The sequence below is a fragment of the Sceloporus occidentalis genome, unplaced genomic scaffold (assembly GCF_023333645.1).
Source record: "Sceloporus occidentalis isolate IW3139 unplaced genomic scaffold, rSceOcc1.0.p SCAF_62, whole genome shotgun sequence".
NCBI lineage: Eukaryota > Metazoa > Chordata > Lepidosauria > Squamata > Phrynosomatidae > Sceloporus > Sceloporus occidentalis.
Window position 1 is genome coordinate 1424038 of NW_028317042.1, and position 62809 is coordinate 1486846.

The following is a 62809-nucleotide window of genomic DNA, read 5'->3' on the forward strand; positions in this document are numbered from 1 at the left end:
GTTCATAACCTGGGGGGGGGGGGGGGGTGGATGGTGCCTTCTGCTGTTAAGTGCTGCGTGTGATGGGAGTTGTATTCCTCACCAGCTGTGTAGATCTCTAGAATAAGGACCAGCGCTGACCCGTGTGACCCTGACATCCCTCTGGCCGGCTGTGTGCTGCTATGCGGGCAGGTCGGGTTATCCAGTGATGGAACAGATGGCGCGCCATCAGATCTGTTTATCTTATCTCTGTTTTTTTTTTGTTTTTTGTTTGTTTTTTTTTGCCATTAAGTAGCAATTCATCTAAAACATAATGTAGCGCTATTCGGAATTTGCAGATGCCTGGGTGACGGCCAAAAGTTATATAATAGTATATTTATATATAATATATTTTACCGAAAGGGTGCGAGAAGAGCCTGTAGCTTGTTGTAAATGGGTAATAAAAAAAATGGGACAGGCCTTTGGCTGTAAGAATTCCATGTAGCTGGAGCAGGGCCAACATCCACCCACAAGCAGGCTTTATGCAAGTCCCTGGCTGCGTCTAACGTGCTCCTGAAGGGCTTCTTTAATGGCTCTCGCTGTGAAAGTAATAGGTTGTCTGCTAGACGTACACAAAGGGGTTAATGTGTGTGTGTGTGTGTGTGTGTATATAAGGGGACGTATTGACAAAGATGGTAGTGGATAGAGGGAACAGCCTCCCAGCAGAAGTAGCGATTAGACATGCACGGGGAAGGCGCAAAGATATTAATGTAAAACGGGACAAAGGCCACAATAAGGTCTGTCTTTACACCATGAAAAAATGGGAAGAATGGGTCTTATCTGTTAAGTCAGACCACTATGCGACGACCTTGTTTCCCTATACCTCTTGTCGAGGGTTAAAAATCCAACTGATATAGATTTGAAATATTCCATGCTAAACTTTCTTGTTGGCTATAAAGCTGGGTAAAGTCTTTTTGGTACCGAAACGGTTCAATTACTTGATCGTCACATCTTCAGCCTTAAAGGCTGCGTTGTAAACTCTGTATGTGACGGGCTGCAGTCTCGTAATGGATTCCGCTCTGTCACTTGCTCGGTTAAGTGGGTGTGTGAGGTTTTGCAACCTTTTCTTTATCCCTGTGTGTGTAACATTTGCCTTTTATGACAAATACTGAGTGTTCAGGAATTTCTGTGTCGCATGTACTCCTCGACCATTTCCTCTCATGACGATGGGTTAATGTGGTGAAAAGGAAGAGCTAACGAGACCTTCTAAAATGCCTCAATGTTCTAGCAGACTATCTTTAAACCAAGAATGAGTTTTCAATTGGTGGTAAAAAATCTTAACCTCTTTATGAAATAATTATGGAAAGGGGATAAACGGTACATTTTCCAGCTTCTGAAAAACAGCCTTGATGGCTGGCCTGTTGTAGACGTCTAGAAAAGCTTTCTACAGCGCTATGCTGGAAATGGAAGGTCTCCTCTCCTGACAATTCTATTCCATTGATTAGTTTTAGTCAAACTGTTTGTGGCCATTCATGGGTTTTGGCATGGCTACAATCTGGTTTGGCCTTGGTATGATACTGCTTCATGAATTTGTCCTAACCAGCACCTGCTAGAGAACTTTCCTACTGACTAATGGAATAGGACAGATCTTGGGGCATCCTAAAAGTCCTTCTTTTACTATTACTCTAAAACTGAGTCTGACACAAACATTGGAAGCTTTAAAAGTGGCACTTTCTAGCCCAAGTAGAAACTGGGGATGTGGGGAATAAATGTTGGACTCAAGAAGAGTAGTCTTCAGCATCTTGGTAACCAGAAACCAGTGGTTCTTGCCCGCTTTGTCATGGTAGCTGCATAGGATGCAACCTTCAATATCTGACCCGGGAAATGTTTGTCTTAAACTTGCTGGAGTAGGTCTGTACAGCCTAGTCCTAGAGTATGCTTTTGCAGATTTTGGAGAGCTACTCAACAGTAGCTTGGCTGGACAGATCTCCAGGACCTCATTAGACTCTAATGCTGCATGGCCCATAGGCATGCTCTCAGAAGAGATTTGTTCCAGGCTGACAATTTTTGTTCAGGAAAAATTGCTGATGTTTGAAAGCCTTGCATCTAATGGGATGCCTCCGCTGAGACCATTATGTTGGTGGTAACAGAGCTGAGACTCAAGCTCTTGGTATTTACAAAACTGGTGCGTAGTTTCCATCAAGTGTTGAAGTGTATCATGCTACAGAAGTGCAACTGCAAGATTGCGTTATAAGATAGGGTATTATAGGAGAGTCCTTGTCTCCAAACGCACACACCAGAAATATTTTGACCCAGTGTTGAGCATTTCATAAGTAGCCCCTCTGCACCTAAAAATATGGGGTGGGGGTTATGAATCCCTGATTCTGACCAGGATCATGAGTGACAAGGACCATCAATGGTTGCACTAGAGGTTTCAATGGTCAACAAAACCAGTGTCTGGTCTTTGGGTAAATTGTGCATGTACGCCTGGTGGAGAGATCCCTTGATGCGACCAGAAAGGTAACTCTCGTTGTCCTTGCAGCTCACCATGGCTTCCGTTCAGGAGAAACTAATCACCTCTGTTACCAAGGACAAGGCTGCTGCACCGTCAAACAAGATAACAATAGTGGGAGTTGGACAAGTCGGTATGGCCTGTGCTGTCAGCATCCTTCAGAAGGTATGTGCCAAATATAGCTTTGCTGTAGGAGACAAATCCCGTGCGCCTGACTGCTCTGTTGGCCAAAGGCTTTTACAAGGGCAACTCTCGCTAGGACGTCCGTCTGCTTATGCTCGAATATCATGCGTTGCTGCGATTGGCTAAAACCAAGCGTGAATGTGCCCTTCAAAACTGGGGTGGGGGGTTAGTAAAGTATTCAATATTGCACAGTGGTAAAGTCAACTCTGATTAACCCTCTGCTGTAATGACGACTGACTTAGAGGGCCATCATGCTTAAACTGAGTTAAGAATGACTTAAAGGACCAGCTGGGGGGGGTGGAAGGTCTAAGTTAAATTAGATGCAACAGGGAGACGGCTGAATAAAAGTTGTTGGGCCATACGAAAAAAACAAACAAACACTGGGGCCCTTTTTTTTTTTATTGCCCAAATGGAAACTCACGGGTCTGGTAACATTAGCCTGTGCCTTCTGACGAAAGATAATGACACTTAACGTTTGTTGGTAGGACCTGGCTGATGAACTCGCTCTAGTTGATATTTTGGAGGATAAGCTGAAGGGCGAAATGATGGATCTTCAGCATGGAAGCCTTTTCCTTAAGACCCCCAAAATTGTGGCAGATAAAGGTAGGTTTAAGGTCAAACATCTGGATCTTTTAGCCTGGTTTGGACATGATTTAACTCTGTCCTAGCTTCTAAGTGATGGAACACCTTTTTTTTTTTTTTTTTTTTTAAAATGGAAAATTAATGTAATTGAATAAAATGCTCTGGTGCCTGAAATCTGTGTAGGGTAACTTTTTTTTTTTTTTTTTTTTTTTTTTTTCTATTCCCTGCAGATTATTCTGTAACGGCTGGCTCTAGAATTGTAGTGGTTACTGGTGGAGTCCGTCAGCAGGAGGGCGAGAGCCGTCTTAATCTGGTTCAGAGGAACGTCAATGTCTTCAAATTTATCATTCCTCAGGTTGTGAAATACAGCCCTGACTGCATCATCATTGTGGTTTCCAACCCAGGTACATCTAACCTCCATACCCCATTAATTGGATGTGCTTTATGGCTACTATATCGAAGCATCTTGCTTGCCAGAGGATGTAGTCTGGATTACTGAATCCAGTGTAGGGTTTTAAGGGACACTTGCAGGCATTAAGCCAGGCCATTTTTCTAATTATAGGAGGTCTGTATTCCCAATTTAAATGGGTTTTATGGGGGTGCAGGAGAGGTGTTTACTCGGTAAGCAGCAAGATTAAACATCACATTATCAAATTTGGAGGTGTTCCAAACTACCTGGGATTTCAGCAAAACTGGTCTGATAAGAGCCTGCGTTATTGATCATTTCTCTCAAAATGAGATCTGACGTGGAGGATAATCTGGTTGACCTGAATAAATACATAACCTTAGTAGGCAAGTGGTTGCAATGAGTTTAGTAAATGAAAAGGACCAAATGTTTAAGGGTCTCTACAATTTTGGGTCACCCTGGTTGCTTTTGTCTTAATATTCTCACATAAACATTTTGTCTAGTGGACATCCTGACTTATGTCACCTGGAAACTGAGTGGTCTCCCCCAGCACCGTATCATTGGAAGTGGCACCAATCTTGATTCAGCAAGATTCCGTTACCTGATGTCTGAAAGGCTTGGAGTCCATGCTTCCAGCTGCCATGGTTACATTTTGGGAGAGCATGGAGATTCCAGTGGTGAGAATTACACCTTCATATGCCATCTGAGATCTGTAAACTTGACATCAAGTGACCATGGGATGTTTTTATTCTAGTGGCTGTTTGGAGTGGTGTCAATGTGGCTGGTGTCTCTCTTCAGTCCCTTAATCCTGAACTTGGTAGTGCCCAGGACAGTGAAAACTGGAAAGAGGTTCACAAGCAAGTAGTTGACAGGTAAATCTTTGTTCAACATCCGTGGCTCGCTTTTATTTTAGAAGACATATTTGGCAGGTGTATTGCCACCATGGTGACAAGCCAGCTTGTATGATTGGATCATAAGTCAGTCAAGACTTTCTAGATTCTGTATTACACGGGCGCAAGCTTGGTATAAATATCGGCATTTTGTAATGTCCCCTCTAGTGCCTATGAAGTGATCAAACTGAAGGGATATACCAACTGGGCTATTGGATTCAGTGTTGCTGATCTGGCGGAATCTATTGTGAAGAACTTGAGCAGGGTCCATCCTGTATCTACCATGGTTAAGGTAAAGTTCAACATGGTCTGGCAAAAACAAAAGTTGATACTGGGCGTTTAAGGGAACATGCATTCCCCCCCCCCCCCCCCCCCTAAAACTAATGTTCTGTGTCTTAGGGCATGTATGGCATTGAGAACGAAGTGTTCCTGAGTCTTCCAAGCATTCTCAATGCTAATGGCCTGTCCGGTGTCATTAACCAAAAGTTAAAGGATGATGAAGTCGCCCAGTTGCAGAAGAGTGCAGAAACCTTGTGGAACATCCAGAAGGATTTGAAGGACCTATAAACCTTGACTCTAACATCAATGGTCTTTAATCTTGTTGTACACTTGTTTCTAGAAAATAGCTGTCAGAATAAAAAGTTGTGACCATAAACCACTTGTGTCTTTAAGCGACGTAATGTTCCATGTAGGAAACATACGTGGCCGGTTTCCCCTATAGGACAATAAAAGGGGTGAGTTATCAATACATTGAGTTGAACAAAATGTAGGGATTTGCCTGTCTCAAGGACTGCATAAAAGCATCTGCTGAGAAACACAACTGCGCTGAAAAATATCCCTCGTCTTATATTCGAGGTAGTCTTCTAATCTGACTTCAAATGTAGTCAGACCTCTAAGACCAAGATCCAGATCCCCGCAGTGCTGCAGAGGACCTGGATCCTCCTCTCTGGTGGGCAGCTGTGCGATGCGTGCAAATAAAGTACTAGTATAATGATGTTTGTGCAGTCGCTCTGTAAAAATTAAGCAAACAAAGCTTTTGCTTACCTGACAGTTCCTCCAGGATTCCTTTTCTATTGCTCCGTACTCTGGGTATGTAATCGCTGTCGGATCCTCGCTATCAGGTGCAGGAGGTGTGCATCAGTATGTAACTTAAAGCGGCTTTATTCACTTAATCGCCGTACCTGGGAACTCCTCCAGGTTTGACCTGGAGATTGCCGGGTGAAGCACCAATTCTCCAGGTCAAGGGGTCTTGAAAACGCCCTGCTCCCAACCCATTTTCCCTTTAAAAGGGGGTGTTTCCCGCTGCCGTCAGCTCCCATTGCCATCAGCTGGAACTCCCACCAACGTCAGTGGGCAGTCCTGGCCGCGTCCCGCAAGGGAAGTCTCCAGGTAGCCGGAGACCCTAAGTTCCCAGGTATGTTAATCACCTTCGAAAGTAAGTAAGGTTTGTTTCATCAATTAATAAGAGCAGAAACCACACACTTCAAAGACCACCATTTCGTTGTCCCAATCACTCTACTGCATCCCAATCCAGGTGGTGCACTTTTAAATGTGATCTCCACACTAAGGGATGGCACCAGCCAGAGCGGGCATCAGAAGCACCTGATATTACCGCCACAAATATAGATCAAATCTTACAGTAAGTACGTAACGCAGAGTTCTTAACTCCGGGCCTGTTGAGCAAACCACTTTCACAGGCAGATCAAGGGTACGCGAGAAATCGCATAAAGAATAGAAATAAGAGTTGCCTCTTTTGCCCCAAATATAGCATTAATATACACGCTACTGTTCAAAAGTTTGGGGTCTTTTGAAAGAAAAGCTAATATTGTGCATTAAAATAACATGAAATGGATCAGGAATCCAGCGCAGACGGGGTTAATGTAAACATCTATTGTAGCTGGAAACAGTTGATTTTCAATAAAATATCTTCATCGGCGTACAGAGGCCCTTTTAACACTCCCACCACTCCTGTGTTCCAATGGCCCTTTATCACTCTCATCACTCCTGTGTTCCAGTGGCCCTTTTATCACTCCCACCACTCCTGTGTTCCAATGGCCCTTTATCACTCCCATCACTCCTGTGTTCCAGTGGCACGTTCTGTTCGCTGATCCAAGTTTAAGCGTAAAAGGCTAATGTTTGGAAAACCCTTTTGCAATTTTGTTAGACAGAAATGTCTTAGTTTTGGTAGTAATATATATATATATATATATATTTATATACACCTCACTACCATTGGCCAATAATTACAGGCTATAAAAGTATGGTGGGAGATCTCTTTTAAAAACGTTACTGAATGGTCTCAGAGTCGATTCATTCTTTTTTGCTTATTTTTAACCCTCAGCTAGCAAAACGAAAGCTGACGGTGCAACACAACAATTTCATTCGTGTAGCTAAATGATAAGAAAAGAACAACGTGACGATATCGCGGGCCACACAGCACAAGAGGAGGGGGGGGGGGGGGAACACGAGCACCCGGAAGTAAGCTTTCTGCTTGTGCGCGTCAGGCAGGAAGCACGTGGGGTTACTGGAGGCTGCCATTCAAGCCGGAAGTGCCGCTTGAGTGTGGTCTGTGCTGCTGCGGGGAGTTAAAGCTAAGTTGGAAGATGAGCTGCCAGATAACGTGTGCGTCCTGGGTACAGAGGGGGGTCGCCAAGGAACTTCCCGAGAAGGTGAGGGGTGACTTTATATACTTACTGGGTGCTGCCCCCCCAAAAAAAACAACAACGTGTGACGTCAGGAATACATACCATGTACTAACAATTATGCATCAGGTCCACTGAGATTCATAAGGAACGTATAATATATATACACCACATGTGCAGTCAAGCAATATGACGTAAATGGGCAATATTCACTATAGAGGTGATTACTGCCTCCAGGGTTAAATGCATTCTCACCCTCTGCAGTAAATTTAGGATCTTACACATCTGTAGTGCAATGTGTGTTTACATTATTAAAAGTTAACCTGGTGCAAAGTTAGGTAAGTGATCTTATTACCATAGCAACCCAAAAAAGAGTTACAGCTGATTGGATCGTTCATATGGTTGCTATGGTGATTACGGTAGACTGTGTGGTGTAAAGGCTGGAACCACACATTGCTAGTATATAGTTCAACTTGGGAAAGACAGTTAAGATTCTGAGTTCTCAGTACACTACATCACTCATTTTAATTAAATTGCGACAGCTCAGTTTGAGATTCAGTCTACATCAGCTCAGTGTGAAATTTAAGTATGACTTTCTTAAGATAAGTCTTACTTCTTGCTTTTTTCTTCGAGGTACAACTTGGCAAAGAAGAGTTACATAAACTTATCACCGAAGCTAAAGAACAACTTGAGTGAGTAACGTATGATGGATAAGCTTTGGGTAGAATTTGTATTCTATATTGATCTATACAACGTGGTAGCAGTCACGTCCGGCATTCCAGGTTATAGGAAAGTCGGTTATAATTAAGACAGACAGAATGAAGCCCTGTAGGGTTTTCTTGAATGTGGCAAGCGAGAGGCTCCTAAAGAAATGAGTGAATGAATAAAAAAAAAAAGTAAATAAAAAAAAATGTTCCTGGCAAAAATTTTGCATGATTTAACAATTATTCCTGGGAGGTATCTGGCCATTCAGTAGCACTGGGAATTATGGTTTTAGATAAATTTAGCAGAGTGAGTGGAACAGAACTTTTACAACCCTCTAGTCGTCCTCATGAAACTGCTTTACTTTTTTTTCTTCTTCAGAGAACTCGATAATGAAGAGGATGCGGAGGAAGAAATGGAGAACCCTGATGATGATGATGATGATGGAGGTCCTCAGCCAGGCGAAGATCAGGAAGAAAACATTTCAAAACTTAATGATGATGAACTGGCCGAGTATGATTTGGACAATTACGATGAAGAAGAAAATACAGGTACATAAACCATCAATTACATAGCTATCAAAATAATTATAATAAGGGACAGTCTAATGTCCTCTGTAGTCCCACCAATAAATAATGCATATTAAAGCACTTTGTAAGTAATTTCCTCATTGCTGTCAATGAGGGTGGTTTCTGTGTATGCAGTCGGAGGGTCTCATTAGACCTGGGGTCACTATAACATAAGCCTGTACTGGATCTGGCTTTGGCTCAAGCCTAGGAGCTGAGGAGCATGGAAACCCCTTCGTCCGTTTTGCAAACCAGAGATGAATATAACATAAATTGCATACGAAGGCTGGGGTGTCCCTTCAACAATTTTTTTAAGTATGTATCCCTGACAAGTGGATGATGTTGTTAGGTGGACTATTAGGTGTGAGTGATTTCAAGTTATTTAAATACTGTGTTTAATTTATATTTTCTGGACGTTTTCACATTATAATGTTGTTGCTTCTTCTTTAGAGGTTGGAAACCTTGGAGACAGCCTGGCTGGACTTGCCGTCTATAGCAGCAACGAGAATGATGCATACATCACCCTAAAAGATACGGTACGTACTATCTGAAAATACACTGTATGCCTTTAAATATGATTAAGACCGCTCTCCATAATGCATCTTTTAGGAGGAGATTCCCAGCAAAGGCAGGATCAGCAGGAAAGATGTGTTTTCTGTGCTACACAATCAGGCTAGATCTCTGCATAATGCTTACAGAATTAAAAAACACTTAATATATTGGGAGGGTTTGTCAAAATTGGTAACTTTGTCTCATTCAGTTGGTTGCATAGAGCTTGTGATTCTCCAATGCTCGTTGTAACATTTTAATCGATATACTTTTTGCATGCTGTATAAATGAAAGATAATAATAATAATTATAATAGTTACTTTACGCTTTTTTTTTTTCTTCTTCGTTTAAAGGAACAGTATGAGATAGATGATTTCGTAATTAAACCCACTGATAACCTGTTGGTTTGTGGAAGAGCGGAAAAAGACCACTGTAATCTTGAGATTCACGGTGAGTGTTATATGCCGGGTTAAGAAGCACTGGAGGGACAAAAATGTCAGGTTATATAGATGTTAAAGGGACTATTTAAGTATTTTTTGGTATTACGTAGAAACAGAATTGGACGGCAAGTTAAAACCATTCAATTTCCTGCTGGGAAGTCTCAAACCTTAATCAGCCCTTAGTCAAGTCTGGAGACCATATGCCTATCCCATTCATGTTTAAATTCGCTGTATTAACCACTAAAGTATACATTGGTGTGGTATAGCACTGTAGATATTCAATATCCATAGTCTGTATCGTTTAACATTGTGGTAAATAAAGGAATTCATGCGTCTTAGTGAACAAGAGTAATATTTGACTAATGAAGTTATACCAAGAATGAGCTTAACGGACCGTATATGTATGGAATCAACGCGCAGGTTGGAACTGAAAGGGTGATTTCCAGGGTTGCAAATAAAGAAGCCATTCATACTTTGTCACTGCCACGTTGCTCTGCTCTATACCACTGTGTAAGGTGAAAAATATATATTTTTCTAGAGGGTCTCCCTTTAGCAGAAATCTAAGAAATAAGACATTGAGTCACCGTAATACTGCATGGCATTACAAAATTATTCAAAAAAATTTGAATGCCATCATTTCAGTCCACTTAAAAGTATGTCGATAGAGTAAAGACGCATCTCATGCTCAAGAGCGTGCATCAGTTTTTTGAAGGCCACCAAGAAGCGGGGGCTTGGTTGGGACTAATGAACCAAAAACCAGAAAAAAGCGATCACGTGCACAGAATTGAGGGGGAGTGGCTGCTGCGGATCGCTGGGGACACCCATCGGTCAGTAGCAGCCGCCCCTCGCGATCCCAGTGTTCATAGCGACCCTGGATAGCGCATCATCGATGACGTACCTGGTACGCCCCGGTGTCCTTTGACCCGGAAGTACCAGGTACGTCCCGGTCTTGAAGGGGTAAATCGTATCCTTCTCCCTGGTGTCAGCTTCGTTAACCAGGCCTCCCGGAGAGCTTCGACAAAAGGACGGAGACAAAAGTACTCCAGAAGCCAGAATAATGCATTTGCGGAAAAGGAGAGGTTCAGAAACCTCTGACATTTCTACTAATTAATGAAATTTGTGAATCTTGTTAAAATTTGACTATAGTGTGGTTTTTGAGCACCCCTTTTATTTTTACTATTTATTTTTATACTATTTATACTATACTTACATTTTAAATCGGGGCATCATTTCTTTTAACCAAATGTCCCACCAGCAGGTGTACAACTCCAAGACATGAAAATTATTACTGCGGAGAATAATTTAACGACTGCCACATACGATTTGTATTTTATCTAGTGTACAACCACGAAGAGGATTCTTTCTACGTTCACCACGATATCATTCTCCCCGCGTATCCTCTGTGTTCCGAGTGGTTGAACTTTGACCCAAGCCCAGAAGAGTCCTCAGGTAATCACGCATATTTCTATATATACATTAATCCATTCCTTCCCATTTGTGGTTTTTTTTTTATACAAATTGTAAACACTATTTTGTTTTTATTTTAATTGCAAACTGTGATAGGGCTTATTGGAAGCCTTGCAGGGACCTGATTTCCAGGTCTGGCCACCAAGAGCCCTTCTGCGGCAGTGGCTTCGCAAAGGGGCAGGGCCGGCTGTCGGCGTAGGGGCAGGGCCGGCTGTCGGCGTAGGGGCAGGGCCGGCTGTCGGCGTAGGGGCAGGGCCGGCTGTCGGCGTAGGGGCAGGGCCGGCTGTCGGCGTAGGGGCAGGGCCGGCTGTCGGCGTAGGGGCAGGGCCGGCTGTCGGCGTAGGGGCAGGGCCGGCTGTCGGCGTAGGGGCAGGGCCGGCTGTTGGCGTAGGGGCAGGGCTAGCTATAACTATATAAAGTGGGGTGGGTGTAGCCAAATGTCACGCCCCCTCTCCAACAATGAGAAGTGACCCGGAGACTCCAGGTCAAACCTGAAGAGTTCTCAGTTACAAAAAATTAGTCAAATACAGCACCAGGAAAATCTCAGGTATAATATTCATGTTTAATTCAGCGCATTTCGTTTTGTAATTGTGTATAATATGTTGTGTTTTTTAGGGGAAAAAGTAAGTATAGTAAGGTTGATCATTCTATAATGTTTCTGATTTATTATATATATATATATATATGTGTGTGTGTATAGACTTTTCAAAAAGGCTTTATTTTTGTTCCTTTTTGGTTTTTGTTTTGTTTTATGAACTGCTGCCTTTGCATTTCCTCAGGAAATTATGTTGCTGTCGGTAACATGACCCCAGTAATTGATGTTTGGGACCTGGATTTGGTGGATTGTCTGGAGCCTGTCTTTTCGCTGGGAAGTAAAAAAATGAAAAAGAAAAAGAAAGGGAAGAAGGTAACTTTACTTCTAATGCATTCCCCCCCCACCCCCCACCCCCCACCACCCGATATAAGGCATTGTGGGCTAGTTTTTATATTTAGAAGGTAATGGAACAGGATACCAAAATTAACTATAAATGCCAATGTGGTTACCGCAGTTTATGGGAAACAGATTGGCAACAAATGTTTATTGCTGCAAAGCAACATTTGGTAATTTATGTCCTCCTGGTTTTGGATCTCTGCGCACTTTATAAAACCGTGGATTGTTTCGTGCAGAGAAATATAGCCCTCCGAGCACCTCGCTAGAACGGCGGGGCTGACACATCTGAAAATACTGATTTATTGGCTGGATATATATTATACTCTCTCTCCTCGGTGTGAATAAAGCTGAGTGTTGACAGGATATATTTACTGTGGATCTGTACTAACGAAGGCAGCTTGTGCTCTAAAATACATATGTTTTTTTTGGTTTTTTTTTAAAAAAGGGTTTATAAATCCTGCTTCCTACAGTTCGCTGTACGAAGTCTATGTAGTGATGTCTACAGGTTAAAATAAGCTTTCTATATACTTTTTATATATGTGTTTGTATTAGAAACCGGCTTATATGGATTCAGCAAGAGCAGCCAACCCAACTTCCTGCGCGTTCTCTCCTGTGGTAAAGTTGCTGATTGTAGTTGATTGGTTAAGGCAGCCTTTGGAACAGGAGAAGGAAGATATGGTTAAGAACTTTAGGACAGGAATTAATTAGATGTTGCTCGTTTTGCCGCATTGAAACACAGATCTCTTAACCCTTTGACAATCTGAGCTGCTAACCTCCCAGCATTCAGATTTTATAAACTAATAGCTGCTAAAAATGTGCTTTTAAGCCATTAAATATTTTAATTGTTACCAGAGGTCTTGAGTTCAGACCCGTTGTCTGATAAGCTGCGTTGCGTGAATTTTGCCACGATCAGGGGCAGAGCCACATTTTGATTACATGCCCCAGGGCAAGGTTTTATTCTCGGCTTATTTATATATATATATATATATATATATATATATATATATATATATATATATATATAATATGTATAATGCTCATCCTTCCCACATGGGGTAAAAAGCAGACCTTAATCCGTCCAAGAAGTATTATTGCGCTGTTTTATGTCACAGGGCGCATCCTCGGAAGAAAGCCACGAAGGACATTCCGATGCCGTTTTAGATCTCTCTTGGAATAAGCTGGTCAGGTAAATTACCACATTGATGAATTTAAATGGACAATCAGCTGGTTGGAAAGTGGTGGTAATTGTGCCGGAGCCAGGTGTATTGCTATTACATCAAGCCCGTCACATTAACTGTTTTTTGGGGGGGTTTTTTTGCAACGAAGGGCTGGAATCCACTAGACGTGAACCCTAGAAATATCTTTACTGACCTCTATTTTTTTTATATATATATATTTTTTGTATTTTATATTGGACTCGGTGGATATATCTCGTAGATGTCTGTTCTGGCTTTATACAGAATAACATAATCAGTAGCAGGATTTATTCAGTTCTTTTTTTTTTTTTTTCTTTCTTTCTAAACTGAAAGCATTTTAATGAGTCGAGTCAAGGGCCAGAGTTTTTTTTCCTTGAATCCATTAGTAAAAAAACCCCAAAAAACCGTGCTTAAAACCAAAAATTTTGCCCATTTCTACATCAATCAAAAAAAACCACTTTCATGCCTATTCCCACTGACGCAAATCTGTCTTTGGTTTAGTGTTCAATTCCTTCCTGGAAATGTTTTTTTTTTTTTTTGTTTTTTTTTTTGTTTAATTATTTTTGTTTGTATGATGTGATTGCATCACAGTATGCAGACATAAATATGAACAATATGTTCAAGCTCTGCATATGCGTAATTGGTGGGTTTTGATTGCAATTAGCAGTGTTACATCAAATAGCTATATTTATATTATTTTTATGTCTGCACATAAAACCCTGCTGCCCATTCTTAGTTTAGGTCTCCCTACTGATTGTCCTGCAGTCCTCCGTCACTTTTTATTTTTACCCCACTACATTCTGTACATATCGTTTGCTTGCGCTAGTTTCGTGCCCTCGAGCTCCTCTGCCTTCTCCTTTCTCTTGCCCTCAAGCTCCTCTGCCTTCTCCTTTCTCTTGCCCAGGAGCTCCTCTGCCTCCTCCTTTCTCTTGCCCTCGAGCTCCTCTGCCTCCTCCTTTCTCTTGTCCTCGATCTCCTCTGCCTCCTCCTTTCTCTTGTCCTCGATCTCCTCTGCCTCCTCCTTTCTCTTGCCCTCGAGCTCCTCTGCCTCCTCCTTTCTCTTGCCCTCAAGCTCCTCTGCCTTCTCCTTTCTCTTGCCCAGGAGCTCCTCTGCCTCCTCCTTTCTCTTGCCCTCGAGCTCCTCTGCCTCCTCCTTTCTCTTGTCCTCGAGCTCCTCTGCCTCCTCCTTTCTCTTGCCCTCGAGCTCCTCTGCCTCCTCCTTTCTCTTGCCCTCGAGCTCCTCTGCCTCCTCCTTTCTCTTGCCCTCAAGCTCCTCTGCCTTCTGCTTTCTCTTGCCCAGGAGCTCCTCTGCCTCCTCCTTTCTCTTGCCCAGGAGCTCCTCTGCCTCCTCCTTTCTCTTGCCCTCGAGCTCCTCTGCCTCCTCCTTTCTCTTGCCCAGGAGCTCCTCTGCCTCCTCCTTTCTCTTGCCCTCGAGCTCCTCTGCCTCCTTCTTTTCTCTTGCCCAGGAGCTCCTCTGCCTTCTCCTTTCTTTTTTACCCCAGACTTCTTTCCTGTATATATTCTCTTTGCATGATTTATATCCCCCTGATCCGGAGGGCATTGTGTTGTGCCAGACCGCATACGCACCATTCTTTCTCTCTGCTCTCTTTCCGTCTGATACAGCATTATTGTTCACACATAAAATGTTTTGTTTACTTCCAGAAATGTGCTGGCCAGCGCTTCCGCTGACGGCTCTGTGATTCTGTGGGATATGGCCCAGGGTAAACCAGCTGCCAGCCTAACCCTGCACACAGATAAGGTACAGAAAACTACGTTATTTATATGGGTAGCATTTTTCTTGATTATTTCCGGGAAAAGTTTAGCATTTAACTGAACAGGAATAATGCTTCAAAGGGTGAATCTACTATATTTTGATTCATCTTGTGTATCTTCATTTTTCCTACAGGTTCAGACAATCCAGTTCCACCCATTTGAACCACAAACACTCTTATCTGGATCTTTTGACAAGTAAGTACCGTATTTGCTCGATTATAAGACGACCCTGATTATAAGACGACCCCCCAAAATCTGAATATTAATTTAGGAAAAAAAGAAAAAGTCTGATTATAAGACGACCCTATAGGAAAAAAGTTTTACTAGTAAATAATAATTCATGTCTAATTTTTTTGTTTTTGTTTTTAATTTCCTTTTATTTACCAACCTGCCGCCAGTTATCCACATCTGCCCCCAGGCATGCCTTATACCCTCCTATATGCCACTCTGCCCCATGTTATGCCTTTTAACCCCCTATATGCCACTCTGGCATATAGGGGGTTAAAAGGCATATCATGGGACAGAGTGGCATATAGGGGGACACTTACATACCCAGACACTCACCTACCCACTGAGACACTTCCCACCCAGTCACTTACCTACCCACCGAGACACTTACCTACCTACCCAGACACTAATATACTCAGGCACTTCACTCACCACAATGCCTCAGCAGGCGCTTGCTGCAGCTCCCTCGGGATTTCAGCATGACCCTGTGTGACCCCGCTAGGCCCCGCCTCCTCCAGAAAATTGAAGAGGTCTACGGGATCTGCTTTGGGACGGCACAGTGCCTCCGGGTCCCGGTCCTGCAGCAATCTCCCCAACTGACTCTGCTTCCCCGCAGTGGGCGGGCTATCCCGGGAGCAGGAAGGTACGCGCGTATGCAACCTCGGCTGCTGCCGGCACTTTCGCCGGTGCTCGGTGATAGACGCTGGCAGCAGCTGAGGTTACCGCACAGGAGGATACAGGTCCCCTGCAGCGATGCGGGGGATCTGGATCTTAGTCTAATAGTCAGACCTCATTTGAGGTCTGATTAGAAGACGACCCCGATTACAAGACGAGGGGTATTTTTCAGAGCAATTGCGCGAGCAAATACGGTATATTTTATTTTATATGTTCTTCATTGTTTTTAATGGATCCGTCACCTCCGACATGTTCAGTGCACCAACTAAACCTAATCAAATGGTGCTTAGAGAATAAAGTAAGCAATATGCTCGGCCATGTATTTATGCCGTGGGGGCAGTCTTCTTTACTTCCCATTCTCGGGATCTGCGTAAATATCAATGCTCCTTAAATAACATCTCCATAACATCTGGTGGAAGCTGATAGCTTTAGGAGAAGGGTTATTCAGGACAGCTCCACACACGTACCTAATATCACATCCGATGACTGTACGGAGCAGCGATTTATGGAGCTATATAAATTAATAAATAATAAAAATTACAGCCCCCCCAGCAACAAAATCACTAGTTCTTTCATGATCTGACATTACATTGGGGTTGCCTTATCAATATGGGCAGATGTTTCCACCGAAGCATTGCCACACTCAGCAAATCAGAGTGGTTTGTTTTTTTTGTTTTTTTTTAAGCCATCGTCTTGTATTATCGTTAGATCTGTCACTTGATACAGACACTCGATTTCAGAGTAATATTTTTAGTTTGCACCTCTCCAACGAGAACCAAAGGCAAAAATGTGTCTAGTCGAGCAAGTACCATTGAAGTCTCCCCACGCCATCTGTTTGCCGTGCGGGACGGACCTTGAATCAGATTTTATTATCTTCATTCTCGGTCACGGAATGAACTGAAGCACGTCTGAGACCGTTTCAATCTCGGCAGCAGATGGATTGGAGCTGTTGTTTTTAAGAATGTTTATCTAATACAGTTCAATTCTGTGTAGAATATCGTTCTGGTTTTGTTTTGTGAAGTGGAAACTCATAAATTATATTCAGGGTGATCCCCTGACACTTGAGGGTGGATTGAAGGCATGATTTCTAATTGCCTTGTATGTACACATCAATAATTATTTATCTGAGGCGTCTCGTACTCAAAGACGCTTCTTATCTATTCTAAGACTTTTTTGAGAATGATAATTGATGGCAGTAATAGACAAAATATGTAGAATTTAAGAACCAGGTAGAATAATTTTATGGAAGGTATGAAAAAAAAGATCACACAAGCAGTAACATTCTAAGAGTTATGGATGTCTCGTGAGATTGTCCAGCTTTGGTTTCCACATCTTTTTGGGGGGTTTATTTTGAGCTTTTACCGGGATCTCCTAAATCATTCACCCTATTGGTGCCACATTGGGTTTTCTGATTTCCTTTTTTCCCCCCAATTTGTTTAAGCAAACTCAAATATTATGCCTGAATTAGTTAGTCTAGCAGATTTTCCATGTATCCTTCTCATTTGTTGGCTACTTTGGTTGTAACCATCATTTATGGCTTAAGTTGAGCTTACGCTCAATGAACCGCTGGTTGGCCACCAAAATAGCTCAATATGCATTTGTTCATATGATTCCATTTAAAAGACAAAGTAAACAGTTTCAGTAAAAGCGCATTCATGATATTTGGCTTGGTTATATCACATTAATGTAGCCAACACTTTACGTTTCTGCGCTTTTGGGTTTCAGATCTGCCATATTGTACGACTGCAGGAGCCCTCAAGAAAACCACAGAACCTGGAGGTTCAGCGGACAGGTCGAAAGAGTAACTTGGAACCAGTTCTCCCCAAGGAACTTTTTAGTGCGTAATGTATTAAAACTTATTGCCAAAAAGTGTACACAAGTGCTGCATCTCAATATAAACTGGGGGATTATAATTGTGTTTTGTAACTTTAACCAGATAATCAATAATAATTTGCGTTCTTTTCAGGCCAGCACAGAAGATGGCTTTGTGTATTGCTTAGATGCCCGTTCCGACAAGCCAGTTTTCACCCTCAAGGCTCACGATGCAGAAGTTTCTGGTATGTGTATTAAAATCTTCTCAACTTCAGAACACAAATACTGTTTGATATTCTACAAACGAAAGCCGTGTCTTGTTTGGAGATGTCGGCAATTGGACTTTTTGTATGTTAAGATTAACGAACACAACGTTGAACTGCTCCACGATAAACAAGTTTCTTCTTCAATGTATGCATTTTTTGTATCTCCTCTCCCTTTAAACAAAACAACATAATGAGGTGAAATATAAGAATTTTTGACTTTTGTTTTATAGCTTTTTTTTTTTTCCTCTCCCAGAAGTCAAAAATGTTAGAAAATAAAAGCACGTGTTCCTATAAATAGTAAAATTAGATATTTTGGCTTCCCTGGCCATCTTGCTGCTTGTATATTTTTCAGATATGCTAAAATGTTCCAGATTTGTTTTGTTGTTGTCGCATCCGTTTTATTTGTTTTTTTGTTCCGTGCGTGGTGTCGAGCTTCCGCCGCTAATGATTCATGGTGTCAGTACACTGGAGATACTTGGGATCATTCTCTCTGGGCATTAACTGCACTATTGATTTTCTGAAGATCTGGCAGAGAACAGACTTCATTTGCTCTGTTTCTAAACCCAGAAGTGTCTGAATGCTTCACTACAATTGTTTGACATATTTTGATGTGTTTCCTTTTAATTAATTAATTATTTTTATTTTTTTTTACATTCGGTAATCATCAGAAAACACATATATGGAAACCAGAGAAAAGACGTTTCCACTTAAATATCTAAGTTCCCCGTCTTTCGTGATGTAAAAACCAGTAATGATGGCAGTGACACTTTCAGCGGGGACAATAAACTGTATTGACGCCTGGGAACACTGTGGATAAGCAAACAATCCGTCAATCTAACAATCCAAACAGAGCTTTTCATCTGCGAGTGGTTAGATAATGACATTTGCTGTAAAATAAGGTTTTTTTTAATATAATTTGGTATTTTAATAGGTTAATTTTTAGGATCCCAAACAGAGCAAATGTTATTTGTTCTAGGTGCGTCAATGGAAGCTCTTCCTTGACGTTCTAGATTCATGCAATACTAGTGTATATTGGGGTGATGCCGGATTAAAGAGGTCTTATTTTGATAACAGACTATTGGCGCTTTCTATAGTTGCCATAGTGATAAGACCGCTTTGCCCAGGATCAATTTTTCCTCTCATACTATGATTTCATGTTTTCTGTTCTCCTAAAGATTTGGAAAGTGACGAGCTAGATCCCAATGGTTTATCATAAGGGTATGATGTTTTGGTGCTAATTGAGGAGCAAACCGCAAGGAAATTTCATTGGATTCCATGGCGATTGCTCCACAATTGATTTAAAAAAAAATATATATATATTTTTTGCAACTTTGCCTTTTGTTTTCTTAGGTCTGGAGTTAAGTAGCCAAGTAAAAGGATGCCTGGTGACGTCATCTGCTGATAAATTTGTAAAAATTTGGGATATCTTACTTGACAAGCCAAGCCTAATTCATTCCAGAGATATGAAGATGGTAAGGCTTATAACATGAATGTTATTGTACTTACCTCTTTTACAATGTTCTTAATCTACCAAATTACCCCAATTTTGTCACCCAAAACATCTGTCACAAACATTAAAAAAAAAACAAATACATTTCTCAATTTATGTTCTTATTGTTGAGTTTTCAACCCGGTTTGTTAATGTATTGGGCTTTTTTTTTTTCCAGGGAGTCATGTTCTGCACTGCTTGTTGTCCAGACTTACCTTTTGTTTATGCATTTGGTGGTCAAAAGGACGGTCTGAGAGTTTGGGACATTAGCAGCATTAATGCAGGTAAGATGCTTTCTGTATCATGTTTGGGTAGCTAGATGTTTCCCTTTACACCTCTCTCAACATTATTATAATATTTTTTATATATATATATATATATATATATATATATATATATATATATATATATATATATATATATATAATATAAGTAGCCACTGACTAGAGGTATGAACCTGTCTAAAGGTTATTGAAATACAGACGGTTGTATGTATTACTGCTTCCGCGTTCCGGCTACTGCTAGGCAAAAGGCTATGATACGACCCAAGCTTTATATTAAATAAGTAATTCTAAAGAACTTCAAAAGGCAGAAAATGTACAGTCCGCAGGCAACGCTTTGGTAAAATGAGCAAGTGCCGGCTGCCCACCCTCGTTTTGTGCTGAATTATTCAGATAATTGTAATATTTAACTCACGGGATAACATTGCATATTGAATCCTGATTACTCTGTTAGCAAACCCCTTTGCTTTGTTTGCCGGCACATCATTTACGTTGACTCCAGATCACGATTGTTAGCCTGGCTCGTGATACTGGGTTGCCGATCCTCGTGTGGGAAGCATGTTTGACTCGCTATATAAAGATGATGGCATCAGACGTCACATGCTTGCCGCCAGCTATATTTCAGCCGCCAGCTACGTTCATAATTCATAGCTCTGCGGAGAGAGAACGCATTATTTTTCCCCTTTGAAGGGCTTCGCAGCCCGTGGGTAATGATCTTTTGCAGGGAAAGCGGGGAATAATTCTGCGCTGTTTGCGAGGGCCCTCAGCGCAGTGAAATGTGTACAGGGTAAATGGAACTGATAGAATCTAATGATTTTTGTATGTGACTGGTGTGTATTTCCAATAAAATAAGCTTCCCATATCCAAAGAAGAAGAATGTGGAATACAGAGCCATTATGGATGACTTTGTTATATTGCTGTGCCCTTCAGATAATTAAAATCTCATTAGGCATACATTATTAAATAGCCTGGACCTGTATGTGACAATAGCTTACTAAACGGACTAGAATGCTAGATCACAGAAGACGGAGTTCAAGGAGGAGTTCACAAGAAAACGCTCTGCAGGGAGCTGTGAGTTACTCCGTTTTTAAGTAAAATGAACATGTCTGACTGGCCCTTTTTCAACAATTGCTGACCCGCATGGGGAGGCAGGAATGCAGCATGGCTCACATTACGAGGCCCTGCGTTAAAAACAAGCGCCTGAGATATAAGCTGCTGGCCCGTGTCATGTAGGATGAGCAGCTTTAAAGGAGTGGATAGAGTGAGCTGCGGGTGAGGTTAGGGGAGTGCGAATGAGAGTATGTATGAATGAGAATGTATGTATGTATGAATGAGAATGTATGCATAAGTGTGTTAACATGAATGTGTAAGTGTGTATTAACATGGATGTGTGCATGCATGGAGGGGTGAAGATGGCACAGGCAGGCGGTTTGGGGGCTAAGATGGCACTGATAAGGTGTTTTGGGGCAAAGGTGGCACAGCTGTTTGTGGATAAAGGTGGCACTGTGGGACATGTTGCCTGGGAAGCTGGGGGGCCCTGGGGCAATTTTCGCACTGGAGCTTTGTGGTTTCTAATTACGCCCCTGCATGTATGTACCATGGGATGAAACACCTAGATCCCTATTAAATGATTCCACTCCTATACTGAATCTGGAATTGGGCATCCATAAATAGGACAGTGAGGGAGACTGTTGAGTTTCTTTTGACTATATTTTAAACATTTTCAAGCTATTCCATGCTTTTTTCTTTTAGTGAAAGAAGCTTTTGGGAGCAGAGAAAGGCTGGTGGTCTCCACGCTTTCAGATTCGTCATCAGGCAGCGTTCCAGGAACCAGCGCATCCGATACAATGGAATCCTAGAACCAGAGGAATTCATCTTTTTCTGGCTGCAAATTGCGTCCTACCCTTAAGGCAAAACAAGGGAAATGTGGCTATTCACATCAATTGGCATGTTCATTAATATTTATTGATACCAGGAAACCAAATCTGTAGGATTAATACCAAATGTCTGTATTTCACAGTAGTAGGCTTTTCGCTGTACAGATTAGATGATATTTTTTTTAACACTGGTCCAGTCTCATTTTCCCTTAATATTTCATGCGGACTTATGCCTTTTGCTGGGCTGTATAATCAGTCAGATGTGCGTTCCAATTGGAATGCTGCGATCCAGAACTCGGAGGAGATGTAGATCCAATATTTAGAAGACGCGAATGGTTATAAAGTTAGATTATGCATTGGACTTTTATGAATATATATTCCAAAAGACGGAATTTGTCCGCCATTTTGACCCCGTTCTGCATAACACCAATTCACAAGCGACTCACAAAGTCATCTGGGTGACTGTGTCAAAAGAAGAATAAATGTATCATCAAATTTTCCTTTATTTCGTGTTTCTGGCAATTTTTGCAAACCAAAATACGAGGTTCCTGATTGTTCCGTCTTTATGTTGAGACTTGACAAAAAAAATAAACCTTGACGCTGGGGCTAGTTTGTAGTCACCATGCCATGACCGTTACATTACCATTGTCAGGATGGGCAATTGTGCTAAAGTAGGGTAACTGCAAAGATGGCATCCTAGTTATAATGTTAACACTAAAAGGGCGAGACAACAATGAGGAACACTGTTATCACCATATTGGAAGCAGAACCTTCAGTCTTTCGGCAGCTTCAAGGCTATGAAGCAACAATCAATCATGATGATGTTTGTAGCTACCGAGAGTCCTTTGTTACATGACATAATTCAGTATGTTATACAACATAACTTCGCAAGTATCATCACTAAATGCTGGAAGGCATATTGAGCTATAACCTGATCCTATGGTCCGTGACGCCACAATCCCTGTTCATGGATTGTACCTCCTCCCGATAAATTATGCAAAATACTGAGACCTCTGTAAACAATGCGACATAAAGTCAAAATAAGAGGAGCTATGTATAATGATCTTTAAACTGTTAATAAAGCAGCTTGTACCAGTCTAAAGGGTATTACATTCTAAACACAATGCAATAGGGCTGCACTCGTATACAAATAAGAACCATTCCATGGTTGTAAAAACTTAGGTCTTTTGGATGTTTGTTATATTTTTTGTCTGTCTCCATAATCTTTAAGACAAAATCACAGCTTCTATGTCGTCTTAGATGTATTTCTTATATAAAGCATACATATAGCCAGCTCCAATTGATGAGATGATAGTAACTAAATGATGATTCTTGGATGCTGTAGGTTCTTGAAGCGTATAGGCAAGATAGAGGTAAACCTTGAACAACGAAATCATGGATTTTTTAACAATTGCATCAGACAAGTCCTTTTATGCAGTTATTTGTGGTGTGCACACATGTATGAATATGTTATGTTGTCTAGTTACAGTATGTACTTCATGTGTTGTGTGTCGCGTATAATGGCGTAATTAAAACGCGCTGTGTTGGCGCAGGGAGGGGGTACGCCTGACCCACCACTATATGAAAACCATGCGTTTAGAAAATCGACACCCAAGCCGCCGTCGGATTCTGAAAATGAAAGCCGGCCGTCTTGGCAATTAGGTACAAAGAACAGAATAAACATGTCAAATATCTAGCCGAGGCTCCCGGGAAAGATTATTATTGGTCAATCGGACTCCGTGGGGAAAAAAAACAGAAATAATGAAAGCGATGTCTTTTAAAAAAAATGAAATAAGGAAACCTCTAACAACACATCTTTCTAGTAATTAATACCTCACTTGCGAAAGAGGTTATTTCATATCAAAAGAAATACAAGCAGGACCGTCGGCAGATTAAACACAATGACCTTTTCAGAGAAGCCCGTGATTGCGTAACTCTTTTTTTCACGGGTTTGATGAAGCGTATATGGTCAGTGGATCTGGGGCCGCACAGCACGCGCACCCCAAAGGCCGGCCCTGATTGCATTATATTGTATATGTTTAGTAGAATATATGTGCTTTATAAAAGAGGTTGGAGTTCAGTTGGCATTATTAGGTGTTAAAATAGATTGTAGTGTCTAACACACTTTGTACTTGTTTCTTTCAGTGTGTTTGCTTAGGTTGTCTCTCTTGCTCTTATTTATTCCAATTTACATGGTTGTGGATTTATTATACAAATTGTCCTGACCTGAACTCCGGAAAAATCCAGTTTTATCTCTTATACTGTTGTTGCCAGGAAACATAAATCTATTCACAGAAATTCTAAAGAGTAGAAACTAGAAGAGAGTGCTCCAATTTGACTTCTCCAGAGGGTAACGTTTGCATCAAAAGCCTTGAGAGCCCTTGGTCTAGGTCCTTGATGGCAACGCTAGGGTATTCATCTACGAAAGACCCTTTCCCCTTTGATTGAGCCTCTGGGTACTGACTCTGGGACTTTACTGCCTACCACACACCAGATCCCTAGGTTACAGGAGGTACTGGAACAGCGACCGGTCCGGTAGCGAGAGCATCATAGCGGTCCGTTCATGTGCTATTTGTAGTCAAAGATAGCCGGGGTAGCAGCTGAAATGCCAAAGCCAAAAAAGAATGCCAGTATATAAATGTAGCTAAGCCATTGCAGCATCATGTGACTCAAGGTTCCCATAGGGCAGAAGGGGTAGAGCAGCCAATCGTGTGCGGAGACTGTGAGGGGAACCCCAGAGACTGGAGACATGGAGTATGTGAGTTAACCTAGAACTTTTTAAACTCCATGTGACTCATAGAATAAGAAATTTACTGGCAAACTCAACTTCTGACTTGCTTGATCAACTCAACAGAAAGAAAGGCCTATCCACCAACTTGGCCCAACACTGTCCCAAGCTCTTGATGTTCAATTCAACTTAACTCCACAACAACTTGTTCAAGAGGTCTAAAGCCTATCGAGTAAGACGTAACTCAAATCACGACTTGAATCTTATTGATGCGCGAGTCTAATCATATTGACGTTCTTTAAGGTGCGCACTCCAATGACTGCATACTCATCTGACGACCTCTGATGTCCTGACAGCTAACTAGAACTTTTTCTATGTTGGTCCAATAAATACTTCAAATAAAGACTCTTGTTTTATTTTGTTATAGAGGTTTGTGGGCTTCTCGGCGGAAATATGTGAACCCTACAACGCGGGTACTTTGTACATTTTATACAGATATGTATTACACGAACTTTGCCCTTTAAAATTGTATTTTTCTTATTCTACGCTTTTTTCTTCCCATCGCTTTCCTCCTGCGTTATTTCCGTTGCAGGGCACGTAATCAGATTCCGAATGCTCCATAAATTATTAATGTAACTTTTGTAATTTTGGACTAAGTTGCAAAATTAGACCCAGCACTTACATTAATTATTATAATTACAGAAAGTATTTTCAGACTACATTGTCGATAATGTATGCCCTATTAATTCCTTGGGGTAATTTTATCCATAAATATTAAATTCATTCCTAATGTGATTCTTTTATTGTGCTATTGAGTAGTGAGTTGTGATGTCTTTTCATCGCAATAGTATCCCAGCAGTACAAATAATAATAATTTATTTAAAATTGCTAACACATATTCTTATCATGTAGAAAAATGGAAATCACATACAGCAATAATGCGTTGTGATAAAAATATGTTTACTTTATTCTAACGAAGATTAACCTTTTTTTTTTTTTTAATCTAAAAAATTCAAATGTGTATTATTTTCTCTTACTATATTCAAATTACTATATTGGTATATTTTTATAATAATTTTAGGAAACAGAATAATATAGTTATAATTAGTTGAAATGTAAAAAAACACAGCTTTTACATTTAATAAACTAATTATTGTGAATATTTAATTTTTTTTATGTAAAAATTTAAGCATAGATTTACTAAGAGCTGAAAGGAATAAGACTTGGTTTGTTGGTCGGTTGGTTGATATTTTCCTGCTTTAAGATCCATGTGGGTAGAATGTTCTTCACTGAAGTCGAGTGGACATCAAAGCTCCTTGGAAAAAGGACCATACCGGACTGACGTCCTACCGGAGAGGTGATTGGACTGAACACTGGAATGGTCATCCTTCCGGTTCCTTCTAAACCAGCGGAGCTCTCAATCACTTGAAAGCGTCTTATGGTTGATGCATTTATGAGCGAACTTCATCCCGTAACACAAAAAAAAGGGGTCTTTTCCACCAATTTCCAACTTATGTCCTCCTCAATGACTACTTAAAGATCGGTAGCATATGGTGAGCCCCCAATCTATAACGCCCTATGCCTACTGGTGTAGCTGTGGAGTAGAACGATAGGCAACTGTTTTTTTTTTCCACAAATAGCTAATACGAATGTTGTCCGTATGATATGTAATACAGGGTATAGGTCACTAATGCACAGAAAGAATACGCTCGTAGAATGACAGCCTGTTCAGTACTACAGGCTCATTTAAGAGCAGCTGCCTTGTTTTACGGGAAAGAAGAGAATAAAACCTTCAGTAATTAGTATTTTTGTGATGTGACATTTACATTTTTTTATGTTTTAAATTTAATGTACTAAAACAATGTTTGCAAAGTAAACTTGTAAATTGGGAACGCAGATGGCATAATAACATTTGAAAATAAGAAACCCTACACAAGACTAAGCCTTGGATGATGATGTTTGATACACCGTAATTCTTCTAATTAGAATTTGCATTTGAATATTTGGGGGTTTTTTTGTTTTTTTTCCCTGAGATTGTGAACCTTTCTCTCTCTTTGATAAGATGGCATTAGAAGAAATGTAGGTGAAATTTAAACTATGTTTGGCCATGGATTGGGAACACACAACACGCCTTGTGTGTGAGATCAGATTGGATCGCATACAATTAACTGTACGGCCTTTTAACCCCTGACGGCGAACGAAGGATTTCCGCTCCCGTTATCTACGCAGCATCACAGGGGTTAAAGTGCGTGCAAACTACTCTATTGGTCATCTGCAGGGGCCTCCTCTGGCATCAACCAATTGGCACCTGCAGGCGACCAATAGGCTCACTCTTTGCTTTCATTGGGCACTTCTGCTATTATTTAACTATAATTCCTATAATACTTAATTGAAATTTTGCTTGGCTACCTATCGGGTAAAAATCTCTCTCTCTCTCTCTCTCTCTCTCTCTCTCTCTCCTCCTTCCCTCTTTCTCTCCTCCTCTCTTTCTTTCCTCCTTCTCTCTCTTCTCTTTTTCTCTCCTCCTCTCTTTTTTACCTCATCTTTTCTTTCTCTTTCTCCCCTCTTCTCTCTCCTTCCTTCCCTCTTTCTTTCTTTTTCTGTCCGTTCCTTTTCTTCCTCTCTCTCTCTCTCAACCCTTCTCCCCACTCTCCCCGCAAACGTCACAACCTCTGTCCTACCCAATGCCCGCTTCTCCCATGATGCCTACCCCACTCCATGCCTGCCTATCCCTTAACACCTTTATAAAAATGCTCATAAGAGAACCTGCGGAATCTCGCAGAAACGACTCTTTTTTTTATTGATCTCTATATATGATCTTAAGAAAATAAGTCCTATGCTGCCTCCTTACTCCTCTGGTTATATATATTGAAAAGGGGTTATTGTAAAGCAGCTGCCTACAAAAGTCGTGCAAAACACTAGGTGGCGCTCTTGTAGTGCAATTTAAGGTGAAATCTGCATCTTTATTATTCATACGGAAACTCCGATAGGATGCTTTTTCTTGTAATATTTTAAGATGCTGCTCTGATTAATTATGTTTTTATATATTGTGACTACTCTTAGTGAAGTATTATTTCTGTCTGTAATGGGTACTCATAAGGGACTTCATGGGCTCCGCCAGTATGTTACAAATGATGCACATTTAAATGAAATATTAACCAATCTTTTGTCTTTTTTTTTTTTTTTTTTTTGTCTGGTTTATTACTAAAATATATGTGCGATATTGCCTCGCAATGGTGAGAATTTGAGATCCGTTAGCAAATGAAGAGTTAAAAATAAATTTTTGTAAAATGCAAAAAAAATAATATAATCAATTAAAAAAGACAGTTAACGATGCTTCATCAAGGAACAATACCACTAACTAAAATCTGTGTCAGGGAGGTATTTTAATTAATGTAGGTTACAACTCTCTTCATGCTAAGCCAGACAAAAAACCATTAGATTTTAATCAAAATATTAAATTATAACTTTTATTCACATTAATTGATACACCGTGACCAATATTTTTAGATCGTTTTATTATTGTCTTGGCTTTAATCCGCTGGGTAACCAGTATAAAAATTGCTCGGTTCTCATGCACGTGGGAGTCGTGCCTTTTAGAGCGAAACGCTTGAGGCAGTTGGAGGAGATATGAAGGTTTCAGAATGGTGATGCCCCACAGAGTTGAGGAGGTGTGCTACAATACTGGGAACGGTGCCGTTTGCTGCCCAGAGCTCCCCCAATCCGCAGTGGTGGAGCTATCCCCAGTTGGATTTTGAAGGTACCAAGGAGTGAGTGGAACCCGGGCAGGCCCAAACTGGCCCATTTGGCATACCCCCACCCCATGACTAACGGCTGGATATGTCCGACCACACACTACTTCAGCAAAAAACTAACGTGCAGCTGTATATATCTGATTGTTGGCCAGTCTTGGGTCATCAGACTGCCATCGGACTTATTCCAAGGCCACCTCGTCATCACCAGAACCTGGATTTTGAATGGACATGACCAAATACCAAATACCAAAAGTTCCTTCCTGGGCTCCACCATAAACTTAAGTGAGCATTCAGCCTTCAATATTATGCCGCATTCTAATTTATCAGCTCTGTTTCATTTATTACTTTACACTTGATGAGCTATTGAACCGACCCGTACGGCTATTACCAGGGAACATCTAAGATTAACACCAATTACAGATTTTAATTAGACTATTTCACAAAATCAGCAACTACCGTCACCGTTACAATCATTTTTGGTTGTTTTTTTTACAAGCCTTAGTTTAGATTTGAGGTCTACTATACGTGTTTAGATATTATTTAATCAATTTTTATGATACTTGTTTAGAAAATAATTTTGTTGTTTTTACAGGATCAAAACCCTTATTATTGGAAAAAAATAAATTCTCCAAGGCTTGTTCCATATAATTCTTTAGTTTTGTGTCACGTTAGACATTGTGTTTCCAACAGAAATGTGTATAAATGACATATGTGTTTTTTTTCTTCTCCCTCTCGGATTGTGAAATAGACTTAATGCCATTCAATGCTCCATAGTAGCATTGTCTCAAGTATTAATGGAATCTTAGATTTTTCCTTAGGTGACCTGCTGAGTAGTCACACAATCTAATCTTCACTCCCAAGATCCCTGAGCCAAGTCCCACTGGAGATTCAATCTATATCAGTCTCGGGTCAAATATTCCTCTCTATCTAGCAGTCAATTCTAGTGTGTGGTCTTTGTGTGTCATGGGATTGTATGTGTAACCTTTGTATTGATTTGGAACAAAATAATTAGACAAGAACATCATAGATTGACTAGGTAAACATTTATGGACACTTCTATTGAGTTTGTTTAAGAACATTTCAACCGGGAGAGTTGTCCTCCATTTTGATTCTGAATGTTGTATCATTTGGATACCATTTGGATCATTTGGATCTCATGTTCATTATTGCTATTGGTTAATCTCTTTATCTTCTCTCCCATTGGATTATTCCAATTATTGGTGTTCATGGTTCTCGTGATCAGCAAAGTTTACAGGCATTACAAAAATGTGTACAAAACTCTTCTATACATGGTGTAGCTTCTCCAACTACACGTCCATACCCTACATCAGTATTTGAGGAGCTTTGGCTGTGTCAACGGCGCAACTATAAATGGGTATCACAGAATGCGTTAACGTAGCGATAGGCATAAATAAGCTTTTTATGTTGTGTTTAAGTAGGCATAGAATATGAGATGTGATATTGTTGAGAATGAGTTAAAAGCGCAATAGTTATCCATATGCCCTTCATTCACTATATATATACAGTGCCAGAAGATACCTATCCTTGGTTGAAGTCCAGAGATTCCTCCTGACATTTGGAACATCCACCTTATATGGCACACGTGGGACAGGGACCAAAGGCTAGGTGAGGGCATTTCAAGCCCACCATCGCACAGTTAATTACATTGTCCTTGTGACCTATGGCTTGACATGGCTTGACCTGGGCTTGAGCTCACTGCCATGCTTGGCTAGGCTCATCACGAAGAAGGAAAAATGAGTTGAGTTTGCGCATAAGCTCACTCGCAGTCCATTTAGCGGTTCACAAATACAATTGAGCCATGCCATTGGCAGCTGCCCTGCCCATACATATGAGTATTAGAGACCTGGGAATAAATTGTCCCACCCGGCAGAAATAGTCATATTGACCATCCAGCTGACTCTAGACAAGAGAACAAGAAGAGGGCACCCCAAAACACTAATTTAAATGGTAGTATCAATGACACAGTATTCTTGATTGTTAATAGGTTTGTATACACGTGTTTATGGTTGTCCATTAGGAAGAAGACAGTTAGTGAAACATCAAAGATCGTCGGTATGATATTGCCTCGACCATCCTTTGGTACCAATGGGACCTACTTTTTAAGCTGAGAAATAGCAAAAAATGGGTTTTCATTCTAAGAAACTGTGGTGTGCAGACATTCTGAAAGTTAATTTCAGTATTGAAACAGTCTTAAAAATGACAAAAAGCAGGCCCGTTATTACAGCAGTTACGGGAGACCTCAAACCACCCCAATATATAACAGGTTGTCTGCATGAATGGCATACTAAATTCGTACACTTGCAGAGAATGTTCTTGTGATACGATGTCATGTCAAATCAAATTTTTCAGAAATCCCCCAGGCCAAGTGATATAAGATTCAAATCTAGATTGCTTCTTCAGTGGAGTATTCCCTAAATTAAAAAGGTAATAAATCTCATCAGTTTCAAGGACATGGAAAGGCTACACTGGCAGTGATGAGATGTATTTTACATGAAATAGCACACTTATTCAATAAATAATGCATTTTCATATTTTAAGCTTCTCCCTCTGACTAATTTAATAGCATTCGATAATTGCGGTGATGTGACTGGAAAAAGAAATATTTGGGAATTTTTCTTTTCGCAAAGCAGGCGAGGACAGATAAATACTAACCTACGAGAAAAAGAGAGAAAAAAGGGAGCATTGGAGCGCAAAAGCAAAAAAAAAAAAAGAAATGCATTACAATAAGTAAGATGAACAAATAGACTAAAAGTGTGGCCACAAATAATGCTATAAACAGGGCCGGCCCTACAATGGAGCCGACTGGGGCAATTGCCCCAAGCGGGTTTTTTTTTGTTTTTTTTGAAGCGGAGGAGAGAGAGAGGGGCACCGAGTGGTTTTCGCTTACCCGCTCGGCGCCCCTCTCTCTCTCCTCTGCAGAGCGCCGGAAGTGTCGCCCGGCGTCGGGCATTAGAGGAACATTAGAGGAACAACAACTTCAGATTATAGCTGAGGAAGGAACTCGATGGGATGGAAAGCAGAATGGAGGTAGTGGCAATGGCCCCATTAACGTGCTTAAATTTATAGACTATAAGCCAGTTCATTATTTGAACACCAAATTTGGCAGCTGGAATAATATTTTAGTAGATTTTGGGTTGTAAGGGTAACTAATATATCCCTTTTTTTGGGGTGATGTATCTCTGATCTCCGTAGCTGGTCCAGTTACACTATGAAGGACTGTGCTGAGTCAGCACAGCTTCCATAATGTGCAGAAGAAGAGACTGCGCATTTTAAGAACGCAGAGCGTCGGGATATGATGTCATACCCCCACTTCATCGCTCATCAGTGAGCATGGGCAGTGATGCCTAGGGCAGCCCAGGGGTTATACATCACGGCCCTTCAGCAGTCCCCCTGACTTCTAAATTTCTGGCCTTATGGTCCAATGCGGTGCCTGGAGGGGCCAGTGTCGCTAGCAAGATGGTGCTTTGTATCCTGCACTTTTTGGGGTCTACGCAACCAAAAACCATAACCATTTGGGTCTTTCTGTTTTTCTCTTAATCCAAAGAATTCTAGAAAACAATCTATCTTTTTATCTTACAAAATCTGCATATTTTAATGTTCCGCTAAAAACACCGAATATATTTTTTTTCTAGCAGGGTCTTAAAAGCATCTTAATTTTTGTGAAATATTCTTTTACACATTAAAGTGTCATTAAAAAAAAAGTCTCTTGTAATCTTTTGAATAATGCAAACTCCATACAAATGATATTCTAAAAAAAAAAAAATAAAAGATGCCTTTTGTATTATGCTTTGAAATATAATGTACACACTTTAAATAGGAAATTGTTTTTGGTTGCCATGTGACTGAAAGCCTATTTTACTTCAATAAAAAAAAGTATTATTGGATTGCTAATTTCTGCTTTACTTAAATGGTTAGAGAAGAAAAAGAAGATGTTTAGAAGTTATAGCTTTCTATTTTTTTTTTATTCCCGTAGAACTTTGTAAACTACTTTCCAAATAATTGTCCTGCGTTAAGCATTTCTATCTTGGCAGCACACTTAGAGAGTCTTATTAGTCGAGGACTGGCAATTTCATGCCAAATAATACAATATAATTCACTGGGCAACAGAAATCTCAAGCAGAATATAGGATTAATGGTTCTGTAATTCTAATAGCAATAGAGCAAAAATGACACGTGAATTATTATATTCTGGGGAAAAAATGAATCAAAAGAAAGGAGAGGGTTTTGCTGGAGCGGTACCAAAAAATGTTTGATAGTAGTGTCAGTAACGTTCTCTCCAGCAAAAGAGTTTCATGTTTTATCTGTATGAGAACAAGAGATTATTTCAAGGTCCTGGTGATCTGGGGTCACACAAGGTTAGGGGTAAAGGTGCATGGGTGGCCACCATGAATTTAGATCTAACTCACAGGTACCACATGCTTTTGTTTTGTTAGGCTAGGAAAAAGAAGAGGTTTTCATTTGTTCCGTAATTCTCAAAAGAGCAAATCAACTGACATTTGCGAATATGTTGACTGCTGCCTTGCTTATCAAACCACTTGACACTCCTGGTGGTTCCCATCTGTTTGTGGGCAACAGGGTTTGGGGCACTGATTGATTGATATTTTTCTGGCATAGAGGTGTGGTACATTTCACCTATGGTGCCCTCAGCACTGGATTTATATCAAGTGCCCAAGATACAAAAACATTCCTGATTTTGGCTCCATCCTTAAAAGAATGACACTTATTAGAATGTATTGTGGCCTACTCAGTCTGGAGTGAAGATGGGGGAAGCCTAATGCAGGAGATAGACTATGAGAGGTCACAGCTAGGATCTAGCCCAGGAGACAACCAACGGTCATCGGACAAAGGTACGCTAGCAACGTGACTCGTAGACCAGGGGACAAGCCAAGGTCAGCAAAGCAGGATGCAAGCCAAGGTCTTTGGACAACAGGGCCAGAACGGGTGCAGGAAAGGACCAGGACTATGGAACACAGGATATACTGCCAAGTTCCTGGATCAGACTGAGGCAGCAACTGCTAATGTTGATCCAGGGTTTTTTTTTTGCCTTTTTGAAGATAAAAATATCCTGGGGGCATCTATGTCATATTCTTGCTCAAATGTAGATGTAAGAAAAGAAAAGATTGCAGGAATGGGTTTACGAGCTTATATTATATATCGCTTCTTGTAAAACATGCCAGGAGTGCCCAGAACCGGCCTGAAAGCAATACCTACCATGGATGACAGAATACTCCTGGGTGTCCAGCTGTGAACCAACTCTGGAGATTTACCAAAGGAAGCCAAGTCACCTAAAAGGAGAGTCTCCATACCACCTGAATTGGGAAGCTGAAGAGTTTGACCAGTTGTGGGTCAACAACCCTCCTCCTGAGAAACCAAGATGCATGACTTTTTTCAATTTGACTACTAACCTATATTCCAACACAACTTTCTGTGATGAGCTACTGTGTTTTCAATTTTAACTCAACACAAGTTCAGAGTCAATTCTAGTCAAGTGTTCACTCAAGTTTAGTGAATCTGTTAAGTGTCTTAATCCAGAAAAAACAACTTGGTTGAGTTTACCTTGACAATTAGACCTTAGATATTCATGAGGTTCATTTAAGGTTCAAACTTGTTACATTTGCTTTGTAGATTTTGAAGGCCCCCAAAAGGTAACATTTCATATTACTTTTGGGACACAACATTCTCCACATTAGAACCTTATGTTCTGCTGATGAAAATACTTTACTGTTCCTTTTACTCTTTTCTTATCAAAGCGATCTGCTTCAATCAGATACAACGCTGTGAGCCTTGACCTTGGCATTCTGTCTAATATGACCTGTTAATGAGATCATGTTTGTTTGCATTTTGCATGCACAGTAACAATCCCCCAAGGATGAAAACATGATCAATGTAGAAAGAATAGTGTTATTCTAGATTTTTTATTTCTATAATAAAAATGTCATAGGATTATGCAGAAAAACATTAACACACAATATGTTATGGCTGCCAGCATATGCGCCATTCCCAAAGTCATTGAAATCGCCAGAAAGATAACACTTAAAACAGCATTTAGTCTGCAAGCTGTCAAAAAACATTAGTCATAGCCAGACATGATTGCCAAAAATAACAATCTAAACACTTATTGTTTCCTTTTTGAATGGGAGCTATCTAAAGAACTTTATTGGTGCAGACATCTATGCAGGTGCCAAGTTTAAAATATCCATTGTGGTCAAAATTAACTCACTATTTTCTGAGCTAGGTGTTTCAAAATCATTAAAAAGATATCTATCTTTTATAACACAATATGTGCTATACAGGATATGTAATTGGCATATTCTGGCCTAGGCAAAAGCCTGGAGGGGGGCAGCCCCTTTGCCGCATAACATGGAGGACAGTGCGTTGTCAGCAAACCATCGATAGTTTACTTCTTCTGCCTGACACCACATAAGTTCATGTTGGGCATTTCCAAAAGTGACTACCCTAAATGTTTAAGAGTTTTGACAGTGGCGTACCTAGAGTATTTGGCACCCAGGGCAGATCCTGTATGTGCCCCCCCACACACACACACAATGACACCATAATGTTGGCAAGACTATTTATAGAAATCTCAAAATTAAATAAAATTTACTGAACATATATGGTACAGCATAACTCCTATCACTATATACCGAGCCAGACATTTATGGTGGTACAGCATCCCCTCCATCACTATATACTGAGCCAGACATTGATGGTGGTACATCGTAACCCCCATCACTATACACTAAGCCAGACATTGACCCTGAAAAAGCCTGCCTGTGCCACCTCTGTCCCTGAAGCAGCCTGCTTTTGCCACCTTTGCCCCTGAAACAGGCTGCCGGCCTGTCCCCCCTCTTCCCCTTAAGCAGCCTGTCTGTGCTCCCTGTGCCACTTAAGTAGCCTGCCTGTGCCACCCCTGCCCCTTACATAGCCTGCCCCTGAACACTTATAACATACATTCACTCATTCACCCCGTCATACCCCCTTTCACTGGTCCAGGGGCCGGCCGCAGGAAAATAGTTTCTTGGCACAGTGTACGAACTGTAGAGCGGTAAGCGGCGGGCCCATGTTAGGAGCCCCATCGGTTTCCCGGCAGGTGGACCCCCTCATGAGTGGCACCTGGGGTGGACTGATCCCCGCCCCCCCCTTAGGTACGCTAATGAGCTTTGATCACCATTAACGAGCTCTTTTTTAACTAACGCATCTGAGTCCACTCTAACTTTTGTTTAACCCTTAAATAATACTAGTTTTCCATGAGTAGGTTAAGACACAAAAAAATCACTTAAATGTCAACTGTACGCAATGTCAACAAATTATTTTACGTTCCGGCTTTCTTACAAATTCAGACCATGTTTAAATAACTAACGTTCACGATTGTCATTGTAGTAAGGCAATAGTTGTACTTCAGTACAGCCCAAGGGATGCAATGCTTCAGTTTCTACAACCTTTTGTCCTAAAAGAATTTGTATCAAACGAACATTGACTTTGTAAGATTCTAGGGCCTGGCTTTGTTCTCTAAAAAATAATGTCTGCTCTTTCCCCCTGCGTATCCTCATTCATGTACATGTTACAAAACGCGGCATATATTTTTATCGCTATATTAAAAAAAAGTAGACAGCAGCGTATAAAGAGAAAAAAAAAAAAAAAAAAAAGTGTGATTTTCAAGGGACATAATATGATTATGTGCCAAGAACAATAACAAAGGTTTATAGGTCCTTCGCTACTTACAAAGTTTCGACAATATAAATTTCTCCACATCAGATTTATGACTTGAAAGACATAGGTGAACAGTATACAATATTCATAACACAAAACTAAATTTTTTTTTACCCATAATTACGTGGGTATTTTGGCTGCTATGGAACACATTATGGATACTCTCTGTTCAAAATTGGCCATCCTGTCTGTGACACTTTTTTTTTTTTTCCACGCTGTGCATAACTTCTAATAAAGAATAATTTGGACCCATCTTATCAGACGTTCAGTCAGGGGCCGAGCTAAATTGCGCCAAATTGCTCTAATAATTTCTAATACACTCAAATTTACAAGGCTTTTATAACGCTGCGACTGGAAGATGATTCATTTTTCTTTGAAGACTTCAAAAAATGACAATGCCTGTGTAGCTGCAGAAGGAATTAGGTCGAAAAAGAGATTGGGTGCTTTAATTAAAACTTTTTTGATATTTCATAGTTCAATTTTTTTTTTTAAAAAAACCCAACAATTTCTCATTTTAATTCCTTAATGCCATTGGATTTTCCATAAAATTAATCATAAATATGCGTTAAAGTTAAATGTTACATTGTGTTGTTTTTGATAGAATTCTATTTTTTTTAAGGTAGAATTGGACCCATTGCAATGTTTTAAAGGTAGTAGTTAACCAGCCATGAATGTACTATGATAGAGATACTGTACATAAAGGAAGAATTAAGACCTTGATATTTTCGTATGTAGGAATCATTGCCGGGTCAAGCCCCATGAGGGCAAACAGGGCAGATACCTATTCAAAACATGGTTAGCTTTTGATTTGAGTTCATAATCTAAAACCAGAGGTTCAGAAGCTTAGATGTAATGTCAGGAAATTTTACTACCTTTATAGGGTGGTTGACATACCCGGGAGAGAGTTTCCGGGTCACAGGAGGGGTGTTAAGGCCTGCCCTACTCCCTGCCCACGAACCCTTCTATCACTCAGTAAATGGTGCTAGACACTCAGCGGAATGCACACCAACGTCAGTGGACCACCTAGCGACATCAGTGGTACCCCCACCATCAATAGACCCATGCGTATCCTGAAAATGGAGGGCTCCAGGGAGCTGGAGCCTGGCTGTTCCTAGGTATGGTGGTAGGTAAATGGAACAGCCTCTGTCATGGAAGCCTCCGTGCCATGGGCTCTTGGAGTGCCATCCTCCATCCTACAATCTATGGGCCCTGGTATGGAGTGCCACGTTTCCAAAAGTACCAGAGACTCTAAAGACTGTGGAGCTTGGACACAGATTTGGGGCGCCTGCATTTTGGGAGGGGGTTTATGTGTGGTGTTACTCTCCATCGGGTCAGGACTTACAGGACAAAGACCTCCATGGCCAGTATGTGCACCTGGATCTGATATCCAACAGGTTTCAGCCAGAAGTCAGGGAACCCCCTGTGTTTACCATCCTCCCCACAGACTACAATAGCGACCTCCTACTGGGCTGAGGTGGACTGAGTGCAAATTCTATTGTATGTAAATTACCCCCTTGTACTGTTTAAATACCCCTGTGTTTCACCTCACCATGAGTGCTGTCTGATGCTTGGGGTGGGCTGCCATGATCCTTTATTGACCTTTTCAGGACAATAGCCACAGTAGCTCAGTTTCGGCTAGCCACAGTGCCAATGCAGCTCCGGTGCAGCAGCGTCCCCCCTTCTTCTCTGCAACGCTGGCTCTGTCTAGCGCTGAAGGGGTTAAACGCTGGTGTCCCAGCAGGAGGAAGCAAAGGCTAATTAAGGTCTGAGTCTTTAAATCAGGAAAAACAGGCAGACTAGACGGGCCAAATGGTCCTTATCTGTCTTTAAATTCTGTCTGCCCCATTCCTAGTGTTTCTTATCTAAAATCTGCTAGGTTTTTTTTCTTCTCCAATACAGAAAGCAGAAAACTGATACACAAAAGAACCGAAACATACTAGATGATTTCTTCTGAAGTACGTAACAAAAATGGCTTGTTTCACACAGGAATTAAAATCACGTAGTTCATTACTCCCCCGAGACAGACACGTGAGGTCACAAAACGCGTTAGGGGCTTTACTGAGAAGGCAAACCACAGCCAAGAGATCCATAAAGTTTTAAGGTGAGCGAATAAGAAAGCTTTGAATGTTTCATTTCAATACTGAATAAAACGTCTCTTTATGGACCGTGGCAGTAACACTTTATAGGTGGACAATATTAATGAGTTTTATATTTAACGTCGCTGCTGAAAAGTTCAAAAAGTTAAAAGAAAAGTTGAAACAAAAAGAAAATGTGTTTCATTATAATTTACACCAAATGGCTCTTAAAAATAGAGACACCGGAGTATCCCTTTAAGACGCCTGTCGTCGAGACATTATCTGGTAACCGCTCCGTTTTACGTTCTTTTTATTGAATAATTTTATAAATGAGCAAATTACGCCAGTGCATTCAATAAAAATAACAATATTAGTTGCATGTAGCGTAGATATAGATTAAAAATCACTATTAGTGTTTAATTTTCACGATTCTTAAAGCTGGCTTACTCTTGTGTGTTTAACCTTTGTTAACATAAAATGCATGAATTTCAGGAATGTTTAAATCAATTAATCACGCCAACATGGGCCATTTATTCTCGCACAGTTGATATAATTAGCTAGATTACTAACACTGCTGCGTTACCACAGTAGGTAGAAACATAGAAGACATCAGAGATCTGACCAGAGATCTGTAAAGTGGCAGAACCTCCTCCCTCTTCCGGCTACTAATGCCCCTCGCTATACAACCCAGCACCCTGCTTGCTTTTTCTGACACTTATTTGCATTGTCTGGTTACGTTTAAGTCCGCAGAAATAATTACTCCCAAGTCACTCTCTTCTGTTGTCACTGACAGAACATTGCCCCCAATGCTGTATTCTGCCAAGTGCATTATCTGACATTTATCAACATTAAACCGCAGCTTCCACACTTCTAATTAGTTGAATGGACAATGATCCATGCCAAGTTTGCCCACCCCAATTTTTTCACTATTCATGGTTACTTGCCATGGTAGATAGCAGAGATCTTTGTACATCCTAGTACTACCCGGGATGTTTCCGTAGAGGCATTTCTTTGGGGAGTTCTGCATTTTTATACACCGGGGCTAATTTACATCCAAGTTGCACAAAAATATACTCTACTTCGAGATCCAGATTTAAAAAAAACATCAACTTTGAACTTAAATAACAACTTCTTGTGCGTTTTCCAAGTTCTTTTACTGGGTTGAGCCAAACTTGATATGAATTTGAGTGCCCAGAGTCCCCATTAAACTCAGCTACGTTGGAGTTGGAATTTTAACTTGAGAAAACTTGATAATTGAAACTCAAGGGCTTAACGCACGCAACTCTATATTGCTTTCATTTAAGATTACTGATTGGTTCTCTTTAGTCATGCTCCCTCCTTTTTCTTAAGACTTTCCAGGTTCTCAGCACTGAATTTAAATATTTTTTTTTTTGGTTTTTCATCGCTTCATTGTTTTAGCCTTTATTTCATTGGAGCTGAAGTAACTTGCTCAATGCGGCCATATTAATACATATAAACTACTGTACATATAGTCAACGGGACAGATGTATTATACTGGGAATTTTAAATCAAATGCACATAAAAACGAACTCCCGGTGCGAATTTTGAAAAGATCTGGTGTAATAAAAATAAAAAAAAGATCCTGCGCGGTGTAAAGTTTTGTTATTCTCTGACTAATGAAAAACCACCATGGAAAGGGCTCCTTTTGATAAGCAGGATATTGCCATTACCAGTTTAGTGTGGTATTTAAGTAGGGGATGCCATTAAAATATCACATGACTGCCTACAATGCCTACCTCCGGGGGCTGCCGATAAAAATAACTTTATCGGCATATTGTAACAAATCGACATAAAACGTACTTCTCTTCAGTGGTAAATTATGTCACTGTGTACAGCACTTTATTTAATGTTCATTTTTTTATTTTGCCATAAGAATTCTCCCTTTAAAAATCTTTACTTCTGAACAGATGCACGTATAACACCATTCTTTATATTATTTCTAATAAAAAAAAATAGACAAACCGTCTATAAGTGAGCACATGTGCAGTTTACAGAAATTATACTCCAGGAATAATAATACCCTGTAAAGCCCCAGAGCGTCTTATAAAGTTTGAGCAATAAAATTTTATAATGTCAAACTTATTGCCGGGAAGAGATATGAGTTGAAAATATAGAACAAGGAAACTAATAAGTTTTGATATGAAAAGTACGAAAACTAATAATTTAAAGGGGAAATGTCATTATCGCACCATTTCGCATAAACAGATTAAAAGGTGATACATGCGCCACAACATTCCTTTATCAAAAGTACAAATATCACAAACTTCTTGTTTTTACTCACTTTAAAGACGGATGTTTTTTCTCAGACAAGCTAGGACTTCGATCTCAATATTGCACAATAACCAGGACCGGGCTTTGGATAAAGAGGTGGCCCCTGGAGCGGCAGGTTGGATGAGTATGATCAGTCTGGGCCTGAATATAATTGTCATTATCTAATTAATTTCCCGTTCCTGAATTTCTCTCTACTCACCAAACCCTTACAAAGACTGCTGAAACCAATCACCAATAATCAACAATTTAAGAATAGAGGAGAGATAACTAAATGGATAGGGATAATCATGCAGATTACGAGAACAAGAAGATATGGCTGCTGAAATATACATCAGGTGGGCTTCTAATACTTACATACTGCTTAATTTAATATGTAAACACCATTACACCATTATTTAGTGCATAAAATCTTAAATCTTAGCTATATGTCTCAGGATTATTACTCAGTAGAGGGCCTTTTAGAAAGAGGCACTAATTGACCTCAACACTCCAAAATCACAAATAAATGCATTATGCAATATGGATGAGCCCAGGGCCACATTCCTCATAGGCTGAGTAGTCACTGTAGGGACACTTTTTAGGTAGTCACAGGTAGCTTCACCAACCTCCATTCCCTTTGGCCATGCGTCACCCAACTTTAACCACCACACTTTACATTGAGGGTTGAAGTAGCTAGTCATAATTTTGTGCCTTGGGGTAACTGTAAGCTGAGCAATTATTTATTCTTAATAGTAAGCCTGTTTTGCACCTATGCTACAGGTATAAGTAACACATATGTCAGTCTGCTTTGGAGTCTTCAGAAATTCTTATAAAAAGTGCTTGTCACAAGCATACCTGGCGACACTCAAGGTCATAGCTTGGGCCACACTTGGAATCAACAGCGGCCCTATCCATTTATGACCAGAGGCCGATGAATGACATAGATGTGGCTGTTGGCATGATACACGTGGCCGCACACTACACTCTTACACTTTAGCACTGCATGTCCATGTGTATCCAACAGGTGGCCCCACATTAGAGGACAAGACCTGCCATACAACCATCAGTGATGGTGTGTGGAAGGTGCCACCTCGCCCAATAGCCAGTCCCTGCTTGTTCATAGATGATCACCTGGGAAGCCTTTGATCTCTCAGGTTGGGGGAATGGCATTGTCGATGTTCCAAATCAGTCTATGAATGAGCAAGAGTGTAGAGGTTTAATTCAGGGAACTCACCCTGGGAAGTTCCTCAGACATTTCCGTCTCCCCTTTTCATGCCAAATCTAGTTTAAGAAATGTCTTCTCTACTGAGAAGAATCATCAACAACTTGGGTTTAAAAGAACACAGCATGAACACCTATACATTCAGGGAACTATTATTACTGTAGATACAGTGTTGTCCACTACACACACATTCACTCTTGGAAATCCTTAATCCACTTTAATGAAGGCGAGTCCTAAATTTGCTTATTAATCTCAAGCATCAAATGCCCTTGATACAACTAATAAAATTCTGCAACTGAAATGTATTAAAACTAGTTTTGATTTAATTAGCTGACACACAAAGCACTGTAATTTGCACAACAGAATTTTTTTTGCTCTCTATGGACACTTCCAAGCCATTAGTAAATGGTTAAAGGAATGTGCAATTGCTTTGTTTCCACCGTTGAAGGCACCTAACCTCCAAACGCAATTAAAAAATGTTCCATTAAGTAACACTCACTGCCTGAGCATTAATTCTCATTCATAATAAACATTGACACAGAAGCTGGTCATACGGTGGTGTTTTTCTTTTTCGCTGCAACCATTTGTACTTGAAATGTTTCCTAATCGCTACATTTAATGCTACTTAACCAAGGTTCTGCTTAAGGAAACGTTGATGTCTCCCAGTCCATCGTTGGCTAAAGTGACCATCAATATAACAAGTCTTGGATAATTTTATGACCACATGAAGACTAGGCATCAGGTTGAACCAGAATCGGGAATTTGAGGTACTTCCCTAATGAATGTCAAGGAAACTGCTCAATGACTTTGATAAAATTTGGTAATTTATTCACTAAACCAGATGTTTACAGGGTAGTCGAAGCACATTTTTAACAGGGTTAGGTATGGGCCATGTTTTTTTTTCTCTAACAGAAATACTAAATGAAGTTTGGAAGTATCATTCTCCATATTTCCCATAAAAATAGATTTACCCCCCCCTTTAAAGACCAAAAGATATATAAGAAAATATAATAAAAAAACATTCAGTATAAAAAAACATAAAACAAATTCATTAGGTCCCATTTATTGAATTACAGGGGAAGTAGATGGATGGCAGGTGGATAACAGGGAACAGTAGTGAGCCGAGGCATGGTCTGTATGTTGTATCAGAATTCATTTTATATGGCACATGAAATAGCATGTTCATTCTGTTCCATCTCAGTTCATTCTATTAGCTTTTGTATCATTTCCTCTTTTGCGACTATTAATAGCAAATCAATTTTTACCTCTTGCCGAGTAAAAAAAAAAGACCCCCCCACCTGAACACTTATATCTGTGTGAATTCATGGCAGGGAAAATATATACCGTATTTGCTCGATTATAAGACGAGGGTTTTTTCAGAGCAAATGGTCGAGGTCGTCTTCTATTCAGACCTCAAAAAAATGTCCGCTGGGGCAGGGCCGGCCGAAGACTTAACGCCGCCTGGGGCGAAGTTTAAAACGCCGCCCCCCCCGCCGACGCCGGGGGGGGGGCGGCATTTTAAACTTCGCCGACGCCATAATCTACGATCCCCCCCCCCCCGGTACTTACCTTTAAACAGTCCTGCGGCGAGTCTCCCTGCTCTGCCACGGTGCCGGCTTGTAATGCTGAGCGCCGGAAATTGACGTCACTTCCGGCGCTCTGCATTACAAGCCGGCACCGGGACCGAACAGGGAGACTCGCCGCAGAGGAGAGAGTGAGAGGGGCGCCGAGCTTCAAAAAAAAAAAAAAAAAAAGCGCTTGGGGCTGCAAAGTGCCGCCCCTTCTAAAGTGCCGCCTGGGGCAATTGCCCCAGTCTGCCCCATTATAGGGCCCCCTGCGCTGGGGCCAGGCTGCTTACTAGTGCTTTGGTCGCGAGCAGCGTCTCTTCTACCAGCAGGAGAACAGGAAGCTAGAAGAGTGTCACATAATTCTGCCTCCCCCCTCCTTCCTCTGGGGGCGGGGCCAGAGAAGTTGCTCGCACAGCCGGGCCCCTGCAGAAGTCTTCGAGTGAGAGATCTGCAGTTCAGGTAAGAGGGTGGGGAGGGTTTTTGTGATTAATGTTTGAAGTATGTGTGATTAATGGAATGAATGAGTATTTAAATGTTTGTGAATGAGTGTGTGTGATAGCATGGATGTGTAAGGGGGGGGTGGTGGTGGTAGGATGGCATAGGGAGGCTGTACTCACACTCCCATCATCCCCAGCTGCCTTGGCTTGATAGTAGTGTGATTGCTGTTAGCAGTGTATATATATATATATATATATCTCCAGAAATGCCTTTTAACCCCCTATATGCCATTCTGCCCCATGATATGCCTTTTAACCCCCTATATGCCACTCTGGCAGAGTGGCATATAGAGGGTTAAAAGGCACATCATGGGGCAGAGTGGCAAATAGGGGATATAAGGCATTTCTGGGGGCAGATGTGCATAACTGGGGGGGGCAGGTTCTCAATCATAGCTTTTATTAAATATGAAAAAATTGTTTACATGAATTAATATTTACTAGTAAAACTTTTTTTCCTATAGGTTAGTCTTATATTCAGGCTTTTTGTTTTTTTCCTAAATTAATATTTAGATTTTGGGGGGTCGTCTTATAATCGAACAAATACGGTATATGTTGTACTTGCCAAGCCGCAACCAAATGTATGAATTCAGTTTTGTTTAAAGATTATTTGTTCGATAATTTTTCTTTGTGACATTACCACATGGCACAACCAGGGCCGCCATCAAAAATCTTGTGGCCCAGGGCATGCTTAATGCCTGGGACCCCATGCCCCTACCATCACCTCATGTCTATCCCCCTTGTCCCACCCATTTATCCACCCATCACCCCTCCTTAAGATCCTTCCAAAGGCACACTTTATGAGAACAGGGGCCAGTCTAGGGTTAGTGGTGTCTGGAAGCAGTATTTGTTCAAGGCCTCCATATAACACACATACATACACTCACTACACTAGACACATATTCTTTCTCCTGCTCCTCCTGTCCCACTCCCAGTCGCCACTAACCCTAGGCTCACCCCTAATATGCCAACACATACGCTGAACCCACTAGGTAAAGGGGGTCCCTAAAATAATAAAACTTTATTCTTTAGTTTCAAAAATTATTTACTGTATACTTTATTTCATTCATACATGTCTACCATATTATTGTCTTCTCAATTATGTTTGACAATCGTTATTTTAGTTAACCTGTATTACCTGTCCATTTTCATCTTTTTTTTCCCATTTTCTTTCCATTGTTCTATTTTTAGTTACAGGTTTTTAAATCAATAGTTACATCCCTTTGTTTTTTTATAACCTTAACTTCAATGTTGTTGCAATTCAGTGGTGGGATAAGTCTATCTTAGTAGAAAGTCTTTAACTGAAAAATTGGATATCCCTCTTTGTCCGCTGTTATTATAAATGTTATTGTTTTTTACTTCCCTTATTTGTAATTTTACCGTGGATATTTTATATAAGGTCATGTTTTTTGGGACCATTTTGAATCGTTTATCCTCAATCATTAATCCTCCATGGAAATTGTATTAACATGAATTGGTAGTTCTTAAAAGGAACTTTCAGGTCATACCTTTCACCATAACTAAATTAATTTATTAGTAATACCTATAGTTTGTGTTGTTTATATATCATTCATTCTAATAGTTTAGGTGATATTTAGTTGAAAGGTTCAGCTTATATAAGTTTGGCCTTCCTTGTTAACGTCCAGTGATAGCCGTATCAAATTAATTGAAGTCCTCCACCTTCTCCTCCTCCACCATTCTTACGAGGGCTGCCTGAACCAATCAGACGCAATCAGCAACTTACCAATAGGGGAGAGATAACATAATGGGACAGAATAATCATGTTGATCCTGAGAACATTAAATGGGTTTCTATTTATAATACATTTGTATTCATGCTTTCTTTTCACCATTAAATATGTTTATTCATTTATTTTTAGAAAATAAAGTCAAGTCAAGAATATGTGAATGTTTACTGACTATTTAGAACAGGGGTTCTCAAACTGCGGCCCTCCAGCTGCTGCAGGACTACATCTCCCATACTCCTCAGCCAGCCCCTTAGCTGAAGGAGCATTATGGGAGATGTAGTCCTGCAGCAGCTGGAGGGCCGCAGTTTGAGAACCCCTGATTTAGAAGACCTATGAAGGCCAAGGTGTGTGTGTGTGGGGGGGTACTGGGTTTCCTCGGGCAGCTTTACATTTTAGGTGAAGACTTGTGGATGCCTTGTGGATTAGGCAGATGTTATTTTAGTCCCAACTCCCTGGGGGCCAACAGCCAACGATATGAAATTTCCATGCAGTTATGATATGAAATTTCTGTGCAGAAAGATATGTTAAGATTAGTAGCGGGGCAGGACAATTCTGAGTCATCTGCAATATTAAACAACCCAATACGTGCATTCTTTATCTATATGTTATGTGCCGAAGGGTCATTTGTAACTATGCAGTAAAGTGGACATTCTGCCCATTTGCCGCAAGATTGCTCACTGATCTGGCAATATAAGAGTTAATAATCTGCTCTGCGTTGGTGCCGGCGAATGCTCTAGGGTGGGAAAAAAAATAACCGAGAAGAAATTAATTGAGTCCTTCCCGTACCAATATCCACAAATATGCTGAGTTAGATATGAGAAATTTCTTGGAATCATATAGCTGGTACAACACACACATATGGGACGTTTCAGGATTTCTCAGAGGATTCAGGCCAGTACAAATTATATGGCTATCCGGACAAGTATGCTGACGGAGAAGCTAGAATTTTCAAGGAACCATTTAGCTGGATCCACATACGTGGGGATTTTAGGGTTTCACCGTGGAATCACTGTACATCGGAGAAACAGACACTAGATTGATGCTGTAGTATTCATTTGAAATTGAATATTAAATAACTTCACTCAGCTGCCAACAGTCCCAAGGTTCATGTCCCAGCTGTCAACTGTCCCAGAAAATGTTCTGTATATTAGGAGTCGAATAACCTAGTGTCCAGGTAAGAAAAAAGGGAGACTTCCATGGAAGGAATGTCCTATGTATGTTGGATGGAATGCGATGACATGGCATCATTCACGATAAGAGGTCCCAGTGTAAGAGGTTTTAGAGGTGTGTTTGATTTCAGAGACATAATCGTAAAAACATAGAATTTGACGGCAGGGAAGACCCATTTGGCCCATCTAGTCCTGATGTAAGGATTCAGGAGTCGTACGTCTATCCCATGCATGTTTAAATTCCCTCACTGTATTAGCCTCTGTGACTGATGGGAAGCTGTTCCATTTATCTACCACCCATTAGGTATAGTAGAACTTCCTTACATTTCATCTAAGCCTCTGATCCTCTAGTTTTAGACTATAAGCTCAATAATCAGATTTAATAAGCATTGCACTTAATGCACCCATTCCTAAGAAAAAATATTCTACAAACATCAGTAGAGTACCTAAGAGAGGGCGGCCTGCTTAAGGGAGTGGGTGATCTATAAATACAGAACTCTTATCCTGCTCCCTTGCGATGCACACCGGCAGCTGATGCTGTGCATTGGAATTGGATGTCATACTGAGCCAGACATTGACAGTGGTACAGAATAACTCCTATCACTATATAGTGAGCATAACTCCTATACAGTGATAGGAGTTACACTGTACCACCGTCAATGTCTGGCTCAGTGTAGAGCGATAGAAGTTATGCTGTACCACAGCCAATGTCTGACTTCATATATAATGATAGCAGTTAAGCTGTACCACCCTCAAAGTCTAGCTCAGTATATAGTGATAGGAGTTATGCTGTATAATATCTGTTCAGTAAATGTTATTTATTGAAACTTGTTTAAATTATTTATGTGTAAATAATAATTAAGTGCATCATGACAGTGGGCATAAAGCTGTCAGAATTTCTCCTTTTTCAACACGGTTTGTGCATTGATCTTTGACCTCAAAGGACCAAAAATCCGACGTTAATGACACAGTTAAACTATTTTTTCCATAAAAATAAAAGATTAGGACATTTGAAAGAGAAAGGAAATGGCATATTTCGTTTTTTTCATTTGCCCTATGGTGTTTATCTGCAGTGGAAGAAAAAACGTCCGTATTGATTAATTTTTAAGAAAGAGCTGCGTTAGCCCTGTAGCAAGCCTCTCCGCAGAGGATGAAGAGGTTAGACGGCTATGTATTTAATGGATGACTGCTAAATCATTTATACCTAGTGAATATGTTCCACAAATGTGAATGAGAGCAATCAAATGTGCATTTTTATTCAACAGCGTGTATGTCGAGAGACCGTATAACCTTTTAATTCATGGATAGTATCTACATTTCTTATCTGTCTGTAATTCACACATATTCATTACTGTTTTCATAATTGTCTCTTACATCCTTCGTGTATTTTTTTTTTAGAAATGCTGATTCTCGATATTTTAAGATTTTTAAGATTTCTTTTTTAATCTGTACGATACATAAAACATTATAAGTCAACTGGAACTTTACCATTGTCAAGAATTAGGCACACTGGATACTGGATATGGTGGAAAAAGTTAAAAACAGGATGGCAAGTGGTAAACAATCATTAAAAACCTAGTCCGGAGAGATATACATTATCTTCCAAATATCCAGCTGCTCTTGGCTGCAAGCATTATCTATAATCATTATTTGTGAGTAAACTAAAGCTGCCTTGTGCTGATCTAAGTCATTAGGAGTTGAAATGCTTTGACCTGGTTCCTGATTCAGCCAAGACAGAGAATAAAATGATCCATAAGTGTTCAGCAATGGACGGATAGTAAGGGTCATGGGTAATTACCCCATAGGAAGTTAGGATCTGACGTTCACTTGCAGTTCCGCAATCAGCCACTAGGGTAACAAGGAGCAATTATCTTCATCTCTCCAGCCCGAACCTACTCTTTTCACAAAATTGGTGGTTTTGTCACAAACTCTCCTTTTGTAAAATAGTTAACAGCTGCAAATAAAACACCTCTTTGCAAAGTAATCGCACCGTTTTTTTCCAGAATGTTATATGCATCATTCGGCTTACATATCTAAAATATTTTTATTACTTGGTGCTTATAGCCCATGAAAAAGAATGAGCATTTTATTTTTGTTTAATGGTGTATCCTGTCTGGCGAAGCATTAAAAAAAATAAAACAGCCGCTCTAAATAAATGTAGTTTTCAAAAATAATTTTCTTAAGAAAAATAAAAAAATGCCCAGGGCGGTTATATCCCTTTATGTACCATGGTGTTAATTGCAGTGTTAATTGTGAGGGTTCTAAAGATGTGGATGGAATACAGCTCCGATCATTATAATCAGGTAAAGGCTGACTGACTTACAGGTAATGTTGTATTCTTGGCTAGCTTGGCTACAGTAGCTGTTCTACGGGCGGCATCAGCCCTTGGTTCTTCACTATTGAGCAACGAGTATAAGGCTCAAACATCTTTGAAACATTCCCATTAATACTACATATTCTACATGGAAACTAATTAGGAGCACCAGCATATGATAAAAGGAAGAAGATCAGGGCTGGACTAGTTATGTTGGAGCACTTTAAGACTAGCAGCCAATTGATGACATAAGTGTCGCAGACGGCTGGGGATATCGAGCCCCTAGGAGCACGCTGTAGCACCTGATCTACCAATGGTGCATCACATTTGGTGAGTGTTTGGTGCCATCAACAAGCTGCCCACCCGATGGTTCTCCTGTGTGCCAGATGGCCAGTCGGGACCTGAAGAAGACCCATACAAAAGAACAACTAAATAACATTGAATATTATTGATAATTATTTCTTTTTTTAGGTGGTCAAAGCTAAACATGCTATTTCAAATGTATTATGAACAAACAAGTATACTCAGATTTGAAAACAAATCTGGGAAGAAGAAAGCAAATTCCTTACTTTTAATTAAAAACAAAATAAAAAATCTGTTTTCGAAGGCTAATGTCCTCCCCCGATATCTGTTTTCCCTGAGGATCCTGGCAGTCTAAGGATTTCTAGTCATTGTTTTTGTCTTGGGAATTAGCGGAAGCATTGTGCTAAAATAACACACTGAACTCAAGGTAAAATATAAAAGCCTAAGCGTTAAAACTGAGTTTTAGCCGGGTACACACCAATAAATCACTGTCAGGTCCTGTTATTGCGAGATGACTTATTCAGGTGAGAACATGCAATGAAGGTTCCAGAGCCACCAAATCTTAACTTTGATTTATCTTACTGAACACTGTTAAGTAAATCACAGCTATGTCTAGAGACCGGACCATATTTAAATCCAACGGCCCCCAGGCACAAATGCTGCTTCCATTATTCTGTGTTAACAAAATCTAATAAAAATTGTGGTTGGCAGGGCAATAGCTAAAAAAAGGCCTATTGTGCCCTAAAAGGTTGGACAATGGTTTGAATACAGAGTAGGACTAAATATAGGGGTGAGTAGAGCTAATGTTAGTTGGTCCCTAAAGAGAAAAATCCTTATTAATCATGCATACTTCCCAAGTGTCAGTCTTCAGGAGGACTGTTTGACCCAAATCCATCTGCCCCTCTTTCCTCTGCTGATATCCCTCATTTCTAGAAGCTCAGAATGTTTGCTGGTTATGAGTATATCACAGTGTTCTACATCTGTAAGTGTCACAATAAAGCACGCAGAAAACATGTTCATAAGTGTCCAAGTCTTGGTTGAGTCCTCCATTACAGCCACACCTGTAAACAAGCATACTAAAATAAAGAGTCTTCTTCCATGTTAAATGTTGGTGGTATGAATCGGTGAATAATCATAAAAATCTTATATTATGGAAATATCTGATATTGGAGATCCAAGACATAATAAAAAAAGGTCTTTGGGGTTACTTCTTGATCCTGGATGTTACAGCTAAATAGTAGTATCCAACATGATCTACCAGTGTTCTCCAGCTTGACCACCAGCTCCATCATAAATGTGATATTACAAACACTATACAAACCTTTCTCTCTTTCGGTGGTAGCTGTTTATGGACGCAAGGCTAGCCAATGCTTGGTTGTGGGACTAGTCCCAGATATTCTTAAAATGGCAGGGAGTATGAGTTTAGGTAGGCATAGTCAAATAAGACTCATCTTCATGGAGTAAGAGGAGACTAATCTGAAGATCCAGAGGAGCAGTGCGTCACCCTAAGACTCCAGGTCAACCTCAGAGAGTTTCAACGCATGGGCATAAATAAGGAATACAGTAAGTAAAAAATTTATTATCTACAGCCCCAATATTATTGTAAAATAGGTTTTAATTCCCAGCTTTTATATTTTGGAATTCATATTTTTAGGGATTTTTTAAGGCAATAAAGACAGTATTTTTGCATTAGCAGAAGACATTCCTTAATGAGCAGAGAAAACACAGGGGAAAATGTTGTGTGTATATATATATATATATATATATATCCATTAAGTATATATTTTCAATGCATATAGACAATTTTAGAAAATGTCTATAAGAAAATGGACTTTAAATAATTCAATGTATGTAAAAGTCATTATTATTAACGTGCTCGACAAAGTCTTCATTCAATGTTAAGTATTTCGAACCTTGGTTACGCAAGCACATGTAACGCTGAATTAATTTATTCCATTAGGATTCTAGATTCAGTTGAGCAGCCGTCATGTAAATCTGGTGAATTAAATATTTAAGTGTATTGACTTGATAAAGAAGTAAGAAGAATGACCTATGTATGACTTTAATAATTAATAATAGCATTTAACATACAGGATACAGTAAGTCAATTAGACACACTGTAGGTAATAATATAATAAACATTCTAAAATCCCCACTGTATTAACTATACTTCATCAATGCTATTAGTAAGCAGTTATGCTTGACCTTAGCGTAAAAATACTTTCAGAAAAGGAAGTAATAGTGTTGGTATTAATACTCCAAAGGGAAAGAGGGGTGATTAGCATTCCAGCTGACGTGAGCTACCAGGCTTAGCTCTTCCTTGTGTTAAATTTCATCAGCCGGGCCAAGATGACACGGGTTAACTGGCCCAATGGAAATTATATTTTTGGAGAGCTGAGTTGTAGAACTCTTTAATTGGTTAAACAAGGGCAATTAATAATATATGGTGTATGGTGCTGAACCAATTGGAAGGTGAATAATGATGTTTATCTAGTTTTAGAAAGAACATTGTAGAACCTTTGTTCTGGGGCAACCGGCAACTTCGAACTTGGAGGGTAAGTTGAACAAGAATGTTATTAGAAAACTGTACCCTACAAGACACACTCCACAAAGTCCTTGGAAGGTGCCCAGTGGCCATAAGTAAAAATAGCCTGGGAACACACCATGTCCGACCCTCCTACTCCTTAAATGAGGAAGGAAAGAGGTGCAGCCATTATAAGGGACAGGGATAGCACTCTGGTTTAAACTATTCTTTGCTTAGTCTGCCTACTACCATTTCATATTTCCATATATAAGTGGTGGCACATGCCCTGCCTCTTCCCACCAGCCTCCAATTCTTCCTACCAGCCTCCACCTCTTCCTACCAGCCTCCACTTCTTCCTACCAGCCTCTGCTTCTTCCTACCAGCCTCCACCTCTTCCCACCAGCCTCCACTTCTTCGTACCATCCTCCACCTCTTCCCACCAGCCTCCACTTCTTCCTACCAGCCTCCACCTCTTCTGACTGCTATATGGTGAAGGTGGAGGAGGGCATGGGCTTAACTGGGACGTTGCTGGTCATGATAACATGATGTATAGATCAAAAACAAACAAATCCCACTACAGTTCAAATGGAATTGATCTCTAATTATGTGTATTATACAACAAACTGAATGATTCTTTTCATCAATCAGGAGGCCATGGATTTTTTTATGTTTTTTAACTCAAAAAGTTTAATCCGCTATATCAGATCAAGCATGATAAAATGCAAGAGAATGAAACCTCTTTATCTAAAATGCATTCATTCATTTCAACACACAGTATTGCCACAATTCAAACAAACTGTCTATAATCTAAGGACTGGATTCATCATCCACCTTGAAACCCATCTTTTATTTCCCATAGCTCATACCTACCAACTGTCTCTGTTTAGGACTTAAATCCCTCTGGAATGCATCTCAGGCTTTCCAGTATGGAATACATACCGCCAGCCAGATCCAACGCTATGATTTCCAGGGGGTCTCATGAAACGCTGTGGGAACATGCACAAAGTGCTCTCATTGATTTTAATCTGAGCCCTTTCCTGCCAATGATTGGGTGCTTTAAGGAGCTGCAGTCCTGTTGTTTCAGCCACCCTCCTTCTCTGTGGTCTGACATAACTTGACACTGATTGGTTGCTTGAAGAAACCAATCAGTGGCAGGAAAGCACTCCCTTTAAAATCAATGGGAGCTCTTTCCGTGCATGCAGACGGTCTAAAAAGACTGACACTATGTACATCACGTTGTGATTAAGATTACACCTAACAGTATTAAACATACTTGACCATGTTGATACGCTACAAAATGTTCATTAAAATTCATATTTCAAAAACAGCTGTACAGCAGAACGACATCTGTGATTATTTAGTTAAAAATGACAAATTTCACCAAATTTAAGCACATTAAAGAGAAATAAAACAGAACATTGCATGGAGCTAAAACGAGTTTAAAAAAAAAACCCCCACTGTGAAATCTCAAGATATTCTCTGTATTTTAGCAGCAGATTTCGAAAGGAAGGATCTCGTTTCAGACAGGTGTCCAGATCTAATTCTTAAACCCCCTTTTCATATTAAATCGTTAGCCACCTGCTTCTGCGACCGCTTGGCTTTAAAAATTGGCACCAGACAGGCAGTACCTCAGCGGTTTCTACAAGAATAAAAATATTAAATAAGAATAATATGGATGGGGTCTTTGTCGGAGGCATATTGTAGATGTATGTTGCCACAGCTGCATTAAACTGTGACCATGAGGTCATCTTCTTTATTTCAGATTTATAACGATGTCCTGATTTCTATATAAATCTCGCTCTCTCCGGTGAAGAAAATGTTTTATGGCGTAATCACTCTTTGTTGGTTATGTATTTCAATGAGAACTGTCAGTTTAATAACGATTTATGTAATAATAATAAACTTTATTTTGTCAAAATGTGGTTTATTTTGTCTTTTATTATTAAAAGCTTCTCAGCTTATTTCTCCTGCTTTTTTATTGGACCCCAGAGAGACGTTATGTCTCCATTGGTAGAATGTTTAGGAAAAAGTATTGTAGTAAAGTTGTAGTTTATTTTGAGAACACAATGACCTTACTGTCATGTAAGCCATTGGTAGATCTTCAGTTTTTGGGAAAAGCTAGGTATCTATGACCAAGGATGAAGCAAAACCATAGCTTCTGTGTCTTTGGACCATTCGTTGACCAAGGTAGCATTCCAGAAGACCCATCAGCAAACCAGGCAAACGTGCATTGGCACATCCCATGTACCTTTCTCTGGTGAGAGGGTAGTATGCATTAGAACGTATCCAGTAGGTGTCTGCGTGCCTTAAAGTGCCAGTACCAATTTAATCCCCAGATCACTCCTGCTCTAAGAGTTCTGGCGTGTGATTAAAAAACATTTGTTCTTACATTATATCAACATATGTAGTCATATTTCTAAACAGCAATCCTCGATACAGCAATACTACCAGCATACCTAGGAACTTTTAAGCCCCGGCTACCCAGAGACCCCCTTGCGGGATATGGCACTGATTGTCCCCTCTCACCTTGGGTGAACCAACGCAAATGTACCTCACACATACATAGACGTACACACATGCTCCCTTTCACATACATTCATGCACACACTACCCCACAAACATACAAACACATTTCTGAGCACACAGGTTAATCATTAGGGTCTTTATAAATATGATCCTAGTGCATTCTCCCCATGGGAAGGGTTAAGATTTAAACCCTGCTAGGACCTGTCCTTGTCAAAGGCACAATGGCCTGCTAAACAGGCTAACAAGACATCAAGCTTAAAGTGGTGGAGACAAGCGACTCTACAGAGTGTTTCACGTGAGAAGGTTTATTCTTTAAAATTAAATCACTTTTAAGGAGCAAATAAAGTGCAATCAAACAATACCATCAAGTCTCTATCTTCGGAAGAGGCAAAGTGGTAATCCAACAAATAACATTTTTTAAAAATCCTTAGCAAAGAAATAATCCGATCTTCACCCAAAGGCATTGGATTCAAAAATTGTAGCTGTTTGCGTTGTTTGCTTCAATGATGCCCATGGGCTTTCAATGCATCCTCCAGCCACTTGGGGTCGCTAGTGCATAGGGGTATTATACACACTCCAATGCAATTAGAGCGGGTCTCTTAATAGGACAGCATTTTAACATCAATGACATAAATTTATATCATTTTGGTCAAAATCTTTTCTTAAGCATGCAAAACCATTTCCCCTTGTTAAACCCCTGCTTAACGTTAACAAATCTCTTGTTTTTATTTATTTGCCTGGTATATTTAAAAAGAACAATCTATATCTTATTTTTCAATAAATTAAATCCACACAATTGTTTGGAAAAAAAAAAGTTTTGCTTAAATAAGCAGTAAGATAACAAAGATTTTGTGCAGCTGGAATGTAGTGATAACGAATAGGTATAAATATATTCTTGAGCTTTCGGCAAGCGTAAAATCCATTTTACTATAAAATCTCACAGATGATTTGGTGTAAAGGAGTACAATAAAGAGCATACATTCATAAATAAAGAGCGAGAACATACAGAACTTTTTAATATACTGTGAAACGTTTATGCTGAGGGAGCCCAAGAGCAGGCCAAGGTGGTAACATGCATCTTAGGTTATTCACGAGTATCCTCTGTTCTCCACCATGATCCAACTGGGAATAGTTTTACTGATTATTGTGATTATTGTTGCTTTTATGCTATTATGTGTAGTCCCTTGTTTTCGACGTCTATGTGATAAGATGTTTGCAGGAGGTGAGGCTACCCCATTAATGCTTATGTACGATGACACGGTGCCAAACCTTACTCCTTCCTACGAAACACCATTCAGTTCGATAGTTCCCCCTGACGGTAATCCCCGCCCTGTGTAGGGACATATAGATCCGAAGGACATGTCCAAGACCTGAAACCGGGATTTTATCTAGTAGGGATAATTTGTCGCCACTGCAGGTGAAGAGGATGCGGGATCATGTCCGGTAGGATCTGTCAGGAATAGGGATAGTCGGCCATCATATATTCAAGGGGGGACTGTTATGGAACCAAAATATATATATATATATATATCAGCAAGAAACGCTTATGGCTTTAATGAATATAAGCTGGCAAAGGGTCAAACCTCACGCAAATATGCGAGAGACGCAAGTAGCAGTAGGTAAGGACATTCAGTATCAGTTAAACAAATAAGTGCTCTATGTTTTACTAACCACAAAGATATCCGGCTAGCATGACTGGAGGAGGGCCTACCTGGCAGCCCCCCTTTTTCCCCTCCTCCCATAACCACAATAAAGACATACACCAAATGTAATTTTAACAAATTGACTTTATTTATTTAACAATGTCAATAAAAGTCAGATATGGATTAATATGTCCACGGTGCAATCCAACTTGCATCTCCGCACCGTGACACTAACACAATTAATGTGTCAAGGGTTAAGTACCATTAACCCTTTGTAAACTTTACACCAATGTGTTGGGCGCTTAACGAACGCCCCTTTTAACAATTAACTAAACACCATCAAACTGAAACAGTAACCAGTGAAACCGTCAATGAATAAACACCATCTGGCATAGGCGTGTAAACCATATACCCGCTGTGACTGACGGCGTCCCTTGCCCGTCAGCCCGTGGCACCAATAGGAATCGCAAGGGCCCTTAGCCCAAGGAGTGTCTTGCACTTAAGCCCGAAGGCTTGTGCACCACGAGCCAACCACCCCTAAAGGTGAGTAGCTCTAGCACCATGCCAGCATAAAACCTACACCATAGAAACAAACACAAAAAAAAAAAAAAAAAAAAAAAAAAAAAAAGGGGAGGGTGGGAGGGAATATTTTCAGGCAAACGGCAGTAAGGAATAATGCCCTACCCTGTAGGGAGCCAAATTTATAGCCCATATCATGGGGGGGGGGCACCAGGGGGCTGCTGACCAACCCCGAGTGACCCCCTAATCTGCAGATTTACATATAGCTGGGCAATTAGTAACTTTATACAGTTCAAAAGGTGAAAGTGGAGGAGGAGAGGAAGGGCAGCCCAGGCCCCCCCAGTCATGGGCCCCTGCGTCCATTTCTCTCCCTCCAGGGCTGTGCTTGACTGGAGGAGGGCCTACCTGGCAGCCCCCCTTTTTCCCCTCCTCCCATAACCACAATAAAGACATACACCAAATGTAATTTTAACAAATTGACTTTATTTATTTAACAATGTCAATAAAAGTCAGATATGGATTAATATGTCCACGGTGCAATCCAACTTGCATCTCCGCACCGTGACACTAACACAATTAATGTGTCAAGGGTTAAGTACCATTAACCCTTTGTAAACTTTACACCAATGTGTTGGGCGCTTAACGAACGCCCCTTTTAACAATTAACTAAACACCATCAAACTGAAACAGTAACCAGTGAAACCGTCAATGAATAAACACCATCTGGCATAGGCGTGTAAACCATATACCCGCTGTGACTGACGGCGTCCCTTGCCCGTCAGCCCGTGGCACCAATAGGAATCGCAAGGGCCCTTAGCCCAAGGAGTGTCTTGCACTTAAGCCCGAAGGCTTGTGCACCACGAGCCAACCACCCCTAAAGGTGAGTAGCTCTAGCACCATGCCAGCATAAAACCTCCACAGCCAGGGAATGCGACCACTTGCATTCTACTGGCCCCCCACCACCGCCAGAGCCCTCTCGAGGCCTGTCTGAATATCAAGCAACCAAATGTCCAAACCCACATCGGACAAATGGACCCCATCCCGACGAAACAAACCCGAGAGATCCCCTTCCAAATCGTCATGCCGAATAACGACGGAACCCCGGAAAGCCAAAAAACGAGAAATGGTCTTATTCACCTGTTTCCTAGCACGCTCCACACCAGCATGAGAGTTAGCCCCCCGCCACCGCAACCGGGTAACAATATGAGACCAGACAAAAAACGTGGAAGGATAAGCTGACCAAAACTGTTGAAAATCAGCCTTCATATTGGAGATCAAAACCCGCAAAGGAACCTGAACAAGATCGTTCCCCCCCACATGAAACAACAGAACCTGGGGCACCCCGTGGATCCGGACATGGCGAGACAGTTCCCTGCCAACTCTGTCCCACCGCATACCTCGGAAGCCCAGCCACCGGATTACCACCCTATCCGGATCAAATCCAAGCTGCCTGCCAGAGGGACGAATCGCTGCCCGTCTCGCCGCCCAATACACGTACGAGTGCCCCAGGATCCACACGACCACCTTACCGGAACCTAAAAAAGAACAAAACCGGACATAAGAACGAGAAAACTAAAGCAGATGAGGCCTGACATAAGAACGAAATCTATTGGACTCCCACCTCCCAATCCTCATCACCACATCCTGCTCCAACCCCCACCTAACCGCCTCCGTGGCGGCCCCAATCCTAAAGGAATGAGTACCAAACTCGCGAACGGGAAGACCCAAAGCACCCAAGCAGCGCCGAAACACTGCCACAAACTGGTACCGTGACAATGAAGCGCCGTCCCCATGAATCAACAAAGAACCGTCCACACAAGGCCTAACAGCCAAAAACGCCACAGCCGCAGCGCAGGGGCAAACAGGACTATCCAACAAGCTGTGTAGCACAACAAAGCGCCCCCTACCAGCCTGATCAGTCTTAGACCGACGAAGCCGGATGCAAACCCGATCAGCCTCAAGAACGAAATCCGAGAACAACAAACCACCCCGAACCGTCCTATTAGGGCTGACCAGTTCGCCCACACGAAAAGCCCCAAAGAACGCCAAAACAAAAGCCAGGCGAAATAAACACAACTCAAAATGCGACACACAAACCTCAGACAAACGGCCCACCAAATCCACCAATAACCCAAAAGAAACCGGCCTGCGAGAATCACGGGAATGAGACCCCCTCCGAAACCCACGCAACGCCTGCTTAACCAGAAAACTTTTAGTCAAATCCCGCTCACCCTGCGCCTTAAACATAAAGGCCAGAGCAGACACACGGCGGTCCAGACCCGACACTGACACCCCTGAACCGAACAAAAACCCAATATACCACAAAAGGACCTCAGACTTGGAATCATCAGTCGAAGGAGACCCAGCCTGGCAACAAAACTCACCCCACTCAGCCCAAACCTTCTGGTAAAAACTCCAAGTAGCAGGAACCAGCGCCCTCCTCAGGAGCGACCCTGCTCCGACTCGCCCAGCTGCCACATCCACCTGGGAAACTGCGTACCGACTCCGTCTGCCCGCGGGGCCAGCTGGAAAAAACGCTCCCACTGCAAACGAGAAAGAGAATCGGCGATGCTGTTATCCACACCGGGCACATGAACCGCCCGAAAACACATATTCAATTGTAGGCAACGCAGAACCAATCGCCGCAACAAGCGGAGAACAGGAACAGAGGAGGAGGTGAGACCATTCACGGCCTGCACCACCGCCAAATTGTCACACCGAAAGCGAACCTGTTGGTTCGTCAGGTCAGCCCCCCAGATCTCCACCGCCACAACTATCGGAAAGAGTTCCAAAAAGGTGAGATTCCTAGTGAGGCCAAGCCCACACCAACTATCCGGCCATTGCCCCACACACCACCTACCACGAAAATAGGCCCCAAAACCAACCGAACCGGACGCGTCAGTCCACAACTCAATGTCCCCATTAGCCACAGGGGAAGACAACCATAGAGACTTCCCATTGTAATCCTGCAAAAACCGATCCCAAACCCGCAAGTCATCCTTCAACGGAACTGTCAACCGGATAAAATGATGGGGAGACGAGACCCCAGACGTGGACAACGACAATCTACGGGAAAAGACCCGCCCCATAGGGAGAACCCGACACGCAAAATTCAACTTCCCTAGCAGAGACTGAAGTTGCCGCAGTGTAACCTTTGAAAGCCGCAAAAAACTGCCCACCAAAAACCTCAGCTCGACCACCTTGGACTCCGGAAGCCGACACACCATTTCAACTGAGTCAATTTCAATCCCCAAAAAACTCAAAACAGGACAAGGGCCCTCAGTTTTTTCTGGAGCCAACGGAACACCAAAATCCGACGCCACCTGATGGACTGAAGCCAAAAGAACCGCACATTGAGAGGACCCCGGAGGCCCCACGCACAAAAAATCATCCAGGTAATGGATAACCGAAGGCAATCCAGACACCTCCCTAACGACCCACTCTAAAAATGAACTAAACGCCTCAAAATGAGAACAGGAAATGGAACACCCCATAGGCAAACACCTGTCAACATAAATACCCCCTTGCCAGCGACAACCCAACAAGTGCACACACTCCGCATGAACCGGCAACAGCCGAAACGCCGCCTCAATGTCAGTCTTAGCCATGAGAGCCCCCTGGCCAAAAGACCTCACCCAATGGGCCGCCTTATCAAAAGAGGTATAGGATACAGCACACAACTCCGGATCAATGCCATCATTAACAGAATGCCCCTTAGGAAATGACAGATGGTGAATGAGGCGGAATTTACCAACCTCCTTCTTAGGAACTAAACCCAACGGAGAAATTCTCAAACCCGGGAGAGGGGAAACAGAAAACGGGCCTGACATACGGCCCAGCCGAACCTCTTTAGCCAATTTCTCAGAAACAACCTCAGGATGAGCCAAGGCGGACTTCAAATTCCGAGACGAATATTCCCCAGACACCCCGACAAAGGGAATCTGGAAACCCTCACGAAACCCACCCGACAGCAAAGCAGCAGCCTCTCTGTTAGGGTACCTACTCAGCCACGGAAGCATCTTCTCCAGCCGCACCGGAGTCTCCCCTCTTGGAACCACCGGAACCCTTGCCCCCTTTGTGGCGCTTGGGACATTTTGCAAGGGAGTGGGACCCATTACACCCCGAGCACTCATGCTTGAAACGACACAAGGTGCCCCACTTGCACTGCCCCTCGTTGTACTTCCAGCAAAACCCCTTCTGCATACCAGCCGCTGTTCCCGGGGTTCCAGAAGCACCGGCTGCGCCTGGAAATGTCTGCCCTGCAGGCCGCCCAGGGGCCATAACACGCAACCACAAAGCAATGTCCTTGTGGTCCCAGCGCAAACCCGGCCTACAAGCCATCCGCTGCCTAAACTGCTCATCGTACCGAAGCCAAGACTGACCCCCAAAAGTCCGATAAGCCTCACCAATACTATCCAAATAACAGAAAAGACCAGTACAATGCTCCGGCGCCTTCTGCCCAATCACACTGGCCAAGATCGCAAACGCCTGAAGCCAGTTAGTAAAAGTGCGAGGAATCAGCCGATACCGCCGTCTCTCCTCATCCTCCTTCTTACTGGCTTCCCCTTTCGTAGGCTTATCCAAATTAAATTTTTCCAGAGGGAGGAGGGAAAAAATCTCAACATACTCCCCCTTCCAAATTCTTTCACGAACCTCCTGCTTTAAATGAGTTCCCAAAGGGGCCTCAAAACACACATAAACCTCCCCGCGAGAAGCATCAGCTAAGCGGACAAGGTCATCACCCCCAGACTTCTCAGTAGAAGCGCCGACAGTCCCAGCAACCGTACCCACAACCACTTCACTAGCAGCCCCTACCGGACCCGCCGTAACTGACGCCGAAGAGACTTGCTCAACCCCAGGGGCCGGACTCGAAACCACGGAAGGCGCAGCGGGAGGAAACCCAGCCCCCCCGTAAGAACCCCAAACCCCAGCCGGAGAAGCAGAACTAACCTGGCGCTTACACGCCTCTAACAAGTCACCAAAACCCGTCAACAACTGACCTAACAAAAGAGAGGGATCAGCCCGGGGCCCAGCAACACCCGAACCCCCCGAAGACACCCCGGAACCCCCCCCAACCGACAACCCAGGAAGCGGAGAAAAAGTGGAAAAAGGGGGAAGGGAACAACCATGCTCACCAGGAAGCTGACCACCAGCCGAGGTGGATGTAACAGGCCTGGCCGAAGAACTGGGCGACGCAGAAAAACCTTGCCGTAGTAAAGCAGGTGTGCCCAGAAAATCCTCTTCAGCATCAGCGCGTGAAGAAGCAGCTGAGCGTTCCCCTTCCAAAATGGCCGCCGCCGATCCCCGTGCGGCGGGCGCCATATTAGGTGAGGCGCGCGAAACACCGGACCGAGTGCCCGCCCCTTCAGACCGCACGGCGGCCACCCCAGCAGCAACAAGCTCCCGAGCGCGAGCCTCGGAGCGCACAGCTCCCTCACCACTCACAGGCGACTCAGGAACACGCCGACGACCAGGACGGCTCCGCGGCAGCTCCCTGGAAACCGCCACACCGGACGGACCCTCGCCGGGATCCTGGGACACCTCATCACCCGAACCGGAGCTCCGGGACAGCCGGACATCAGCTTCAGCGGTCTCGGACTGCCTGGGACGAGCTGCACGGCCTGACCGCACCAAACGCGGATTACGTCTCTTCGCAGGCCCGCCGGAAAGCACGGGCCTGCTCTCGGAACGACGGCTACGCCTGCCGCCGCCTGCTTCAGGGCTCAGCCGCTCCGGAGGCCGGGAAGGCCTCGACCGGGTACGAGGGACATCGGGGGCCACGGGATCCGGAACCGCAGATGGGGGAGCTTCGGACAGCAACCCAGCAATCCGGCCACGAAGCCACTCAGCCCTGGGACCCTCCAAAGACTGCAGCTCAGAAATCAGATCATCCATGGTAAGTAAAGGGGTTTAAACAGCAAGAGCAGCAATATCAGCAATATTTTCAGGCAAACGGCAGTAAGGAATAATGCCCTACCCTGTAGGGAGCCAAATTTATAGCCCATATCATGGGGGGGGGGCACCAGGGGGCTGCTGACCAACCCCGAGTGACCCCCTAATCTGCAGATTTACATATAGCTGGGCAATTAGTAACTTTATACAGTTCAAAAGGTGAAAGTGGAGGAGGAGAGGAAGGGCAGCCCAGGCCCCCCCAGTCATGGGCCCCTGCGTCCATTTCTCTCCCTCCAGGGCTGTGCTTTATGTTCTAGTTACAGGGAAATTGCTTAACATTGTGTAATGTCTGTTTATAACGGTTTTTTGCCTATATCCGCATAGTTTTAAGGATTTAACCAATTGATGTGATGTACGTATTAAGACGTCCTTCTTTTTTGTCACTATATAACCTATAGCACAAAAGTAATAAAGCAGAGTGATTTTGTGTCGTGTGTCTTATTTCTCTCTCCGTGCACGTACATTTATATTCATATAATTTGGAGCAGTTCAACAATTGAAGAAGGTCTTTATCGGAAAGCATCCAAAACAATACTATCCAATATGGAGTTACCCAATTATTCAAGATCCCCTACAAATATTATGGTGACCAAAGGCATTGATTTAAAAATTACATTTGTTTTTGTACTTCCGACTCTAAAAAGCCCTCAAAGTTCACCATTAATGTTTATAGTTTTTTTTTTTAATCCCTAAGAACGCATTGCCGCTTAATAGACTGTCCTACGGTGCATCTCTCGCTTGGGAGCATTCCAAGTTTTTGCGCTATCACAGATGAAAGATCTCCATCTGTCTGGTCCAACCACAAGAACAGTCTAGAACTGAAATGTGAGTCAAGCAACAACC

The 62809-nt window shown here is 41.6% G+C and overlaps 2 protein-coding genes across 3 annotated transcripts; both read left to right on the forward strand.

Moving 5' to 3' along the window:
• The first annotated feature begins 2506 nt into the window (after nt 1-2506).
• Nucleotides 2507-5098, forward strand: LOC149287276 (L-lactate dehydrogenase B chain). Of its 2 annotated transcripts, XM_089493116.1 has the most exons (7): nt 2507-2635; nt 3139-3256; nt 3466-3639; nt 4145-4318; nt 4396-4513; nt 4700-4823; nt 4931-5098. In XM_089493116.1, exons 1-7 carry the CDS (start codon nt 2507-2509, stop codon nt 5096-5098), a joined length of 1005 nt encoding a protein of 334 aa, XP_089349242.1. The 2 variants fall into 2 exon arrangements, with proteins under 2 accessions (XP_089349242.1, XP_089349243.1); XM_089493117.1 differs by lacking the exon at nt 3466-3639.
• A 2036-nt stretch (nt 5099-7134) lies between these two features.
• Nucleotides 7135-21407, forward strand: LOC149287277 (periodic tryptophan protein 1 homolog). The gene is made up of 15 exons (XM_089493080.1): nt 7135-7200; nt 7807-7865; nt 8257-8426; nt 8892-8977; nt 9344-9440; nt 10769-10879; nt 11677-11804; nt 12941-13014; nt 14687-14783; nt 14931-14992; nt 17426-17537; nt 17667-17757; nt 19129-19250; nt 19446-19551; nt 21301-21407. Exons 1-15 carry the CDS (start codon nt 7135-7137, stop codon nt 21405-21407), a joined length of 1488 nt encoding a protein of 495 aa, XP_089349206.1.
• The last annotated feature ends 41402 nt before the right edge of the window (nt 21408-62809 follow it).

Bases quoted from the DNA above. Each gene is read 5' to 3' on its own strand.
- LOC149287276 (XM_089493116.1), top strand. From the start codon at position 2,507: ATGGCTTCCGTTCAGGAGAAACTAATCACCTCTGTTACCAAGGACAAG. The intron at 3,640-4,144 runs GTACATCTAACC...CATTTTGTCTAG, and splicing joins CATTGTGGTTTCCAACCCAG to TGGACATCCTGACTTATGTC. The intron at 4,514-4,699 runs GTAAATCTTTGT...TGTCCCCTCTAG, and splicing joins CACAAGCAAGTAGTTGACAG to TGCCTATGAAGTGATCAAAC.
- LOC149287277 (XM_089493080.1), top strand. From the start codon at position 7,135: ATGAGCTGCCAGATAACGTGTGCGTCCTGGGTACAGAGGGGGGTCGCC. The intron at 8,427-8,891 runs GTACATAAACCA...CTTCTTCTTTAG, and splicing joins CGATGAAGAAGAAAATACAG to AGGTTGGAAACCTTGGAGAC. The intron at 19,251-19,445 runs GTAAGGCTTATA...TTTTTTTTCCAG, and splicing joins ATTCCAGAGATATGAAGATG to GGAGTCATGTTCTGCACTGC.